This window comes from Ixodes scapularis, unplaced genomic scaffold (assembly GCF_016920785.2).
Source record: "Ixodes scapularis isolate PalLabHiFi unplaced genomic scaffold, ASM1692078v2 PGA_scaffold8__174_contigs__length_109621045, whole genome shotgun sequence".
Classification (NCBI taxonomy): Eukaryota; Metazoa; Arthropoda; class Arachnida; order Ixodida; family Ixodidae; genus Ixodes; species Ixodes scapularis.
In genome coordinates this window covers 104,171,717-104,243,314 of record NW_024609883.1, presented here as the reverse complement: position 1 = coordinate 104,243,314, position 71,598 = coordinate 104,171,717, and the positions used below count along the sequence as shown (strand labels likewise).

Below are 71,598 nucleotides of genomic sequence, written 5' to 3'. Positions count from 1 at the left end.
GCTTACAAATTTTATTTCGTAAGGGCAATTTTTTTTTTACGCAAGGATTGCTTTGATTCTTCTGGGCATGGTGCCTGAAAAATATTCTTTTTTTTCATCAAAATTAAGAAATGGTCCCCGGACATGGTTGTTCGATGGTATCTATGAATTTTCAGGACTTCTTTTAAAACCCTTTGTGAGTTTTAGATTCCACGTTCCGCGCTTAAAGGGGCGATGCAACGAGTTTTGTATTTTGCGCAAATACCGCTTAGAACGGATCCCTGACGTTAATTACCTGTGAAATACCCGTTTGTGTTTCACCACATGCAATCGAAGTCACAGAAAAAAATAAAGAAAAACGAGCAGAGGTCATCCCCTCAACTCACAGCCAGAACAAGCGGCCACGTGATCTGGAGCCGATTATATGCCGCCAATGTTGAACATGTCCACGCACTGGTGTTGGCAAGGCACAGGACACGCGATGAGTTCTAGACATTGTTATGGTTCAGCTGTTGTCGTCATTGCAGCGATTGGACACAGGACACTATCCGAATGCTTCTCGAGCTGTCGATTATCACGAGCCCAAATCGAGTGCCCACGCAATGCTCGGGTCCAATCTACGAGCCGGATTCAAATATCGTCACTGGGCGGTACTGCTACCGCCGAGCTACGTCATCAGGTTTTGCGAAGGAGAGATTGAATGAAAACGCTCGGTTTTGTCCTCGAAATTACAGCGCAACAAAGGAGTTTCTTGGTCAGTGCCGTTCCGTGCGAGTATCCTTGAGTCCCATTAGTGCCAGTAAGCTCGTGTAAAGTGAAAAACATTCCAATTGGATATGGTTGCACCGCCCCTTTAAAAACACCTTTGTCTACGTAGCGGCCACTCTCCACTGTTCTAATATAAAAAACTCGTACACGGCAAAAAAAAACTTTAAGCAAGCATTTGCGCACCTGGCATTTCCGTTTCGGGTCGAAAAATGCTTCCAGGTCGAGTTCCGTCAGATGATAGATTCTCTATCAAACTGCGCAAAATAAGTGACGCAGAATTTCCACCCTGCTATTGACACGTAAGTTCTACTTTTGAGCACCCTGTCGCTGCGTTTTATTTTTTTTTTTTTGGGGGGGGGGGGGGGGGGATACATTCTCTGCTTCTTGAAACGCAGCTTTTGACTTTATTTGAAGCAGAGGTGTACATTTTAATATAGTTAATGACAACTTAAAAAATGCAGAGCCTGGCTTATCATGTACACGCTCATTGCTTCGGGATTCGCTCTTCATTCAACCTTCTTATCGTATAATGTCGTAATCTCAATTGCTGAAGAGCGATAACACGATGCCAAGCAATCGCTACGCCCTGCGTTTCTTAATATGTCAGTGCATACCGAAATATAGTGGAGCTAAGTTACTGAGTACCGTAGTCAAACGTATTGCGAGTTTAATGAAAATTAAACACTTGCAGAGCAGTTAAGCAGACTAACTACTGTAAAAAAGAAAAATAACAGTGTTGATAGCTGCCTTTGAAGTTCCTTTTTGTCTCTTACTTATGGTAGAAAGAAAACGACAGATTACGAAATCCCGTGTGCCTAATGGAAAAACACTCCCTTTCGTGTTTGTACTTTCACCAAACTGTTTTATTTGCTTAGCGGATCCATGGGTGGGGTGCTGCTGGCTCGTGAAAATGGGCACAAAACTAAAAGCACGAGACATAAGACATGCAAAAAGTAGAGGAAAAGAAACAAGCGATGTTTCGGGCGCTCGCCTTTCGCCGGGAACGTCGCTTGTTTCCTTTCCCCTACTTTTTGGCCGGTTTGACTCTCGTGCTTTGTGTTTTATTAGCTCGACTAGTCCTACTCTGAAGGTTGCGTTCTGCGAGTCTCTGTGCTTTCTTCTCTCTACCCCCCCCCCCCCCCCCCCCCCTCTTTTTCTCGATAGATGACGCACAGTGAGGCTTCTCTGAACGTAGGGTGCCTTCATTGAAGGCTCCCTACCTGAACGTACCTTTCTACATTGGGAAATTTTTGTAGACCGTTTTTCTCCCCTCCTTTACTCTAGCCTTGCCTGCAGAGTTCCGGATTTTGTAGCGGGGTGCGGAGTGCAGTGCGGGACGCTGGACACGATCTATTTGTTTTGAGTTTATTTTGCGGCGGACACTGCAGCTCCTTGTTTCGTCGTTGTTGGTAAATTATACAAACAAAAACAAAAAAATAAAGGTATATGTTAAACGATTTTCGAATCCCGGAAGACAGTCTTAACCTTAGCTACGCAAGCAAGGGGCATCACAAAGAGATCCTCACCACGCGTGTACCGGCTTTTTTCCTTCAAGTTTCCTTCTTTTTTTTTTTTAAAAATTATCTGCGACCGCGTCTCAATCATGTTTATAAGCACGATTGCTTCATACATGCGCACACTTCAAACATGTCTGCAAGAAGTGTTTGTGCGGCCTATGTGACCATCGGACAAGGAGAAAACAAGCCTTAGACAGTAGGGAGTTTTAGGGAACTGTTTTTTTGCGTATCCGATATGATAGACGATGGGCCCTCCGGTACGAACTGCGCACGCGCCATATCGGACCGTATCGGACGTCCAAAGACGGTTCCCTAAAACTTCCTACCGTCAGCAGACTGTCTTTTGTACGATGAATGAGCAGTGTGGATCCCGGCCTGAAAGAAGTCCCGGTCTTCCCTTTCTTGCCTTTTTTTTCCCCAGAGGAAGACCTAAAACCTCAAACTCAATCGCGAAAACAAAACGAGAAAGAAAGGAAAGAGAAAACAGAACGCGAATCTTTAAGTAGAGCATAAAACAAAGATAAAGACGTCATTCGCTTTGTTCGCGACTTTAATTGGGGGCGTGCTGGTGGAGTCGTCACAATGACTGCCACCTGGATGAGCGCCGCGGAACAGCAGCAGTGTGCGAGGTTAGACCTGCAACGCGCAATTCTTGTTTTTCTTTTTTAGACAGGTGCCCGAAGTCAGAGTCATACGTTATCCTCACACGATAGGAAAGTCTAATCGAGCGTCTATAAAGTGTCACATCGATCATCCACAAACTAAGGTAGCGCGATTGTGCCATCGAAGTACCAACATCATCTGATTCGAGGACCACTCCTCGAGGATCGGAGTAGGCCGTCCTTTTTCTGTCTTTCTTCGCGTCTTCCTTTTTCTACCACATTCTCAGGTTCGCAATCATGTGGGTGCATTTTGTTGCTTCCTCTAGTCGCGTGAGACTGTAAAAATAATTTAAAAAAAAGATTTTGCTTCTTTTTTTTTAAGTGAATTTTTCACTGCCGAGCTCTCATTCTCTGTTTGAACCAGATGGCGAAAAATCAGAGCCAACCTTTGCTTGCCGACGAAGCACTTCGAACACGTGTACGGTGTTGAACGGTCGCCGAAAACGAGCCCCATTTTCCAACGAATTTCTTTAGAATTCTCTTGAACGAGATAATGGTTAGTTCTTAAAATTTGGCATCAGGTTCGAACCGGGTTCCTCAACAAAACGTAATTCTACAAAAAAAAAAAAACTCTTTTTTTGCAATTTGAGGCGTTGGTAAAGTGTAGGGGGAGGGGGTGAGAGCAGACTTTTTCTTTTTCATGGTACTGGCTGATCCCGCTTTTACTCCACCCCACTTAAAAAAAAGAAAAAAAAAACACCAAAAAAAAACGCGAAGGCACACCTTCGCGTTTGGTGTCCGGTTCAGACTGCAGTTGCTTGAAAGTTCCGGTCGCAACAAGACAGGAACGGAGAAGGTAACAAGGCCCTGAAAGATAGCTTTCTACTGTGATTGTCTTCGCTGGGGGTCTTTTCTGTCTTTGTGAGTATCGGCTTACCTCCCAACACCTTAGTTTTCTTTTGTTTTGTTTGCCAGTTAATGAGAACACTTAGCACTCCATGTCAGAAGAAATTACTAATTTGTGGAGAAGTTATTCGGAAAAAAACCAACCTTTTTAAAGTTATCTACCGTCATTATCAAACTCAACTGTAATTTAAAGTTATTAAATTACCCAAAGAAGCAGTTATACTAAAGTGAAATGAGTAGGGTTGTTGAGTTACCGACATATCTGGTCTGAGAAAAAGCAACGGGGAAGTAAACCATTATATTTTTTACAATATGTGGTTTCCTGGTTAGGTTATCGAATGAAGCACAAAATCTACATTTGAACAACATTAGTCAGAGTGGATGACAGGTGCGGGCCATTTAGATAGTTGCTGCGTCAATTATTCGAGTCCGCCATTGGTTGAGCTCGTACTCTGAGGATGTATTGAACGCGAGCGTTACGTCAGCATTCGGCGTGAACTCGGTCCATCTCGTATCAAAAACGAATTGCGTGGCAGCGTTCAGCGAGAACCCAATCACGCGCTTCGTTTCCAAGGAATAATGTCCGCCAATTTTGCTCGATAGACTTTTGAAAACGGTCTATTCTTGGAGCTCTTCAGAAAGTGGCCCTATGCGCTCTACAATTACGTGGGGGCTTCGAATTTCCTGTTCGGCGCGGTTTGGCGAACTAGTCACTACCGCCACCTCTGCGCATGCGCGCCACTAGCCTTGCCTGGAGGGTTCCGAGTCTCCTAGCGGGTTCTGGAGAGCGTTGTGGCACAGCCCGAACTGCGCGTACCCTTGCTTAGCCTCATGTCGCCTCATGAAACATTACATATAGAAGACAAGTCCTGCTCTTTTGACTCCCCCTCCCCCCCCCCCCCCCCCTTCCCCCTGCTCCAATACGTCATCAATAGTGGATCCACGCAGAGCCGCCTACCTCACTCCGGCGTCGCCGCCAGAGGGTCTCGTAGCGTCTCATAACAAGTGCGACGCGTCTGCCACTCTGCGACGACATTCGTCGCGCTTCTGGGTGTTTGCTGCTTGGGGGCGGGTCGGGTATCCATTCACGATGACGTCACAAGCAGGCCCTGTCTTCTAGGTGGCCTTTCCTCGTGTCTATGCGGAGCGCAAGTTCGTCTGCTCCTTGCGCAGAGGAGGCAATGACGTCAGAACGTCGAGTTCTGATTGGCTCTAATTGGAAGGATAGTAGGTAGGCCTCAATGTTAGCTGCCTTGAAGTGTACTCACTGCCCTTTCAATCGAGCCAATCAGAACTCTGCGTTTTGAGGTCAACGCAACCCCGGAGCAAGAAGCAGACGAAGTTGCGCTCCGCTTAGCGTCTCTTTTAAGTTCCATGAGGCTTGGGTATCCCTGCCAAGCTCTCACTTGACAGTCGGCGCCACCGCTTCGCTAAATTTACCGAATAAACTCAACCGGTGGAGGTCACGTGACGTCAAATGCCCCACTAAAGTTAGCGGGGAAAGTTAACCCCCCAAATTTAGTGGCAAAATTTCCCCGCTGAATTTAGCGGCAGTAGGAGAGGAGGAGCAAAAGAGGATGGAAGGAGGAGGATGAGGAGGAAAGGAGGAGAGCAGGAAGTGGAGAAGAAGTGGAGGGTACGGAGGAGGAGGAGGAGGGGCATACCCTCCCCTCCGTACCCTCCCGTCCTCCTCCTGAAGAGCTGCTCTCTAGTTTCGCGTTGCAGAGATTTGTTAACGTTTTTCATTTTTATACCTTTCTTCGTACAGACGAGATTCTTGCTTTTTTTCTATCTAAGCTAATTTCCATGTGTTCCTGACGTTTAATCTAAGACAGATCAAGAAAAACGTACCGCAAAAATTGGATCTTGCATGACGGCATTCCGACAGCGTTTTATTATACATCCTTCATCTTGTAGAACGACTACGTTGCGAAAGAACATTCGTGCTCTTATTTTTGCTTCCTGCGCAGATCGGACGCAATACCGGTCGCTGCACCGCCGTCGGTGGCACACAGACTCTCACTGCCGAATGACTTGGCTTGCATTTCGACCCTTGGCTTGCATTTGGACCTGCCGGACCCCGATTGAGATCTACAACTAGATTGGTGTTGCTCCATCCCGGACTGTACGTTCTATCACGGTCTTGTTGTATCCTGGACTGCTCTATACCGGTGTTGTTCTATCAGACACTGTTCTGTCCTGGTGCTGTTCCTCCCCGCGAACCCCAAAACCTAGCATTCGTCCTCTCGACATCAATAACCATGTCTGCCAGCAAGTTCCGCCTGGCCCTGCTTCAGCTCGCCGTGACAACGAACAAGACGAAGAACCTCGAAAGAGCGAGTAAGCTAATAAGAGAGGCGGCTACCGCTGGAGCCCAGATATTGTGCCTTCCTGAATTTTTCAATTTTCCATTCAGCGTGAAGCACTTCCCAAAGTACGCCGAGCCTATCCCCGGGAGGTCCAGCGAGATGTTATCGAGGTGCGCCGAAGAACACCGGGTCTACCTTGTCGGCGGCACAGTGTCGGAGAGCGACAACGGCACGCTCTACAACACCTGCCTGGTGTACGGACCGGACGGCGCGCTGCTGGCCAAGTACCGCAAGGTGCATCAATTCGACGTCGACATCCCAGGCAAGATGACCGTCCGCGAGTCGGACTACTACGCGGCGGGCGACAGACTGACCACCTTCGACACACCCTTCTGCAAGGTTGGCATCGGAATCTGCTACGACCTCAGGTTTGCGCCCCAGGCCGAGATATATGCCAAGTTCGGTTGCAAGCTGCTGGTGTACCCGGGCTCGTTTAACTTGGCCACGGGTCCGCTGCACTGGAAACTGCTTCAAAGGGCTAGGGCGGTTGATAATCAGGTGTACGTGGCGTCCACGTCGCTGGCCAGGGATGAAGCGGCTTGCTACGTCACTTGGGGTTACAGCATGTTTGTGGATCCGTCTGGCAAGGTTGTTCAGTCGGCCGGGGCCGGAGAAGAGCTCGTGGTTGCTGAGGTGGATCTGGGTTATCTGGATTCGGTCAGGGACGAGATTCCTGTGACCAAACAGAAAAGGAATGATCTGTACAAGGTAGTGAGCTGTAAGGGGGAAGAAAGTGGCTGTATGACAAATTGACTTCTGCCACCTGCAAGGCAATAAGTTGTGGTATTAGTTCTGCGTAGAGAACTCAGAATAACCCTGCTTCTTTATATCGGATGTATTCTTTAATTTAAGTCAGTTTTTCATGTGATTTTATTGTTCTGCGCTGGATGTGGCCAATATTTGAATCCGAAGCAGTGAACAGTAATAAATCATATAGCTAGCATCGACAGAGCACAAGAAACATTCTTGTATTTTTTTCGTTATAATGTTTTCAGTTCATGTGAACTAATGCCCCATATAATTATGTGTTAATTTTGTACCATACGTCACCAATTACGAGAACTCAATTAAACAAACTAGGTTATTCTGTAATGTCTTTTGTGACGTGAAAACATTTCAACGTGCAATTTAACCACGTGTGTGCATGATTGTAACTTTGCTCGTATATTGTTTTGTTGTTGTTGTTGCTTTGTACGTCTGTTTCTATTCCCATGAACATGTACACATCGCGACACTGTAAGCGCGAACACGACATCGGCACATTTTCGCATTGTACTTCTGAATAGTATTAGCGAGCACGAAATTTAATCGCTTACATCATAGAACTAAATAAGCTTTTTACGTAGCAATAATAACTTGGATGACACCTTTCGGTTTCAAAGAGAAAAACTGGAAAAACAGGCGATCGCTTGTTTGCGCTAACAGTGTCGCGCTCTTTATCACTTTTTAGGCTTAGCTCAGAATAAAGATTAACATTATAGATACTTTTACCTGCTGTGTAATGTACCCTATCACCGGTGCTAATTCCGAACTTTTGACCCTCCACCAAAAGTAACAAAATGGGACCACAGCCTAGTTTCAGCGCCAACGACTCACATGAGCCACGTCTTATCAGAAACGTTAGCTCAAAGAAGCGGAAATATGTGCAAAGAACCTCACTTTTTCTAGAAACTTTAGGGCCTCTAAACTTGTCATGCGCAAATTTGGGGCCGAAGTTAACGGGGCGCGCTGATTGGCCTGTTACGACGATTACTGCGAGCTTCTTTTGCCGACGTCCAATCCTTAAAGACCCATGGGCATTACATAAGGGGGGCCAAGGAATATAAAATCTAAAATACAGAACACTGCACGAAACGAAAAAAAAAAATCAATTATACATTTGTACACTCTATGAAAAATAGAAGATAAAATCCAGACAGAAGAAAAATGAGGTAAAAAATCACCAACATGTCGTCTAGGTAAGCACCCGGTAAAAAAATAAAAGTAGCCAACTACAAGAAAACAATGTGCAAACTGCCTCATGGAAAAGGCCAGTGTCACTAATGTCGAATATAGTGTTGGGAAGGTCGTTCCAATCGCGGATGCCTCGCGCGACAGCGGAGTTAATAAACGCATTAGTTTTACCGGTTAGGTGCTTCAAACGTTCGCTGTTAGTGGTTCAGTGGGAAGATCTGTTAGGAGGTTCAAGAAAAGTTATATTAGTATCGTGATAGTAGAGCTTATGGATGAGGCACAAAAGAGCAATTTTGCGGCGGTTTTTGAGTAGGGGGAGAGAACACTGACTTTTTTTTTAGAGTAGAAACAAGTATATTATTAGAATAACTGGATGTTATAAAACGTGACGCTCAATTTCGAACTAGCTAAGCGAATTTTCGGCTACAACTTCGTGTTTGACGAGTTTAGGGCCCTATAGCTAGGTGTCCACTGAATTGCAATTGTCACGGTTATAAACATAGCGTTCCCATACTGAAAGGGCACAAGGGGGTGCCCAGAGATAGGGTCCCCAGATATAGGGACTCGGTGACACGAGAAAAACGTTGCCTCACTCAATGAGGAATAATGGCTCTTACAGCTGGTTCAATGACTCCGATGGGCGCTAGGGAACCATGTTAAAATACAAGACTTTAATGGACCCGATGACAGGTGTACTCCGTTTCAGTTTGAAAGACACCGCAGCCGACGCTACGGATACGAAAGAGCCAATCGAGCACGGCCAAAAGTGCACCTTCGCGCCGCTCGTCGTCTTTGTGAGTTTAGTATCACCTGCTAAACCAACCATGAACAGATAGCGTGCAGGATCGTGTCCCCCTCACTGTGCGCGATCAGCTTAGTCGATGGGACAAAACGCACAAAGGCGACAAGCGCCGAGACGATGTACCTAGATAGATAGAATTAGGAGAGCGTGTTGGCTAAACATCTTGGTATGCGAACGCAAAAGGAGACATGACGCTGTCCGTGTCCGACATGTTTTTATGTGTCCCTTGTCTCTTTTTGCGTTCGCATCCAAGAAGGAGACGATGTACTTTTTTTGCCTGATTCGCTGCAACGGGTTTTAGTGTCGTCTACGGTCGAACTTCGAGTGAAACGGAGTGTAGGCTTCCCAGCACCGAAAGTCTCACGTTGCCAACGTCAAGGACACCGGAGATACGACCTGCCGTAAGGTTTTATCGACTTCGCGAGGTCCGTCCGTCTATGGGGAATTGTAGTAGACCGTTTTTCTCCTCCGCTACGGTATCTGTGAAGAAAACGCCGCAGCTGCGCATGCGCGCCGCCAGCTTTGTCTGCATAGTTCAAGGAATTGTGGCGGATTACGGAGCGCTATCCGGGTGCTTAGCGGGCTGAGGAAACGGTCTACTACAATTCCCCATATGACAATCCGTTCTCCGAAGTGGACGTCTGCTGCCATCACGCCCATTTTACCCTCCTGATGCAGGTATAGTGTCTTGATATGTATACCTTCGTGTTTCCATAAGCTGACAAAAAGTTTCATAAATACAGGACGTGACTAATTATCTTCGCGTTTCAGTCTTACCGATTCCAGGTATAAGTGACCATGACGGTATCCTAACTAACGTTTCTTTTGGACGACCAATGGTTGCGTTTTCTCCTACTCGAAAGGTGTACATTTTCGATAAAGGTAATTAAGGCTTGATTACGCATAATCTGGAAGATACATTTTGAGGAGTTTGTGGCGATCAGTGCCACGTCCAGTGTTGAAGGTCTTTTTTAACCTATTTAAAACAACTTACTGTCGCTTATGGATTGCCACATACCGTCAGAAATCGTTTCGGCTAAAAAAGACAGGAAGGCGTGGTTTACCAACGAGATCAAGCGCTTACTGAATCGAAGATGTCGCCTCTTTCGGAGGTACCTAAGCAAGAAGACGGATGAAATATTTAACAGGCTAGATATTCTGGGGAAGGAAATTAAGCTGAAAATAAAAAGTGCCAAGGATCACTTTTATTCCTCCCTGGGTGAAAAGCTTAGACGTAGTCCAAACGAGATGTGGAAGTTTGTAAAATTTAATTGCAAAGAGGAAAGTACTATACCAAGGAGACTATTCCCGAGGAACGCCGCACATCTGAAGCCTTTTCCCTGCTGCACCAAGCTCATCAACCGCTTCCAGTCGTCAAGGCGCAGTCTGGTGAACCCGCCACTGGTGGACTTTCAGCTTTACACCTTCGACTGCCTCAGTTCTGGCCAGCGGACCCTCAGATCTGGTTCGCCCAGGTGGAGCCAGTTCGCCTCGGCCCGGATAACATCACAAACCCAGAAGTTCCACCATGTTATTGCAACGCTTCCGCCGAACATCACAGCGGAAATTCGGGATCTGGCCCTGACACCGCCGGCAGGCTCCCCTTACGACACCCTCAAGGCGGAGCTGATACAGAGGACCACGTCGTCGGAACAGCGCCGACTCCAACAGCTCCTCACTTCAGAGAAATTGGGCGACCGCAAGCCTTCACAGCTGCTGCGGCGCCTACAACAACTTCTGGGTGAGAAGGCGCCTACCTTCGACGTCGCGTTGCTTCGGGAGCTTTTCCTTCAGAGGCTGCCAACTAACGTCCGCATGGTCCTGACGTGTGCGTCTGGACTTGACCTCGAAGAACTGGCAAAACTCGCAGACTCCGTCATAGAAGTCGCTGTGCCCACCATTGCACAGGTCCAAAAACAGACCGGACCACTACCGTCCACGACATCACCTGCTGGCGTGACGACTGCCACAGCCGACGTCAGCGGCCTCAGGGAGGAGTTTCATCTTGAGATTGGACACCTGTCTGCTCAGATCGCTGCCCTCACCAACCGCATTCCAACACACCGACGTCACAGATCGACTTCTCAACAACGTCGGCATCGTTCTCCATCACCCTCCCAAGGTACGTGCTGGTAACATCGCACTTTCGGCGCGCAAGCCAAGAAGTGCGTTTCACCATGCACGGCCTCAGAAAACGCCCAGACCCACCACTAGAGGCGGCGAGTGGTGCCGGTTCCGAAACCAGCCGTCTCTTTTTTATACTAGACATGAATACTGGTCTTCGGTTCTTAGTCGACACCGGCACCGCAGTAAGCGTCCTACCCGTGACGGCCATGTCAACCAAGCCGCAACGCGCTAACGTCACCTTGAAGGCCGGAAACAAGTCCGCCATTGCGACGTATGGTGAACTAGCTCTCACCCTCAACATCGGATTGAGAAGACCATTAAGATGGATTTTCCTGGTTGCCGACGTGACAGACCCGATCCTTGGAGCGGATTTTCTCCACAACTATAACCTGCTAGTGGACATGCAACGGTTACGCCTTGTAGATGCCACGACTCACCTAGCTGTCCAAGGCATAGCATCCAGCCCACAGCCTCTACATCGACCGCCTTCATGCCATTCATCAGCTCATCCTTACGAGCCACCGAGCATCAGCATCATCGCTCCGTCTCTTGGGCACAACATCGCCCCAGCGACTCCTCTAGGGGGGGGGGGGGGGGGGGGGAAGGGGGGAGCCCTTGTAGCACCAAAGCACGAGACTTACGGCGGCGGCGCCAAAGCGCGAGACTTAGAGCGGTGGCTCACGCAACGTCAGCAGCTAATGACGTTTCAAGCGCGCGGCACGAGCAGCACCGACGGGACCGAGCTCCGAGCTCGAACAGAACAGCACGAGCCTGGCAGCGTTCGACGATGTAGAAGGGAGGTCTCAGCGGAGCCCCCTCTTTATGTTCTTTTCAGTTTTTGTGTGTTTATAAAGATCAGTTTGTTGATTTGCATCGACGGACGCCTTTCCGCACCCCCACAACTACAAGAGTCATACTTTCAGAAGCAGCTTCTTGCAATTTTGAGGCTATGTCGGATATCACTGTACCGTATGATGGAGGTGTCAAACTTATTTCTGAACTAAAAACTAACTCTTCCACTGGGCTAGATCATATACCTTGTTCTGTTTTGAAATCTTGTGCACCCAGTATTGCCAAGTTTCTGGTTGTCTCGTTTAATTTATCCCTGCCGTCAAAGAAACCGCCAATGGAAATTCGCGAATGTTGTTCCGGTGCATAAGCGTCGTCCCCGTTTTTTGGTTCCCAACAATAGACCCATTTCATTAACTAGTGTGTGGTGCAAGACTCTTGAACATATAATTTACTCTAACATATTTAATCACTTGCAAGCAAATAATTTTTTGTCCAGTTTCAACATTGCTTCATGGTAGGCTTCTCTTGCGTCACTCAATTAGTCAAATTTTCGTATGATACGTTTTCTTCTTTAGATTCTCGGAAGCAGATTGATTGTATAATGTTAGACTTTAGTAAGGCTTTTGATTCTGTACCACACTCGTTATTGCCTTTAAAGCTCTCATCTTTAGGTTTACCTGTTTCTGTCCTTGGTTGGATAGCAGACTATTTTACCGGTCGCTCCCAAAAAGTAGTCATTAATGGCTGAGAATCCTACTTTGTTTCAGTAGCATCGGGTGTTCCCCAAGGACCCGTGCTTGGTCCGCTTCTGTTTTTAACTTATATAGATGATATGGGCTACGGAACTACCTCCAAAATAAGATTATATGCAGATAATTGTGTGTTATAAAGGGACATAAATAATCAGGACGATGCTGACGCTTTACAATCTCATCTTGAACAAATACCCACATGGTGCAACAAATAGAAAATGAAACTGAGTTTTGCGAAGTGTGATTGTATGCGCTTATATTTGTGTCATATAGATTTATTTATATGTCACATAAATTACCTATTTTGTTTGAATCAAGTTCTAAATGAACAAATATGTATTTAAGGTTCTGGGAATCACTGGTACACATGTGCCTATCCTGGATAAAAAAACAAAAAGATTTGCTGAATTTTGTTTGAGTAAAGGGGTACGCATTCACTTACTATGTATATCTTTACCAACGAGATAGACTTTTTTTTACCTTATTAAATCTTCGGCCAGTAATTAAATACAATTTCACCGTATACTTGAAAATATCGCAGCCGTTGAGCTGGTTTCCGGAAACACGTTTCTTTGTTTTCTATTTGACACTGCGAAACACCGGGTCACAGGCAACGGAAAGATGAATCATGGGCTCACAAATAAATTCGAAGGCAAATACACGAAAGGTATAATTCTTCGGGGAAACGAAATCTAACACACGACGTCTTACTGCCAAAAGAAGGACATGGAGATGCAGTGATATTCCTAATATAGATCACAATAAGGCGTCAGAATAGGCTAGAAACTTTGCGAAATACTGCCACCTGGAGGTTCGCTGCAAATTCGGTTTTACGTGCAGGGTATATGGGCCTTCACTTTAGAGCACTTTGCTGCTTTAACCATGCGCTATGACATTACCTTAGTCAGCATACCCGCGAGACTACTCCATGCTGAAAATATTCCATAACTAGGACCAGGCACGTAGCCAGGATTTCGTTTCGGGGGGGGGGGGGGGGGGGGGGGCGCCCACGACAAAAGGCTGTATGAGGGGGAGGAGGGAGAGGAGGTCCCAGCAAAATGGAAAAATTCAGGGGGGGCCCAGGCCCCATGGGACCCCCCCCCCCCCCCGGGCTACGTGCCTGACTAGGACGGTTAATATTGTCTGCTTGCTGATATGCTGCGAATACTGCATTTCACCAGGAAACTAAACTGTCTCTACTATAAAAGGCTTGTGCGTGACGTCGTCGTATCATACTGGTGGTCATTGCCACTTCTTCTTGCCGAGAACGACAAATGTGGTGCTGGGAAATGTATGCTGCAAAAGGTACGCGATCAGCGGCAAGACCACTAAAATGGCAGCTGATGTGAAGTCAGCGCAAGCCTTGCATTCGAGAGAAACAAAATATTTTTGTTTCTCTCACCCCGAACCGCGCGCCAAGGTGAGGCGAACCTACCCTCCAGCCGGGACGTTCGCTGCTTGTCGTGCAATGTTGCCAAGCGTCTTTTGATGAAACATATGTACCACTGAGTGCAAAAAGGAATTAGAAAGATTATTTTTAACACATCCAGGTGTTGTCTTCGGCCACGAAAGAGCACAAACAATTAAATAAAATACCTAAGCCAGTAACAAATATAAAAAAATATAAAAAAAAGTATCCAAAGTCTCAAAGCGCTTGTAAGAACGCGGCAGAAGCCGCATGACAGTTGCATCAACGATGGCTGCTGCGCTCGTGGCAGCTCTTGCGTCCACGACGTGCTGGAACAGAGGCTTCGATCGTTATAATTTTTGATGCTACAATTCTGCGTGGATACCGCCCCCTCCATTCCGAAACGGTAAGTGCGTCGCTAACGCTGGCCGTCTGCGATGCAACAAACGCCGCCATCTTGTCCTCTCGCACCCCAATGGCGTGCCCCTCGCGCACCCCAAATAGCGGAAACGCTATTCGGCGCCAGCATTACTCAAAATGGCAGCGCACAGGATCCTTTCTTTCGAACGTGTATATTGTCCCACCCTGCTTGGACCTGCAACTGGCCAGCGGTATATTGTAAATAATAATAATAATCGATCACAATTAGTATCTTCAATACCTCTATACTTGGTGTCAACATTCTGGCGAATCAGAAGTAAGACAGGCGCTAATATACTCCGATGCTACGTTAAAGTTAAATCGGCTGTGCACTGGCTTCTGTAGTTTCAGTAGATATTCCGCTTGGAACTAATAATTGACCTCATAAATTGCGCACTACGCATTAGCTTGGTAGTCACAAAAGAAAAAAAAACAGTGTTCCCTATACACTCGTCAATGGAACAAGCGGTCACATTATCTGGATCTCATTACATACGACCAATGTCAATCATAGCCACGCTCTGGGCATCGTAAAGCGCACGGAACGGGTCGAGCTTCAGAAGTTGTTATTAGTGATCGTCTGTTCCCATTTTCTGATTGAACACGACCCGCTGCTCGAACGTTTGCCGATGCTATGGTTGTCACGAGCCACAGTCGAGTACTCGGCCGCACAAAAATCGAGTACGTCAAAATATCTCTTGATACACGGTGCGAAGCTATTGGGTCTTGTAACGTATAGTTACAGTCGTAATCTTAGATGATGTCATGGAGGAGTAACGCTGTGCGACGACTTGACGCCGCGACGTCATGTGACCAGAACCCGTACTATCACGTGACCCGTAGCGTCACATAACTAATCGGAGTGCTAATACAAACCCGTCTGCAAATCCCACCCTTTCTCAATCATTGCAATTATGTATATGACGATTTTCTAATAGACATTAAAATACCGCTGTCAATTTTTTTCTTTGTAATTACAAGTGTTTAGTCTGTGCAATTCACGAAAACAAAATTAAGCTGAACCGTTCTGAACTGGTTATTGCTAAATATTTTCCTGTTCATTTCCGGTTCAGTTCCAAGATGGCGGCGACGATTTCGGTTCGGTTCCCGTTGGTACAAAAAATAAAGGTTCCGTTCCAGTTTTCAGTTCGGTTGGGTTCCGGTTCGACACTCTGATTATAGGGACCAATTCATTACACTCAGTTTTATAATTAGGAACGTTCCTGAGGGAATCGTTTTGTATGATGAGGTGTGGGCCTTGAATACACGTACAGAATAATTATGGTTGACGGTCGGTAACGATATTATTAGCGATTGAGAACTGTTGCGCTACGCAAAGCTTATGTACCTCGAAATGAATAACGATAACAGTCATCTTCAAAACATTTTCTCTAGCTTTCCAAATCAATGTGTTTGAACCTGTTTGTGACGAGCAGTAGGAACGTATAATCTGATCAAAATATATAGCTGAGTTTAGACTCCAATGTTCTAAAGTTCAGCATCTCAATGTTGCTTGTACTCGATCCAATGATGCAGATTCGTATCAGTTTTCAGTTTTGGTTTGGGATTCGTTTCCTTATTTAATTTTTGTTTGGACGACAATGCCGCAAGTAAAAACGATATCCTAAAATCCGGTGTAATGAAATCAAGTTTCGAAAGAAAAGACAGCTTTTACGAAGGCTCGGACATTATCAAGGACACTGCACTATTTCGAGATATTTGGTTTTCAGGTTTTGTGTACACGCTCCGAGTATTGGCTCTTGTTTAATCTTTTCTCAGAAGCTTGGCGCGTTTTTCTTCTGCTTGGATGGTGACAAACCGCGGTACTCATACAAATATTCCTTTCCGCCGTAATTCCTAAATAAAGAAAAATTTTTAAAAAGCAGCACGAAAAGCAAAATGTACAATTGTAACAGCTTCTGCTGATAAGAAACAAACACCAATAGTTACCGTTCAGTAGCGGCAGGAGCTCGACATCATGAAATATAATCTAAAACTTTGATCGGACGAGGGCATCACATTGCCCAACAGTCACACTGTGGTTCTTTTTAAGCCTAGGAAAGATTGAGCACTCAGAGAGGCAGCACAGACGCACGCCACAGTCACCTCCATGCTTTCTTTCCTCACCACCGACGACGTTGCGTTGAGGTATGCGACCGTCATGATGTCCTTCACTTCTTGACACCGAAAGTCTCCGGTCGTGGTGCACAAGCTCTCCCTACAGTTACACTTGAGGGTGATTATCGTCGGAGGAATTCTATCCACGTCGAAATCGACGGATCTGGTGAAGGTGCACGTCGCGCGGTCCCCGATGTAGCACGACTTCGCACTGGGTTCACAGTTCGACGCCAAAACTGTCGACTGGTCCGGTAGGAGCGCCACCCTTGCACTGTACCCTAGCAGACAACAGAAGAAGACGCCTCGCGGCGTCATTGCTGCTGGACAATTGGGTTATAACGGATACGAGCGGAGAAACTGTTGGGTGCCTCGTCTGCAGAATCAAGCTGTGTGATACTTCACCGCTTTGGCAGCCAATCTACACCGTCTTACAGAAAGAAAAAAAAAATACTAAAGAAGGCTTCAAGTCGCCGAGAGGCCAAAGCACTAAAAGTCCTACCTCTCCCCCTATGACGGGAGTATTGCGAGACCGTGGATCATCTTCAAAGAATATTGGAAACGGGCTGACGCAAGCTCACGCGCGTCCAAGGTCACGGAAATCGAGTCGAGTAACATTCATTTTTCTACAATTATTATTATCATTTTTTTTTTTTTGCGGGCGAACTCAGCAACCTTAATGCCAGTCTGTCGCCGGCTACGTTGAAGGTCAAGTTGCGTTAAGTGTCTGCACATCGAACCAAAAGACTCTGCGCACCTCGGAAGACGGAGCCCATTATTAGAGCACAAACTGCAGCTCGAGAATAATAATGTACGCTTGTATTCAATCAGCAAAGGCTTTTTACGCTCATTCGATGATTCCGCTGACTGCACCTGCCATTTCTTGGGCCACATGAAAAAGTTATCCAATAAATGCATTCTAAATTCTTGTTGTTGATATTGTGGTCGTTGTTTTATTATAGGGTAGTACAGACTTGGCCGTGCAACTGGAATAACAACAGCACTAGGTCTGTCCAGTTTCTCTGACTCTTTCTGTTTTTTCGCTGTTTTTATTAGAGATACGTTTTTACATAGCTAAAAGTTTTAAATGCTCTTTGAGAAAAAAAACAAGAATTTGTCTACATTCATCCTTCGTATATTTTATTTTCTCGAATTGACGTAATCCTATTTACACCCCGTTGCTTTAATCAGTACAACTATATATCGATAGCTCAAAAAACGCAGTGTCTGGCCAGTCACGCGTATCGGCATCTGATTATCAGTCCGCAGCCAATGAGATTCCGGCATAGGCCGATAAGAACACCGTAGGATCAATCACGGAGCGAGGAGCGTGAACGCAGTGAGTCACACCCTGCTATTATTTAAGCTGTCAGCGACTCTACGTGGTGGATTTACGTGTTTACGAAACTATAGGTTTCCTAAGCTGGAAGTGCTTATTTCAAATCTGTGGGTACGTACATGTTGAATGAAACCACACTAACCGCTCATTCACACTGGAACCGGATCCGCGTTCGCAAAGCGGTTGCGAATAGGGTGCCTTAATGTCCCTCTGTTTAGGGTGATGCCACCCTTTGTAGTACCCGATGCCGACGGCACGCGCTCACGGGGAAAATACAAAGAAATCGACGAAAACAAAATGTCGCCATAGCACAGTCAGCGCCGCAAACGCGTGCAGGGACACGCTCTTTCACGCGCTTCTGAACAAAAAAGAAAAATAAACGAGTGAGACAAAATGGCCGAATGGCTCCACCCTAAGCAAAGCGCACATGAAGGCACCCCAGTTGCGAACGTAGTTGTATAAAGATCCAGTACAATTGCACGCGCACTCGATGTCATCGAGTGCGCGTGCAATTGTGCTGGATCTTTATACAACCGCGTTCGCCATCGAGTGCGCGTGCAATTGTACTAGATCTTTATACAACCGCGTTCGCAACCGCTTTGCGAACGCGGATCCGGTTCCAGTGTGAATGAGCGGTAATGCGATCTCAAAGGCGTTTCACCATAAGTAAAAAAATAAAAAATAAAAACAGCTATCGAGTGAGGTAGTGGAAGCTTACCATATAGCAAAACGAAAACCCGGGTGCGTGAGCCAATCATCCATTAGCCTAGTGGACAGTGAGGTAATTTTTTTTTTTGGACATGGGTTGACCTAGGTTGACCAGAGAATTGAAGATCGAGATTGAAGATCGAAGAAAAAATAAAGAAGACGCGATGACTTATACCTGTGCTGGTGTGCTTGAATGTACTGCTGTGCTTTTATTTTATAAAAAAAACAAAAACAAATTAGTCGTTAGTTGTTTATACAGCAGGAGTTTAGTCTACCAGTAGGGGCGACACTGGTTTACAGTGTAGATGAGCAATTTAGCCAGTGCTGTACAACCGCTAGCCTGGGGTCTTTAACGTGCACCACGCAGTAGTGATACACGACCGCACGCCGGTACGATGCTCATCCAGATCAAAACGGGCAGGGGTGGGGCTCGAGCCCAGGATCCCTGGGTTCTGCAGCGCGAGCTTTCGCTCCACGCGCGTCGAGCTGGGTGTGCGCTTCAGCCCACTCGGCCACCGATCCCCCCCTTTTATATGATTTACAATGTTGCGTGCTTAATGACGAGTGTCTGGTGGAAGAGGAAAAAGAAGAAGCCGTCCCCACGTGAATTTCTCTGTATGTCTTCTGAATACATAGTTGATAGTCAGCGCCTCGTCCTGTGTGTTCTCTCCTTCTTGTCCGTGTGTTATTCGCGCTGTTTTTTTCAGAATTGATTCATAACAAATAGCCCGACTTTCTATTCAAGTAAAAAACAAACTCGGTCGACATCACGAGCAGAGAGGGCCTATCAAGCAGTGTCAAAAATGCAACGTCACGGCACTTCGTTTTTTTTTTTTTGTGTGTGCAAGGGCTATCACCGTCTAAACCAATAAAAGTATCGTAAATAGACAATGACTTTGCGCTCTTAGTCTACGCTTCTATGTCTAGGGCCTGGTGAATCCGCGGAATCCTCTATTTGCAGCCCGGCCATTGAGATCAGGACGAAGAACCAATCAGGGACTGATAATTAGATGCCGATACGCGTGAGTGGCCAGACCTTGCTTTTTTTGAGCTATCGATAACACTCTAAAAACTATACCGTGCGCCTACTTTCCCGCACAACACTCGGAGAGCCAATCACCGAAACTTGCGGAGGCAGCTCAGCGAATGATGATGCCGAAACATACGTTTAGACCAAAAAACGCAGTCTGAGTTGTGACATTAAGCAATGCAAGCGTGACGTTTTGCATTGCTTACTGTCACAACTGAAACTGCGTTTTTTGGTCTAAACATATGTTTCGGCATCGTCATTCGCTGAGCTGCCTCCGCAAGTTGCGGTGATTGGCTCTCCGAGTGTTGTGCGGGAAAGTGCATGCACGGGATTTTTTTAGAGTGATATAGTTGTACTGATTAAACAACGGGGTGTCAATTGGATTACTTCAATTCGAGAAAATAAAATAACCGAAGGACGAACGTAGACAAATCCTCGCTCTTTTCTCAAAGAGCATTTAAAACTTTTAGCTATGTAAAAACTTATCTCTAATAAAAACAGAGTGAAAAAGCAGAAAGAGTCAGAGAAACAGGACAGACTTAGTGCTGGTTTTATTCCAGTTGCATCCCTAATGAGCCGAAGTCTGTACTACCCTATAATAAAACAACGACGAAACATCAACAACAAGAATCTAGAATGCATTTATTGGATAACTTTTTTATGTGGCCCAAGAAATTCCAGCTGCAGTCAGCGGAATCATCGTATAAGCGTAAAAAGCCTTTGCTGATTAAATACGAGCGTCCACCTGCCGGCAATATGAAGGTGAACACCTTACCTGGTTTCTTGCCTGTTTTACGGCTGCCTAAAGCTATTAAATCTCAGCGTCTCAAATAATACGTGACTTGGGGGTCTAAATTTCGCGTTCTAGGCCTCTTCTGGAACAGAGCTCGTTCCGAAACTTGCAGGAGCGTCAAAAAAAGAAAAAAGAAGAAGGCTGTTCACCTTCATATCGTTCACGGGTGTACAATATTATTATCGAGCTGCTGTTTGTGCTCTATCAATAGGCTCCGTCTTCCGGGGTGCGCAGAGTATTTTGATTCGATGTGCAGACACTAAACGGAACTTGACCTTCAACGTAGCCGACGATAGACTAGCATTAAGATTGCTAAGTTTTCCCGCAAGAAAAAAAGAATTGCAGAATACTGAATGTTACGCAACTCGTTTTCTGTGACCTTGGACGCGCGTGAGCTTGCGTCAGCCCGTTTTTAATATTCTTTGAAGATGATTCCCGGTCTCGCACTTCTCCCGTCCACAGGGGGAGAGGTAGGACTTTTAGTTCTTTGGACTCTCAACAACTTGAAGGCTTCTTTAGTATTTTTTTTTTCTGTAAGAAGGTGCGGATTGGCTGCCAAAGCTGTGACGCAACACTATCACACAACTCGATTCTGCAGACGAGGCACCCAACAGTTTCTCCGCTCGTATCCGTATTAAACTGAATTGTCCAGCAGCAATGACGCCGCGAGGCGTCTTCTTCTGTTGTCTGCTAGGGTACAGTGCAAGGGTGTCACTCCTACCGGAGCAGTCGACGGTTTTGGCGTCGAACTGTCAGCCCAGTGCGAAGTCGTACTACATCGGGGACCGCGCGACGTGCACCTTCACCAGATCCGTCGATTTCGACGTGGACAGAATTCCTCCGACGATAATCACCCTCAAGTGTAACTGTAGGGAGAGCTTGTGCACCACGACCGGAGACTTTCGGTGTCAAGAAGTGAAGGAGACCATGACGGTCGCATATGTCAACGCAACGTCGTCGGTGGTGAGGAAAGAAAGCATGGAGGTGACTGTGGCGTGCGTCTGTGCTACTTCTCTGAGTGCTCAATCTTTCTTAGGCGTAAAAAGAACCATAGGATGACCGTTGGGCAATGTGATGCTTACGTCCGATGAAAGTTTTAAATTATATTTCATGGTGTCGAGCTCCTGCCGCTACTCAACGGTAACTATTGGTGTTTGTTTCTTATAAGCAGAAGCTGTTATTATCTAACATTTCGCCTATCGTCCTATTTTTGTTTTAATTTTCTTTATTTAGGAAATACGACGGAAAGAATACTGCGGTCTGCCAGCATTCAAGCAGAAGGAAATGCACCAGGATTCCGAGAAAAGATTAAAAAAGAGCCAATGTTCGGAGCGTGTACACAAAAACTGAAAGCCAAAAATCTCGAAATAGTGTAGTGTCCTTGATAATGTCCGAGCCTGCGTGAAAGCTGTCTTTCCTTTGGAAACTTGATTTGATTACACCGGATTTTAGGATATCGTTTTTACATGCGGCATTGTCGTCAAAACAAAATTAAATAAGGAAACGAATCCCAAACGAAAACTCAAAACTTATACGAATCTATACTTCACTGGATCGAATACATGCAAAATTTCAGTAGCTGTGAGATGTTGAACTTTAGAATATAGGAGTCTAGACTCAGCTATATATTTTGATCACTGAACACATTCTTACTGTTCGTCACAAGCAGGTTCAAACACACTGCCATTGGTTTGTAAAGCTAGACAAAATGTTGTGAAGCTGACAGTTATCGTTATTCATTTCGAGGAGCATAAGTACTGCGTAGTGCAACAGCTCTCAAGCGCTAATAGTGTCGTTACCGACCATCATCAACCATGACTATTCTAAAAGTGTGTTCAAGGCCCATACCTCATCATACAAAACGATGTACTCAGAAACGTTCCTAATCATAAGACTGTGTAATATATTGGTCCCTATAATCAGAGTGTCGAATCGGAATCGAACCAAACCGAAAACCGGAACCGAATCGTTCTTTTTTGTACTAACCGGAACCGAACCGAAATCGTCGCCGCCATCTTGGAACTGAACCGGAAATGAACAGGAAAAATATTTAACGATAACCAGTTCAAAACGGTTCAGCTTAATTTTTTTTTCGTTAACGCACTAAATATTTGTGATTACAAAAAAAAATGAAAGCCGTTTACAGCTCCCTGTAACGCCGAATTAGAGCGCAGCTCTTGAGGAGGAGGAGGGAAGGGTATTGAGGGTCACGTGTTCTCGGGGGTATGTCACGTGACCTCGGGGGGGGGGGGGGTCACGTGACCTCGGGGAGGGGACGCGACCCCCCAGGTCACGGGAGTTGGGGGGTCACGTGACCTCACGGTTACGCCGACGGCGACGCCGACGCCGCTCAAGCCGGAAACGGGCGCCTAAGAGCTGCGCTATAAAAGAAAAAAAATTGACAGCGGTATTTTAAAGTCATGCTGAACCGAAATCTGGATTCCCCAAAATACGCGGCAAAAGCGTGCAACGGGATGCTACAAACACTAAAATATCACTCATAGAGCTATATCTCGAACGGATGACCCTATTTTCAAGAAAAGCAGACGCATTTGACGGAAATGTTCACGTCATGTTTCTCCGAGAAGGAGAGGGAACGGCCTCGCGTCTTCTCCGCCTCGCGGCCTTAAGGGAGCGAAGCGAAAAGAGGAGGAAACTACAGGGTGATTCAAGGAGACGCTCTTTAAATCGACCGCAAAATTCGGTTTCTTAACCTATCACGCTACGACTTAGTGCAGCGTTGCCCACAGGTGGTGCATTTTTTTTTGTAAAATTTGCGAAGAGCGAATTTATCTGAAGAAAAAGTAAAGAAAGAAAAAGGCTTAGCTCCTATAGAAACACAGCGAAGCCACCGGTCTTCAAACAACACGGCGCCGTTTTGCACGAGAGACAAGAGATGGCGCAGCGAACGCCACCAACGAACGGGCATATGGCGCCGAGAGCGGGCGTTTTTAACAGACAATCGTTTCGACTCAAAAGCGGCGCGTGTTCCGCAGGTGGCGACAGTCGCAGAAACAAAAACAGGCGCGGTAACAACAAGGAAGTGCAGTTCTTTCTCTGCTAAAGACGCCGGCTCTCAGCGTCGTATGCTCGTTAACTGGTTGGCGGCAGTTGGCGTCGCGACCGCTTGCGCCATCTCTTGTCTCCCGTGCGAAACGGCGCCGTGTTGTTTGAAGACCGTTGGCTTCGCTGCGTTTCTATAGGAGCCAAGCCTTTTTCTTTCTTTACTTTTTCCTCAGGTAAGTTCGCTCCTTGCAAATTTTACAAAAAAAAAAAATGCACCAGTTGTGGGCAACGCTGCACAAAGTCGTAGTGTGATAGGCGAAGAAACCGAATTTTGTGGTCGATTTACAGAGCCTGGCGTCTCCTTGAATCACCTTGTAGGTATCTTCCCGTCACGGGCCTCGTCGGCCTGGTTCAATCTCAACCTCTATTTCCAAAAATACGGCCGTCCATTCGAGATATCGCCTTACGAGTAGCGTTGTAGGCATCGTAGCGTCCCGCCTACATCTCCTGCATTGATTTTTTCTGAAATCCAAATTTTGGTACACCCTCCCTTTAATATCTATTAGAAAATCGTCATATGCATAATTGCAATGAATAATAAATGATGGGATCTGGTTGATGGGTTTGTATTAGCACTCCGATTACTTAAGTGACGTTACGGGTCACGTGATAGTATGCGTTCTGGTCACGCGACGTCACGGCGTCAAGTCGTCGCACAGCGTTACTCCATGACATCCTCTAACATTACGACTTTACCCTACGTTACAAGATCCAATAGCTTCGCACCGTGTGTCAAGAGATACCATGACGTACCCGATTTTTGTGCGGCCGAGTACTCGACTGTGGCTCATGACAATCATAGCAACGGCAAACGTTCCAGTAGCGGGTCGTTTTCAATCAGAAAATGAAAACAGACGATCTCTAATAACAAATTCTGAGGCTCTACCCGTGCCATCTTCTTTGCCATTCCCAGAGCGTGGCTAGGATTGACATTGACGATATATAATCAGAACCAGATCATGTGGCCGCTTGTTCAATCTGCGAGTGTAAGGGGAACACTTTTTTTTTCCTGCGACTATTAAGCTAATGCGTATTGCGCAATTGATCAAGGTCAAGGATTTGTTCCAAGCGGAATATCTACTGAAACTACAAAAACCGTTGCACGGTTAATTTAACCTAAACGTAGCACCGACGGATCTAAGGCCTGTTTTACTTCTCAATTGCAAGAATGTTGTCAACAACTATAGAGGTGTTTAAAATACTAACTGTGACCTATTCTTATTATTTGCAATGTACTGCAGGCCAGCTGCAGGCCCGAGCAGGGTGAAACAATGTACACGTTTGCAAGAAAGGCTCTTGTGCGCTGCCGCCTTGAGCGATGCTGGCGCCGCATAACGTTTCCGCCATGTTGGGGTGCGCTACGGGCACGTCATTGGGGTGGCGACAACAAAATGGCGGCGTCTTCTGCATCGCTGACGGCCAGCGTTAGCGACGCACTTACTGTTTCGGAATGCAGGGGGAGGTATCCACACAGAATCGTAGCATCGAATGTTCTGGAAGGGGGCATGTTTAAGGATTGGAGCTGACTTTATAACGCTATGAGACTTTGGACACACTTCTCATTTTTCGATTTGTTAGTGGCTTAGGTATTTTATTTAATTGTTTGTGTTCTTTCGTGGTCAAAGACAACACCTGGATGTGTTAAAAATAATCTTTCTAATTCTTTTTTGCGCTCAGTAGTGTATGCTTCATCAAGAGACGCTTGGCAACATTGCACGACAAGCAGCGAACGTCCTGGCTGGAGGGTAGGTCCGCCTCACGTCGGCGCGCGGTTCGAGGTGAGAGAAACAAAAATAATTTGTTTCTCTCGAATACATGGCTCGCACTGACTTCACATCAGCTACCATATTAGTGGCCTTGCCGCTGATCGCTTACCTTTTGCAGCATACATTTCCCAGCACCAAATTTGTCTTTCTCGGCAAGAAAAAGTGGCAATGACCACCAGTATGATACGACGACGTCACGCGCAAGCCTTTTATAGTAGAGCCAGTTTAGTTTCTTGGTGAAATGCAGTATTTGCAACATATCAGCCAAGCAGACGATATTAACTTTCTTAGTTATGAAATATTTTCACTATGGAGTAGTCTCGCAGGTATGGTGACTAAGGAAATGTCATGGCGCATGGTTGACGAAGCAAAGTGCACTAAAGTGAAAGCCCATATACACGTGCACGTAAAACAGAATATACCGCGAGCCTCCAGATGGCAGTATTTCGCAATGTTTCTAGCCTATTCTGATGCCTTAGTGGGATCTATATTAGGCATATCACTGCATCTCCATGTCCTTCTTTTGGCAGTAAGACGTCGTGTATTAGATTTTTTTTTCCCAAAGAACTATACCTTTCGTGTATTTGCCTTGAAATTTATTTGTGAGCCCATGATTCACCTTTACGTGGCTTGTGACCCGGTGTTTTGCAGTGTCAAATAGAAAACAAAGAAACGCGTTTCCGGAGACCGGCTCAACGGCTGCCATATTTCCTAGCAGCGTCCTTCCGTGTCGGTCTCAAGCGGTGATGTGAATTTCGTACAGTCCAATTTTGGTAACGGTGAAATTGTATTTAGTTACTGGCCGAAAATTTAATAACGTAAAAAAAAATCCTATCTCGTTTGTAAAGATGCACATCGTAAGTGAATGCGTACCTCCTTGCTCAAACAAAATTCAGCAAATCTTTCTTATGTTTTTTTTTTTTTTTATACCGGAGAGGCACATGTATATCAGTGGTTCCCAGAGCCTTAAATACATATTTCTTTATTTGGAACTTGATTCAAACAAAATAGTAATCCATAGGACATATGAAGTACATTTTAAACATAAAGGCCTGAAGCTTTTTATGTGATGACCAGGAACCTTACGTGTAAGTGTGCTAGTCCAAAACGAAATACACAGATGAGTGTGGTGGAACGATGACGATCTCTTGGTCATACACTCAGACCAAAAAAAAAAGGCACTAAGCAGCCGCTATGTCGGGTAGAGTACTGAATTTTTCTTTTGTCTTATATATAAAATAGAGTCAATAATCAAGAGTGTTGCCTACTTGCAAATGAAGTGACCGGCATCTTGTCAAAGACAGAGCCCTACCCCAGCCAGGCTGGGTCAATTTAGCCATGTAAGAAAAACATCTCACTTGGAATTACGAGCATTTTCAGGCCGGCTTTGACCTGACTACGAAGGCACGTGTACATTACAGCGATGCATTTCGATCACTCCTTTTTTCACGATTGTCGTCTACATCACGGCTGAATGTGGACAGCATTCTAAAAGGTTAAAAGCGGAAAACAACAAGGACGTGAAAGAAGACACGGACGACACAGACAGACGCTAACTACCAACTGATATGTGATCCCAGTCAGTCAAACCAGCGCACATGCGCGAGCAATGTTGCCACTCAGGCCTCCACTTTACATCACTCATTCCCGAACAAAGTTGCCACTCGTACCTCCACTTCAGGTTTTTAATGTGGAGCGGCTACTTTATTTTTTATTTATTTATTCGTTACCTACATTTCGCCCTGGGGGGCATTATTGTAGGGGGATAACTTACATGGAACACAACAAATACACAAATGGAAATACAAAAAATATCAATACATGGTGACATCTGCTACAAAAAATACAATGCGCAATCACAAAAAAAAAAGAAAAAAATTGAACACAACATACATGTATTCGCATTGTGCTAACACCAGCACAATGCAAAACAATGCATTAGTCATGGATCATTCTCGTGGTAGTAACGACCTAAAAGACAATCAAATGTTTCATCCGAAGTCGAAATTACAGCTCCGGGGAGTCTACTCCACTGATTTATTGTTCGTGGGAAATATGACGATCGAAAAACAGATGTGCGGCATGCTATTTCACGTATTTTCTTCGAGTGGTCTAATCTCTGGGAAGTAAAAATAGGGGTTTTAGGTAGATGATCTTATCAATGTCGGTACGTTCATGAATCACATTATTCAGAAAAGAGTACCTTGATAACCTCCGGCGAAGTTCGAGCGACTCACATGACAATGATTGTTTTAATGCCGTGACACTGATATCAAAATGATAAGAGTTAGTAACAAAACGAACAGAGCGATTTTGGATGGCCTCAAGTTTATTAATTAAGGTTTGAGTGTCGGAATCCCATACTACAGCAGCATATTCTAAGAGGGAACGTACTTTAGAAATTTACAGTAATTCTTTGATGTCACGAGGTGCTTGTTTAAAGTTTCTCTTTATAAAGTTAAGTACACGTCCTGCTTTCATTGTTATAAATTCAACATGACTAGTCCACGTTAGGTTAGATGAAAAAATAACACACAAATACTTCACATCCTTCGCCAAGGTAATCTGACTTGCATCTAGATAGTAATTAGTCTGTATGTTTAGACGCTTTCTGCGAAAGCGCATACAATTACACTTCGCAAAATTCAGTTTCCTTTTATATTTGTTGCTCCATGTGAGTATTTGTTCAAGATGAGTTTATAAAGCGGCAGCATCGTCCGGATTATTTATATCCCTGTATAACACACAATCATCTGCATATAATCGTATTTCGGAGGTAGTTCCATAGCCGATTTAATTTATATAGGTTGAAAACAGAAGCGGACCAAGCACGGATCCTTGGGGAACACCCGACGTTACTGAAACAAAGTAAGATTCTCAATCATTAATGACTACTTTTTGGGAGTGCCCGGTAAGATAGTCTGCTATCCAACCAAGGACAGAAATAGGCACACCTAAAGATGAGAGTTTTAAAAGCAATAACGAGTGTGGCACAGTATCAAAAGCCTTACTAAAGTCTAACATTGTACAATCAACCTGCTTCCCAGAATCAAAGGAAGAAAACACATCATACGAAAATTCGACTAACTGAGTGACGCAAGAGAAGCCTGCCCTGAAGCCATGTTGAAACTGGACAAACAAATTATTTTCTTGCATGTGATGAAATATCTTAGAGTAAATTATATGTTCACGAGTCTTGCAACACACGCTGGTTAATGAAATGGGTCTATAGTTGGAAACCAAAGAACGGGGACCACTCTTATGCACAGGAACAACATTCGCGAAATTCCATTCCTGAGGCAGTTTCTTTGACGACAGAGATAAATTAAACAAGACAACCAGAAACTTGGCAATAATGGGTGCACGAGATTTCGAAACAGAACGAAGTATGTGATCTGGCACAGTGGAAGAGTTAGTTTTTAGTACAGAAAGAAGCTTGACAACTCCATCATACGATACAGTGATATCTGACATAGCCTCAAAATTACAAGAAGCTGGTTCGGAAAGTATGTTTCCTGTAGTGACTGCAAAAACTGAGTGAAAAAGTAATCATTAAAACAGTTCGCTTTGTCGACGTCGTTAATGACTTAACCTTGTTCAGCTAAGATAGGAAGGATAGTACCATCCTCTTTGCCATTAGATTTTACAAACTTCCACATCTCCTTTAGACTGTGTCTAAACTTTTCCCCTAGGGAGAAATAAAAGTGATCCTTGGCACTTCTTATTTTCAGCTTAATTCCCTTCCCCAGAATATCTAGCCTGTTAAATATTTCATCCGTACTCTGGCCTAAGTACCTCCGAAAGAAGCGACTTCGATTCAGTAAGCGCTTGATCTCGTTGGTAAACCACGGCTTGCTGTGTCCTTTTTTACCCGAAACGATTTTTGACGGTATGTGGCAATCGATAAGCGGTAGTAAGTTGTTTGAAATGGGTTCCAAAGACCTTCAATACTGGACGTGGCACTGATCGCCACAAACTCCTCAAATGTATCTTCCAGATTATGCGTTAGCAAGCCGTAATTATGTTTATCAAAAATGTACACCTTTCGAGGAAAAGAAAACACAACCACTGGTCGTCCAAAAGAAAGTTTAGCTAGTATACCGTCATGGTCCCTTATACCTGGAATCGGTAAGACTGATTGAACTAAACTGATGGAAATGGCGAAAAAAAAGCAAGTCCAGTGTTGATGCACAGTCACCTGCACGACGTTGGGGAAATCTACAAACTGATAAAGACCTTTAGTGGCGATCATAGTACTAAATTCAAGGGAAAGTGCAGAGCGACAAGTAAGCACCGGTGAATTGTTAGTCCACTGTATATCAGGCATATTGAAATCACCGCCCAATAAAAAATTCAAATCTAAACTCAACATTGTATGAGAAAGCGATTTGAAGAGAGAAAGGCTGCCCCCACTGGGGCTACGATAAAAAGCACCAAACGAGATATCATGGTAATAAAACTCGAGACTCAGGGACACAGAAGGGAACGAACACAACACAACGTCTCAAACACAGCTGAACGTTTATTTTTCAGACACTCGTTTAAAAAGGCGATATGTTCACCATTGTGAAACATGACCTTGCACCACACAGTCTCACAATCATCATTAGTTTTTACAGCTTAGGAAGGATTTATCAACGAGTAGGAAAACGCAACCACCATGGGTGTCCCGCGGTCGCGTCTGTAAATTTGAAATGTGGAAGGGTAAAATTCAGCCTCACTGACACTATCATCCAGCCAGGATTCAGTGCCAATAATAATGTGAGCTTGTACCGAGACGGTAAGGCCAGCGAGTGAATCGGCCTTATTTTTAATGCTTCGACAGTTGACAAGCAAAACGGTTATCTCGCTAGGCCGAGGGGCGCAGGTATAAATCCGCGGGATGCACAAGTATGTGCTCCGCCGCCGCTCCTTGTTTTGAATTGCGATATAGTTATCTTCTTGACTGGATGACGGTGTCAGAAGAAGTGTCATAGATGTAATAGCAGCCGCCGAGCAACTGCTTGTCATACCGCAGTTTGTATGGCGACTCTTGTTGTTTTGCAAAGGCAAGCAGTTTCCCGCGGGCATGACGAATCGGAGCGGAAAATTCCTCCCGCACAGCATACAGAGTAGATTTGAGCTTATGACCCTGGGCAAGAATAGCCTCTTTGTCCTTAAAGCGACCAAATTTCACAACAATGGGGCGGTTTTTGTTGGATTGAAAGCGACCGATTCTGTGAGCTCTTTCAATATATTTCGTTTCTCAATCACGATGCCCATAGTTTCAGTAACAATAGATAGCACGGCGTCTTCCGATTGATCCCATGTTTTCGATTAGTTGTCTGGCAAGCCGAACAAAAGAAAGTTATTTCTACGCAGTCTGTTTTCAGCATCGTCCGCAGCAGCTTTCAATGCATGCGATATCTTGAGACACACAAATTACATTGCCCGTAGACAGCGGACGACGCTGTTCGAGGCAAGTTACCCTTTCCTCCAGACCCGTCATTTCACATTCAACAGTCCGTTCATTGCTGCATGACTTGCAATGTTGTCAATAGCGGCAATTGCCCCTGTTCGATACGCAGTACCGACTGAAGCACTGACGAGCACTCGTAAGAATCAGTCTGATTGCCGAATTCACAACGCTCTTTCGGGCCAGGGTTCCGTTCAACGTCCCCTGCCAAAAGCAAAAGCATACGCCGAAACATGATACGGAATATGAGAAAAAAACATCTACAAAGGATACTGCCCAGGGTTTTGCCAACGTCAACATTAAAGGGGCACGACACCACAAGAAGGCAACGGTTAGAAGTTCTAAAGTAAGTAGTATTGCTTAAATAACTAACCTGGGTCACAAACACTCGCGAGTACATGCACGGCGCGGTGTGTGTTCCCCAAATTCGGCAGCCGTTGAAGGTTGTTTAAATACGCCCTCCGTCAAGGTCCCTGGTTGCCAGATGAAGGTAGTGGTTTGCTCCAAACGATGCGGAGGAATCCTGGCTGTTCTGTCTTCACACGATGACCGGTGAAGATCGATCCCGCGTCAGCAAAGTGATCAGCGCCTTGAGCGAGGAATCCATCGACGATAGCAGCTGGTCCGAGAGTCCAGGCAGCCAATAGCACATGAGTCACAAAATATCGTGAGTACACGCTCGGCGCAGTGTATGCCCCAAGTTCGGCAGCCATTGCAGGTCGTTTAAATACGCCCTCCGTCAAGACCCCTGGTTGCCAGATGAAGGTAGTGGTTTGCTCCAAACGATGCGGAGGAATCCTGGCTGTTCTGTCTTCACACGATGACCGGTGAAGATCGATCCCGCGTCAGCAAAGTGATCAGCGCCTTGAGCGAGGAATCCATCGACGATAGCAGCTGGTCCGAGAGTCCAGGCAGCCAATAGCACATGAGTCACAAAATATCGTGAGTACACGCTCGGCGCAGTGTATGCCCCAAGTTCGGCAGCCATTGCAGGTCGTTTAAATACGCCCTCCGTCAAGACCCCTGGTTGCCAGATGAAGGTAGTGGTTTGCTCCAAACGATGCGGAGGAATCCTGGCGTGTGGCTGTTCTGTCTTCACACGATGACCGGTGTAGATCGATCCCGCGTCAGCAAAGTGATCAGCGCCTTGAGCGGGGAATCCATCGACGATAGCAGCTGGTCCGAGAGTCCAGGCAGCCAATAGCACATGAGTCACAAAATATCGTGAGTACACGCTCGGCGCAGTGTATGCCCCAAGTTCGGCAGCCATTGAAGGTCGTTTAAATACGCCCTCTGTCAAGAACCCTTGTTGCCAGATGAAGGTAGTGGTTTGCTCCAAACGATGCGGAGGAATCCTGGCGTGTGGCTGTTCTGTCTTCACACGATGACCGGTGTAGATCGATCCCGCGTCAGCAAAGTGATCAGCGCCTTGAGCGGGGAATCCATCGACGATAGCAGCTGGTCCGAGAGTCCAGGCAGCCAATAGCACATGAGTCACAAAATATCGTGAGTACACGCTCGGCGCAGTGTATGCCCCAAGTTCGGCAGCCATTGCAGGTCGTTTAAATACGCCCTCTGTCAAGAACCCTTGTTGCCAGATGAAGGCAGTGGTTTGCTCCAAACGATGCGGAGGAATCCTGGCGTGTGGCTGTTCTGTCTTCACACGATGACCGGTGTAGATCGATCCCGCGTCAGCAAAGTGATCAGCGCCTTGAGCGGGGAATCCATCGACGATAGCAGCTGGTCCGAGAGTCCAGGCAGCCAATAGCACATGAGTCACAAAATATCGTGAGTACACGCTCGGCGCAGTGTATGCCCCAAGTTCGGCAGCCATTGAAGGTCGTTTAAATACGCCCTCTGTCAAGAACCCTTGTTGCCAGATGAAGGTAGTGGTTTGCTCCAAACGATGCGGAGGAATCCTGGCGTGTGGCTGTTCTGTCTTCACACGATGACCGGTGTAGATCGATCCCGCGTCAGCAAAGTGATCAGCGCCTTGAGCGGGGAATCCATCGACGATAGCAGCTGGTCCGAGAGTCCAGGCAGCCAATAGCACATGAGTCACAAAATATCGTGAGTACACGCTCGGCGCAGTGTATGCCCCAAGTTCGGCAGCCATTGAAGGTCGTTTAAATACGCCCTCTGTCAAGAACCCTTGTTGCCAGATGAAGGTAGTGGTTTGCTCCAAACGATGCGGAGGAATCCTGGCGTGTGGCTGTTCTGTCTTCACACGATGACCGGTGTAGATCGATCCCGCGTCAGCAAAGTGATCAGCGCCTTGAGCGGGGAATCCATCGACGATAGCAGCTGGTCCGAGAGTCCAGGCAGCCAATAGCACATGAGTCACAAAATATCGTGAGTACACGCTCGGCGCAGTGTATGCCCCAAGTTCGGCAGCCATTGAAGGTCGTTTAAATACGCCCTCTGTCAAGAACCCTTGTTGCCAGATGAAGGTAGTGGTTTGCTCCAAACGATGCGGAGGAATCCTGGCGTGTGGCTGTTCTGTCTTCACACGATGACCGGTGTAGATCGATCCCGCGTCAGCAAAGTGATCAGCGCCTTGAGCGGGGAATCCATCGACGATAGCAGCTGGTCCGAGAGTCCAGGCAGCCAATAGCACATGAGTCACAAAATATCGTGAGTACACGCTCGGCGCAGTGTATGCCCCAAGTTCAGCAGCCATTGCAGGTCGTTTAAATACGCCCTCTGTCAAGAACCCTTGTTGCCAGATGAAGGTAGTGGTTTGCTCCAAACGATGCGGAGGAATCCTGGCGTGTGGCTGTTCTGTCTTCACACGATGACCGGTGTAGATCGATCCCGCGTCAGCAAAGTGATCAGCGCCTTGAGCGAGGAATCCATCGGCGATAGTAGCTGGTCCGAGTGTTCAGGCAGCCAATAGCACCTGGGTCTCAAACAAACCTGAGTACATGCTCGGCGCGGTGTGTGCCTTGTTCGCGCAGGTGCGCTGGTTTGACTGACTGGCCTAAATATAAGTTGCAAGTTTGCGCCTGTCTGTGTCGTGCATGTTTTCTTCTTCATCCTTGTGGTTTTGTGCTTTTAACTTTTTAAATCATCATTAATCAGCCACCTCAAACCAAAGTCTTAACTAAACAATGTTCGTTATAGGAAAACAGGGGTTGCGGTTGCTGGTGTGTGTTTCTATTAAAAATTGACTCAGCACACTTATTTGTTCCAAAACATGGATGGCATTTAGAAAGTATAATTTTAGATTGTATATAAATCAGGAAGCATATTTCGTGAAATATTGCAAGAAATATGTCGAAGTGGTCATTCAATAATTTCGTATTTGGAGAACCACCACGTTTTAACTTTTAAGACTTTCACACTAAGCTGCAGCAATCATTGGTATTTTAGGTGACTGTCACTGACACTTCATCGATTTATATAAAACATTCGACTTAGGTAAGGAATTAAGAAAAAAATTAATGTTATAAACACCAAGTTTTTATGCTAACCTTGTTTTTATATGCTGCTGCGTTTAAGTAGTAAAGACAAAAATTATTGTTTTTCTTACTTGAAAACAAAAATGCAGTGTACAAACGTTAAACACGACTTGTCTCATTACAATAATAATGCCTTTTGCAAAAAAAAAAAAAAAGAAAAGAAAATGCGAAAAATGCATTTAATTTTAGCGCTTCACACTGCTTCGAACCGGTTTGAACCGTTATTCTGGCATTCTGGAGCTGAACCGGAACTGAACCGAAAGCTGTGAGCCCAAACACGAACCGAACCAACAAAAAACTTCGGTTCGACACTCTTCCTATATAATACTGCAATGCAAGTTTGCTCAAAGATAGGCTACAGTCTACCAGTCTTGTACACGTTACACAAAAAAGATAATCGATTACTATTAAAATTATTCTTGTTTATAAAGTATTCAGTTAGATTACTTCATTACTGAAAAAAAAAGGCCGTTACTTGAAAAAGCAACCGTTCCTTTTCCGACTAGTTCAAATTTTCAAAACGACAAACTTTTCTACCGGATTGTAAACGGGTCTCGCGTACTGTCTAATATTAGATTAGAATTACATTAAATTAGAATAGACTATGATTTTGGTAATCGATCATCCCGTCGGAGACTTGGTTTTAAGATTCCCTGCTAGGAAACTCGTAATAACCAAGGGCGCCATTAGTTAGGGAATGCAAAAAATAGTTATAGACACGAGTAAGTTTAATATTTCCAAAGGAATGCCATTACTCTCGTGATGATTTCCTAATAAAAGTCATGAAATGATTACAAAACTACTCCAAAAGGAAAGTAATTGCAAGAAATTTGTTTACTTCGAATGAGCAGCGCAAAAGTTTGCTCCCTTCTGAGGACGCTTTCAGTGTTTCAGGGAAAAGTTCCATGTCAATTGGCCTTCTGGCAAATAACGTCTGAATTGGACTTAAATTCCGGAGCGGCGATGTTTCGCAAAGTGTGTAGCCCGAGTTGGAAGATTCTCTACTTTCCCAACAAGAACGCAATGACTGGGCGAAGGAACTGGAAAAGCCCGCATTAAAACGGGGGAAAAAAATCAACGTCTCAAACTCAGCTGACTTGTTTACACAATATTCTCCCCCATAGGTACATCATTCTCGAGGTCACCTATAACTACACGACACATATAAAAAAAAAAAAAAAAAACACGCATTGGTCAGAATTTATCACTGTTAAAAAATGCCAAATTACACCGCGCGTCAGCATGATCACGGTATTAAGACAGTCAACTCAATGTTGTTTGCAGAAAAAAAAAAAGCTTGGATTTATTTACAGTAGTAGTTAGTGGTGAGGGTAGCGGAAAGCCGGAACATAAGGATTTATTTACACAAAGTTGGTGGTCAGTTGACGCGGCCGGCTGCAGGTCTGCCCGGCAAGCACTGAATCCTTGACATGGTGAGGTCCATTAGCGTCCTTCTGTCGGCGCACCTAAACCCATGCAGCACGTGTTGAAACACGGGGTCGTACTTTCGTGACAGCAACCACCCGAACGAGCAGCCGCGACAGGTAAACGGGTTTCCTGTAGAGAAAGAACACGGCCATAATGAGTCCACCGTGGCCACATTTTAGATAACGCTGACAGCTTAAAAATCAAACAAAAACAAACGTACGGCGTGCTTTTTTTTAAGCTCAGACTTTTTGTTTCTTGATTTGTTTATTGGTTTTCTGCCGCTTTGCGGTGGCTCTCGGCGAGCTTTACGTGTTTGCCCCTTGAGAAGGGTCGGGAATCCACTAACAATGACGTCTGGGGCAGGCCTCATCGTCTAGGTGGTATCGACCCCACACGCTCAGAGTTTCTTGAGCTGCCAGTGAATATTGCCACGCGCGTCTGCAAGCAAGCGCGCTCGTGGCCGAATAATTATCGTGCTTGGCTCCCACGGTAAAGGACCGAGGTTCGATGCCTGGAAAGCGGACGTACCTGTTCGCTATTTTTGTAAATGATGCGTTCTGGTGAATTCAAGAACCCTGTGGTTTATTCAAAGTCCGATTGTTCTACGCATTCTACGCCGATTGTGTACATAAGGGCTCCGCGTGGCGAGCCTGAACCAGTCGTGCCCCTTCGTTCGATCCATGCTTTTTTGCCGACATCGACACTTGCGACGACGGTGTTTTTTTGTTTTATTTCGTTTTGGGCACAAGTTCGCCCCATTAAACGTTTATTTTCCTTCACTCATTCGTCGCCTCATCAATTGCCAGTGAGAGGGCAGGGGATCTTCTCAATATTCGACCCCTAGGCCCCAACGGAAGCGTCACCAGCTTTGTGGAAGATGTCCTGCGCTTGAGCGTCCGTGCCGACCCGCAAGCCACAGACGAGACGTTGCGGGTTCTCATGAGCGGGGCGACAGACGACATCTCTGGAGGCCTCGTCCTCAACCCGCCGGAAACCCTCGAAGCCTTCGTCACTGAGGCAACAAACATCGAACGCGCCCTCAAAGCGCGCGTTTCCAACCACCAGCAACATTCAGGCGTCGCTGCATCCACGCTGCTTAGCGGCGAAAACGCTCCTGTTAAGCCGAACATCCTCGAAATTATCCGGGAGGTCGTTTGTGATGAGCTCCGAAGGTTGCTGCCGACCGCTAATCGTCCAGCGACCCTCTCCATCGCCAAGGCAGTCCGCGAAGAAGTGCAGCCTGAGCTTCCCGTCACCATGGTGGCGCCAGATGAGCCGACACTGAGCTACGCCGCCATGACCCGATGGGGTCACTACCAGTTCGGCCGGCCCTCGCGGAAGGGCCAAGTGTGGATTAGGGCCGAGCGAGCCGGAACTGCCGAGTGCGGGGGCTAGGTCGACGACTGCGAAAGGGCCGGGAGGGGTGTCGAGGCCGAAAGAGGGGGGAAGGCCGGGCACGGCGGCAAGGCTAAGGGAGGCGAAAGGGCCGAGAACGGGTGTGGGGATTAGAGCGATCAGCACACGCGTGGCTACTCCGGCGTCGCGGGAATTCGTTGAAAAGAAGACCGATAGATGGCGCGCCCTGTTTTCGCTTCTTTCTGTTTGGAGACCTGTTTGGTCTGACAAGTTTAGTCTGGAAACCTGGTATTTTTTTTTCTTTTCTTTTTTTAACGCACCGTTTATTAGCAAACCTTTCACAAGAAAAAATATGAGGTAAACCAACCCGTCCTGAGTTTCGAAACCCAGGACGGGTTGGTTTCCTTAATATTTTTAATTGAAAATCCACTCGGCTACGTAGGCCAAAGTAGCAGACCTCTTATCCGCTAGGCCATGGACGCATGACGGATTTTGCGACAACTTTTAGGAATATAAATAGAAAAAACGAGAACGCACATCTCTTATTTTTATTTTTTTTCCTCTCTTTCTATCACGAATTTTAGCAATCTCAAATATACTTGCCGCAGCTAAAGTACAGCAAGATGTTTACTTTCAGTCGTGATTAAAACCTGTTGAGTCCCGCTACGACACCGGAATCAAAATTTTGTAATCGGTGCGAGAACAGTAGCCGTGGTTCCAGCCGGCCCGATACGCGCCCAGGCATAACTACTCCATGGCCGATCGCACCGCTGAAGTATCGTATCGAAGGTGCAAAAACGGTCTGCTAAACTTGAGGGATCAGGGATCGCAAAGCATGCTTGGAGGTAACTACACACTAGAGTCACAGCTCTATTTAATAGCTGTAGAAGTCATCTGCGTCGCAGACGAAATCTGCGTGAGGAACACCGATGATTCAGTCCAGCGAGAACGCGCTTGAGAGCAGACGACAAAACACGTCACTTCCGCAAATAAAAAAAAACAAGAAAAAAAAACAACATATTGCGTTATCTTTTAGACGATGACTGCGCCCCAACTTCCAAGCAGCACACCATTGCTTGACCAAATAAGCCCGCAACTGGCAAACATTGGTTCCAATGTTGGCCTAATGTTGATTTTCTCGAAACCGCTAAACGATCTAACGTTGGACCATTAACTAATGCCAATGTAGGACCACGATTCAACCAATGTTTAGGCTGATATCGGACCATCATTTATGCCATCGTTGAACCGCCTTTTAACCAGAATTTAAGCCCAACATTGGGCCACAATTTCACCAACACCTAAGCCATCATTGGACCACTATTGATTGTGAATCCTATACAACCAAAATTGGCATCAAAGTTTAATCACTGGCTTATCCAATATTAGCTCCCAACCTTATGCCCTGGCTATTTAAATTTTGACATCCGATTTCAAGCGCGGGTTGTACTATTTTCGGCAGCCATTTTAGCGGACATGCAGCTTTCTTTTCAGATGTATTTATAGTGATCAGTTGAACACTATACATATATCTGAAAAGAAAGCTGCAGTAAACAAGCCACATTCACTGTGGAATTTTTTTTTATCGCATCCAGGTGAATATAGAAGCATGCAATTCAAAGTGTACCGTCAATACATTTTAGTAAGTATTACAATTAAAGACAAATTAAAGCAAAAATGAGTGCCAGGATTCACCCCTGCAAGCTGTGAACCGGGCAAGAACGTGATGGGATCCTACGCAGAGTTCTGGGCACACAGTTCTAAAAGAAACAGAAGCGAGGGCCTCAATTCAAATGCCAGTTCCCACTAGGCCCATACCACTGTAATTCTAAATATTCGTTTACCTTTCCTTTTCAGTCACTGTCGGTTCTCTCTTACCCTTGTCAATTATGAATATCGAAATAAAATATAGGTTTATTATTCGTCACCCTTTAATCAACTGTTCGATTAATCGATTCAGTTGCTCTCTGACATAACATCTCAAAAAGGCCTGCCGACTCTTTTAATGTTTACATTTCTATAATGAAAACTTTCGTTTCCAGCGAATATTTTTCGTTATTTTGTATACAATAAACTTGAGTATTCTGGGAGATAGCAGTACTGCCTTATATAACAAATAGATGAGCATGTAAGACACCTGGGCCGGCCTGCTGCAATCAGCGCCCCAGCCGACAATGGGTGAAAAAAAGCACTGCAAAGGGTGGGGCGCGGGCGTCTTGAGACGAGATATGAGTCGCGCTCAGCTTTTGCGCTGGCTTTGACAGTGCTTTCCCTAGTCTCAGCTGAGACGCTGTTTCTAGCAACCCGGCATAGGCGTTAACTGTTGTTTTGTTCGCCCGACTTGTCCTAACTCAGAACTCAACCGATCTAGTATTAAATATTGATAGTGATTAAAGAAATTAATCAAATAGTAGAAAGGTTAATCCATAAATTGTTTAGCCCTATTCTTGCAACATCATAGGGTTCCTCAACCCTTCATCTAGCCTTAAGACCTGCTAATCACAATCTCACCATTTAAGTTAACACCTATATCTCTACGTTGATTTGGAAAAAAAAAACTTCTTTACATTTACGGCATTTGCGGTACAGAAATATGCAGTTACAAATGTACTAGTGTTTCCTTCATATTATTTACAAGTTATAAACCAAATCGCTGGCCTTTTTCAGCTCACCAGTGTCAAATGTGCTACGAAATTAACAGTTCAATAAATAGCCTGTTATACGAGAGGAACGTTACAGCTGAACAGAACATAACGCTTGAATCAATCAAGCATTTCAAATAAATCACGCACGGAAAAAAGCTTGACGAGTAAAGAAAATTACAGGCAAATACACTCAAATAGCGCGTTGATATAAATTAAACTCCACTTCCAGCCAACAAACCGAATCTGGGCAAATAAGGGTTAACCAACGCTACTGTGGTATTCAGCTTTAGACATACATCTTGCGACACGAAGACACCCATATCTCAACAGGAAAAATAAAATAAAAATGACTTCGAACATATAAAATAACCAATCAGTTTGTCCCTAACAGTCTATTTTAATAATAAAAAAAAAAAGACACTTACAATTAGCGCTGTACAAGGCCTGTCGGGCCGATCTCTGTGGGTTACAGGCTGGACTCGTCGGAGATTCCTGTCACAGAGTTCGACGCAGTCCAAACTCATCGGATCATGACAAAGCGTACATTGTGTAGCAAGAACACATGTCCCCGATGGTCAAGAGGTCCTCTCTTTGTCACTCACATGGAAGGAAGGGCGGTCCATCGCGTCTTCGGTCCGTCGAGGCTAGTAGTGACATGTATGCACACAACAAAGGAAGGACACAGGTGTGTAGGGGCTGCCGAGAGTATATCCATGGTTTTGACTAGAGCCACTAAATGAGCTGCGTCTAGAGTATCGTCACTCCGTTCGCTGACATTGTTGTGGGCGCCGCCTTTTTGGTGCTTGTGCAGAGCAGACATAGCTGCCGATCGTCATTCTTCAAAAGTGCGACTTCCTCAACATTAAATTCGGTGTAAGGAAGCTCATATAATATAGCTTTGCTTTGTCGCGAACTGTTTAAACATTTGTGGAGGACGAAAAAGCGTTTTCTGTGATTTCAGATAAAGCTTCACATAACTGCCAACCATGATTTTAAGCCACAATACCGCCAAATGCCGTTACTCTGAAGCGTAGCTTATTTAGTGGTACAAGTTTTGACAATCCGCGTGTTCAAGATCGCACTTGGCATTAAGACGGAATGCGCTGCTGGTGATTAAAGCTCTAGAACCCCCGTTTTTGCCGTTTCCAGTAGAGGTAGCGTGGATGGTGAATATGCCGAGCCGCTTCGCACGATAAAAACAGTCCGCTAAGCAATAAAATGCACTAAAACAACTTTAAAAACTGGCACCACGATGTCCTGATATCCGCATGTTCATCTTGCAATTCTTTTTTCTTGGAGAAAAGAGCTGTTTCTGCCCGTTTGTAGTTCCCGGTTGCGCAACACCGTTCACGATGGCGAAAGTTCCCCGAAACAGTCGAACAGTCCCCACCGTCCTCCAGTCGACCCCTACCTTATCGTGTGGCCTTGGTCAACGCGACCTCATTTTCTGTGTGTTTCGCTGGCTGGACTCCGTCACCCCTGAGCTGAGAGTGTAGAGGAAGCTAAGGTGCTCGGTGAACCAGTCGCACGTCTAACTTTAATCACGTGATCACGCTCCTTCCCGTAACCACGCGCAGAGAGCGGGGCAGGTGATGACTGATCCGGCGGGCGCGTAGCTTCCCCTGTACTATCAGCTTAGGAATGAACGGATTCCTTGTCGCTCAAGGACGCCGAGTCCTCTTCGCCCACAAAGGAGATTTGTGTGGGGAAAACGGGAGGGTAACTGTTCTCTCATCACGTCTCTCGCCCTTTCTGAGGGAAAGAGAGAGTGTGCCATGAGTTTAGCCGGACGACCTTGGTAAGCAATCCGTTCCGAGGCCGTCAGGCTCGCCCCTCCCCTGTGCTCTCCCCTTTCTCAAATACTTTCGTCTGTTTCTGCTCAAATTTGCTATCCGGTTTAGAGCCTCTGATCCGGTTGTCCCGAAACGAATGTGGTAAAGTTTGCTTATATAAAAAAAAGAAGACTCTAGAGCAAAAGGACAAAAAGCGACTGAGAGACACGAAGCTCGAAACTCAACTTGAAGCCTACAGTCAAAATTAAAAAGAGACAATAAAAATAAAATGGTTACCAACGAAAAAAAAAAGGTCGATATAAATTTCAAGAAAATTGTCGGCCTTGTTGGCGTTCCCTCAGAGCACCATTGAAGCTAACTAGATTACGCTTAAAAATAAACAAAGACAAAAAAGCATGCGCACAAAAAGAAACAAAAATACATTCCCACAAACATGTGGGATGCGCTACATCGCTAGTCTAAAATATCAACGACATGTGGGCGATCGTACGTATGTAGCATGATAGCCCCACGTGCAGAATCCCTGTGCAAGCTTCAACCAGCATTGTTCCAATGACGGCATGATTACGTTACACACGCTCGCGTGCCCACTTATTGTCGCTTAATTAGAAGCAAAGTGCTCCGCCGTCATGGTGAGGACCCGGCCACCTTATCTGAGAATTCGCGTCATTCGCTCCTGATGAAACTGGCCATTTTAAGGCGGGGCAAAAGGACGGTGTGTCAGTCGTGGTCATTTCACACGGAGCTTTTGTCATCGGGTGCTTCCGTGCACCACCCGATCGTACATAGGTCATCAACAGTCTGTAAAGCGGTCTCTTTCATGGAACTTCGAAGTCCACTGTAATAAGTGTTCGTGTGATCCTTTGCGGGATAAAACACAGATTCCGGGGAAGTAGGAATCCAAAAAAGCGGCAGAAAGTGTAAATGAGTATGACGGTTGCATGAGTGCGTCGTCACTCGTTTCATCAAATAAGGAATTCAGGTTCATTTGGGGTGAGGTATAATAAAGTGTGTATATATGTTCGTTTTCTTTTTTTTTTTAATAAAATTCAGTTGTTTGTAGCGCTCCGAGTGTGCACGCCTACTTCTTTGTGCTCATTTCTTTTGCTCCTTTAAGTATAAGATTTTGCACCTAACTCACTTCTGGTTAGACTCGAAATCGAAACCAACATTGTTGTCTGCTATCAGTGCCTTGACGCTATGTTGGAGGCATTCTGCGTCTTATTGGGGCAGCGGTAGTGCCGTAGTCAGAGAGCCGTCTTTTTATAATCACATTTCAAAATATATTTTTCCCTAGTCAATCGCAAAGAGGTTCCTCATCTGACACGAAATGTTGTCCATAAGCCCGTAGTTGGGGTACAAAGCTTGTCTAACATAATAATCTAGAGCGAAAGTTCCACGCATTTGGCCACGACGGAATGGCGAGGCATAGACGCGTGGACATAACGGCGGCCCTAGTTGGCGGTCCCGATGAACCCATTTTGGTTCAGACGCCTTAATATGCACAAAGAAGCAGCAAAACATATATAATTTCTGTACCACGCTATTTTCTTTTTTACTTTGCAGAAATACACCTGAATTGCGCCTTGACAAAATTAAACAAAGTTTACAAGCGCTCGAGCAACTTCAACTTGTGGAGGCAAGGGGGATCGCTGGCCGAGTGGTCTAGCGCACACCAGCTCGGAGCACGTGGAGCGAAAGCTCGCGCTGCAGAACCCAGTGATCCTGGGTTCGAGCCCCACCCCTGCCCGTTTCGATCTGGATGAGCATCGTACCGGCGTGCGGTCGTGTGTCACTACTGCGTGATGCACGTTAAAGACCCCAGGCTAGCGGCTGTACCGCATTGGCTAAATTTCTCATCTACAGCTGGGAGACTCGTCGCCCCTGTGAGGCAGACCAAGTTCTAGGCTGTATAAACACACACACAACCCAATTTTTTCTGGAGGCAAAGCTAACACGCCTAAACCAGCCTATTTAAGCATGCTTCCAGTAATAAGCTAAAAGTATTTCCAGACTAAAGCGTGTTTCACATGCAGCGGTTTTGGCCCTAGAGCGGCGCGATTTCTGCCGTCCCGGCGCTTTGGCCAGCACCAGCGGTTGAGCGGCACGAGCGCCGCGACGGCAGAAATCGCGCCGCTCTAGGGCCGAAATCGCTGCATGTGAAACACGCTTACCACTGACCATTATATGCCACTGCGTTCTTGCAATGTCGATGAGTAGATTCTGCATAACCTTTATGTGCACGTTTAGCGTAACATAAGAACATTGAAAAAGCGGGTTCAAAACTTCGATCCACGAAGTTCCTTCGGCGTGGCGCAAGGGTACTCCGGCAAGTTTTATGTTATCAGCTCCACTCAGTATCGGTGACCTAAATTTTGGTCCCAAATCGTCGCTTCGCCTGTTATGGCTTATCTGTCGACACCTTTGTATGGTAAGGGGTACCAGTCCTCCTAAAAATGGTGCAATGTCCATCGTGCCCGCACTTTATCCCAGCCTGTCTTTAGCCAAAAAAATAGGTAAGCTTTTGTCGGTGAGCTTTTGTCGGTGAGCTTTTGTCCGGCTACCTAGTGAGCTCGTGCACAAATACACTCTCAGAAAAAAAGGTGTATTATTACACCCCTTGTCTCATATAATACACCTCAAAATTTCAATTCGACGTACAGCGCCCCATAATCGAACAGGCGGCCTTAAACTGTACGAGCGGCTTGATAGCCATGAGGTACAACTTATTAAGATAGCTGATGTACGTAATATCGCATACAAAAAATATTATCGAAGTTTTCTTGGCCGTACTGCGAAAGCTCCATATTTTCTTTCTGTGGTTTTTAATACGTACTTTAGCAATTTAATAAGTTGCATCGCACCGTTATCAAGCTCCTGGTAAAATTTGGTGCCGTCAGTTCGACTATAGGGCGCTGTACGTCAAAATGAAGTTTTGGGGTGTATTATATGGGACGAAAGGGTGTAAGGTGATACCCTTTTTTTTAGAGTGTAGAGACTCAGTGCAACGTCAATTGCTTTCTCATAGAAACGCGGTTAATTAATCTTAATTCTTTTTTTTTTACTCGCCTTGCAATTTTTTTACATCTCTTTTAAGCATCTCTGATTGTTCTTCCCCACCATGGCAATCCCGTCGCTTTTTCTTTATGACATACCGCCCCCGACTACGTAATCTTTCAGGATTATCATGATAAAATATATACCTGAACGTTAAGCTGGGGTCACACTGCTCATAAATCCTACGAAGGACGGTCTGCAGACAGGTTCGAACGCGAGTCACCGCGGGGCCCGTTCTTCGAATGCTGCAGGGCAATGAGTTCAAGAAGAAACATGGCACGCGGCATTGGAAACACGGTTCTCGCGGTGACTCGATCGTGTCTGTCAGACTGTCTTTTGTATGAGGTGTAAGCGGTGTGATCCGGGTTTCAATTCAGAATTCTGTCGGGCGTTTGGATCAAAAAGGAGCAAATCCTATTCCGTAGTTCTCCTCATTTGTATTGTATCGAAACGTTTGCTTAGTAGACTTTTTCTTTGCAAATTACCTAGATCGGTCGCACATATGATTCGGAGTGCACAGAATGTGTAATATGTGCGATAGGCTTAGTTTCCCTCGTAGGAATATTTTTCTTTTTTTTTTTTTGGCCACCTCAGACACCACACATCAAGTATGCTCCGAATTTATCCTTGGGATCATGGTAAGTTTACTTTTCGTCTGATGGCTGGGGTGCAGAAAAAAACTGAGGTTCTGCCTCTTGCCTTTCACTGTGAGGGCTCATAAAGTCGGAAGTAGTAGTACGCGGCGAAATGAAGCTCCTGACCTTGCCGCGTGAAGACACTGTGCCAGTCAGCCTAGAGGGGAGCCGAGAGGCTTCTATGCAAGCAGGGCTTCTGCCCGTGCCCTTTTGGGCAAGCACATAGAAGACAAAGCTGTTGAGACAATTTAGGAGCCCCGTGTATTATAGCGAAAACTAGAGCACGAGTTTATAGCACTGCAAGAAGATCTGGCTGCACGAGAGCTCATGCAGCGGGATTACGTTGTTTCGCTTTTCCAGACTTCACTCTGCTGCTACAATCGCTCGCTCGCTCGCTCAAAATGTGTGTTAAAAAAAGAAAGGTTTTTAGGCCGCGGTGGAAGAAACACGTTTTTCCTCCACCGTGCTCCACGCCAGACTCGTCAAACCAAGCAGATCTCCAAACAGAAAGGAGCGAAACCAGGGCGCGCCATCTATCGGTTTTCTTTCCAACGAATTCCCGCGTCGGCGAAGGAGCCGCGCGTGTGCTGATCGCTCTAATCCCCACCCCCGTTATCGGCCCTTACGCTTCCCTTAGCCTTGCCGCCGTGCACGGCCTTCCCCCCTCTTTCGGCCTCGACACCCCTCCCGGCCCTTTCGCAGTGGTCGGCCTAGCCCCCGCACTGGGCAGTTCCGGCTCTCTCGGCCCTAATCCACGCTCGGCCCTTCCGCGAGGGTCGGCCCAGGGGGGATGCTGCCGACCCGATGACCACGGCAAGCCCACCGCCAAGCCCCGGGGCCACCCCGACGTTACACCCCAATGCCGCAGTATCCTTGACGCCAGGAAGATCAAGGCCAGTGCGTCCGTCCGGAACGACCCTTGCCGAGAAAGACCGACGTATGGCGAACGCACTACCGACGCCCGGTCTGCTACCATTGCGGGGAAGCCGACCATATATATAAAAAAAAAAATGTGTCGCTTGTATGTTTATACCGCCTTGATGGTGGTACGCCTCAACGGGTGACCTGTCTCTTAGCTGTAGATGAGAAATTTAGCCAATGCAGTACAACCACTAACCTGGCGATTTTATCATGCATCACGCAGTAGTGATTACACAAACGCTGCCGGTACGAAATTCATCCAGATCGAAACGGGCGAGGGGTGGGGACGCTGCAGCGCAAGCTTTCGCTCCACGCTCCGAGCTGAGACGCGCTAGACCCACTCGGCCACCGATCCCCCTGCCGACCACAACGACCAATGCCCGAGGTACGGCGAATGGCCTCGAGACATCGAGGAGTACCTCCAACGCTCGTCCTTAGCGCCGTCTCTCCGCCGTGAATTTCGCTCACCATCGTCACAATATTCAGCGTCTCCAGCGCCACAACCCCGCCAGGAGCGCCTGTCTCCCCTGCGTCGCCGGGAAAACTGAACGCGGCAACGCCTGGAGGTGGCGTTACCGAAGACGACCGAAGTAAGCAGCCTCCAAGAATGCAGGAGCGCTCCCACTCTCTTGACGCCACGCATCGCAACGACGCTCCTGCATCGGTGCCCAACAACCTAAACGCTGTTATCGACGGTCAGGACGCATCGGCCCTCGTAAACACCTTACAACGCCCTGGGGGGAGGGTAAGCTGCACCGTCCGAGTCAAGATTCACGGCGAGACGTGTCCTGTGAAATTCGTCGTTCTATAAGACTGTTTCAGAGACGACATTCTCGGCATGCAATTTCTGTGTGAATAAAAAGACAGCCCATGTCTCCGAAGTTTGGTCAACTGTCAGAGCAGCCGAGGAAGACGAAGACGCCGATGATGGGGCGTGAGAGAGCCAAAATGTCACGATTGACAATTGATAAGGCGACTAATGAGTGGAGGAAACTAAACGTTTAATGGGGCGAACTTCTGTTCAAAACAAAATAGAAGAAAGTTAGCGTAACAGGCGTTGATGCCGGCGAAACAGCAGGAACGAGCGCTGGCGCGAGACTGACTTTGGCTCGCCTCGCGGAGCCCTTAATGAACACGCGTGGGCTTCTGGAACAATCGGCGTAGAACGTTCGGCGCGTAGAACATTCGTACCTCGAATAAACAACAGGCTTCTCGAATTCACCAAAACGCGGCATTTAGAGAAATAACAAAAAAAGTGCGTCGGCTCCTAGACATCGAACGTTCACTGCCTGGGAGCCAACGCGTCCGTGGCCAATCATCGAAAATCACAAGCGTGGAGAATGCACCTTGACGTGCAATTTTGTGTTCTAGACATCTACTATGTTTGCCTTGTCAAAAGTTTTGACTGGCGCTTCGGCGTACATTAAAATATACTAGGTTTCATTGGTTAACGATTGCATTGAACTTACCGGTGACATCCAGTACTATGCTGTTGTTCGTGCGAAGGGCGTGGTTACGCATACTCGTTAAAAGAGGCCCGAACACATCTTGCGGAAAGGTCGTCAAGTTGTTCCTCGTTAAAGTAAGGGAGAACGGACTTGAGTTCGCGAATGCCAATTTGCTGATATTGAATACGTTACTCTCCTTGAGATTTACCTGAAAAAAAAAAAAAGAATTGACAGGTTAATTTTTATTTAACTGATTGGGCCACATAATTCGTTGGTTATACTTTCCTTCCGAGTATAACAGTGAGGCAGCCAATCATGACGAACAATGGAAGGGTCTCAGCGAATAATTAATTAATGCTTATAAAATTATTATACCTGAAAAATGAATGTGCGCAGGGTCATTGAGCGGGTGAAGCATTGTACTCACTATCCCTTCGCGCATATCGCTTTTTTTTTGTATTTTGAGCTTTAGCTCGCTGTGGTATGTTTCTACAGTTCGCCATAATTTGCTGTCTTGTGCTCAGCAGGAAGGTGAGCTCACAAATAGTTTTGTAAAGTGTAGAAAGCGGTTTACCTAAAATTGAAAGACAAAAAAAAAAAAAAAATAACACGCCCACACACACACACAATGCATAGCATGTTTGTAACATTTCAAAATTTTAAACCGAGAGAAATAGTATCCTCAATGTGTTGAAAGTCGAAAGATGTTTGTCCTGTCCGCCCTCTTCGTCTGACTCTTTCGTATATTTTTGAAATTCTATTTTTGTATTTTTGAATAGAATAGAGCTCTTGCAGGCGTCGAAGAGATCCTAGCGGTGTAGTGCCGAGCAAAGCATCTTGGGTGCCCATTGCCCACAGCTTTGGTTTCGATTCGTCAGCATCACTTCATCACATCCCGTCATGCCCAGATACACTGCTTCCATTTTTGAATAACTGACTTTTCTTATATTTACATTATTGTAGGGCTTGCCTACCAATATGGATAAAGTGCTAAGTCACGTTTTTTTCTTGCCGGAGGTCCGATACGAAGGTGAATGAGTACATTGCAAGCGAGCGCTGACTATTTTTGTGCATTGCTGTGATGCACTACTTCGTTAAAATCGAAATCGAAACCATGCCACTTTTCTCCGTGGCCGCAGACGTCCCATAATGCAACGCATGCAGTGTTGCATGCAGGGATTTTTAAAAGGGGGCAATCAACCCTGGAGTGTTTAAGGCTAATAGGCTACGATTCCTTTTCAAAATTGAACATTCTACGTAAAAGTTACGAATACACAAAATATATAGCCGCCCCCTCCCTTTCCTTAAAAAAATATGCACCTATAGATTTAATCTCGCTTGAGTGAAAAGTGATACAGTCAAACCCAATATTTTGTATAAGACCCTAAACTCTAAAAAAGTTTTAACATGGTGTGTTCTTTGTGTAAGGGTGCCGGTATGGGGTGCACACCCTCACAATCCGGACCATGCTTTAAAACGCTCTGCTGGAGTAGTATCTGACCTTCAAACACAATGTGCTGTAGTCGGGGGCAGCTTAAAAACCTATGGAGCGTTGCAAGTTCCGAACATCTCATATATTATCGCTTTGCAGCCAATGAGATGCCGCCATTACCCGTTAAGAACACCGAGGAGCCAATCATGACGCAGAAAGCGTGAACATAAAAAGCCGCATCCTGGGTTTTTTCAGCTGCATTGGCTACAGAAATCGCCATTATTATGCCCTTCTTCAAAAGTCGAAGTAACAAAACACCTATTCGTGCATCGCGAACCAAAAGTGTATTCATGATGTGTACTGTACACTCTAAGAAATTCAGCACGTCTACTTCTCTGCAATGCACTTCAGAAAGCCAACCGCTGAAACTAATGCTTTCTGAGATCGGCGAACGGCGAGATTTAAAATACGTTTAGGTCTACAACGAGTCCGCACTTGTACACCATCGATCGGCATGACCACGCTGCCTGGAACGCGTCTCCGTCTGGCGTGCCTGGCGTCCTGTTCCACCCGTGCGTCGGAAGTGTTCACGTAGTGGCAACAAAATGGCGACGTCACAAAAGTCGGAGTGTCTCGCTGTCGGATGTCGCGATCCTGGCATTTGGTCGTAGAAATGCTGGCAAAACAGCACGAGGGGACCTGAGTGTCGCTGTCGTCGCGGCGTCTCCCTCAACTCCTGGCTATCGAAGCTTCCGTGGACTGTCAAAGTAGAGAGCGACCTGCAACGGAACAGGCGTCTGCCACATCCACCACCGCTGCCGGGACACCGCCAGGGTCGGGACGGGCGGCAGCGTGACACTTCTATGACGTCATCAGACGGAAAGTGAGGGACCAGTTTCTTGGACGCGGTGAACACACCAGATGGAAACGCGTTCCATGGCACCGCATGCAGGCACGACGTGCTTACGCCGTGCTCAGTGTCCCAACTCAGACAATATTTAAGGCCTAAACGTGTTTTAAGCCTCGTCATTCGCCGAGCATCCTTTCGTAGCTCGCAGCAATTGGCTCTCTCTCAAGTGCTTAGCAGGAAAGTAGACGCACTGGATTCCTTAGAGTATAGAGCTGAACCATATACTATCACAAGAATTCTCGCCGAGATAACAGACCCTTTTCATAAACCCATCAAGCAACACTGGCGGTTGCCCTTTTGTTGGGCACCGAGAGTATAATTGGATTCGAGTCCTCTACGAACGCCGACGCAGCTCTTCGTTGCCAATACTTGCTCAGAGTGAGTGCCCAAATGATGGCGGGCTAGAGGATAATAGACCCTTTTGAATATTTAGGGCCATCTGATGGCCCAAAGAAGCAGTTTCATGTTCAACAAACTAATGGCAGTCATCCAACTGTGTTTCATCGTCCACTTCTGCACGGCAATGACTGATGAGAACTGGTTCTTCGATCAGCTCATATTTGTTTTTGTTGGTTTGTTTCAGTTGGATGGTTTAAGAATACGAACGGACCAGTACAAAGGGGCGACTCATAGGACCCCCGAATAAATTTTTGCGATTAAAAGACTTTGGATTCAAACTTGTGCGAAAATTATTGATAGAACCACACTCCGAAATTCACGCTCACGCGACCGTTGTATATCTAATGCGCGTTTCGCGTTTCACTGACATCTCGAACGTACAGGCCTCATATACTGTATATTCCACTTGCAGTATCCTTACTATCGTCCTTCATCAGCCAAAAGAAGATCGACATTTATTTGACACAGGTGACATACACCGCGATGAAGATAATGATCAAAGATGCGAGACTGAATTTCGTAAAGCCTCTATCGGCGTAACAGCTGGTACGTGGATGGGGTTGCACTTTTCAAAAGGGTGCATTGCGAGCAGGACTGACCGTCAGTTTCGGGTACGAGGAGTACAGCGTCAGGGCGAAGTCTCCGAGGTTGGTGATTCTCGTGCCTTCCAGGTTCAACATTTCCAGCTTGGGCAGGGCAGCGAACGCTCGTACGCCCAGCGATCGAATAGGATTCCCAGCCAAGATGAGCTTTTTCAGCTGGGGGTTGCTGAACGCCCAGTTTGGAATGGTGTCCAGTCGGTTCTTGCCGAGGTTGAGAACGGTCAGTTTGGGGAACTGGTTAATCCTGCGATAATTTGTCGACGCAAGCCGGTTGTCGGTATTAGCGCGCATAGATGTTTCGGTGTTTTCCCTCTGAAGCCAATGTGGAGCGCAAGTACGTCTGCTACCTTTGAAGGGGTATTAGTGACGTCAGAACGCCGAGCTCTGATTGGCTTTGATTGAAAAACAGCGGGTAGATTACAAAGCAATCTGCCTTGATGTCTACCCACTGTCCTTGAATCAGGGCCAACCAGAGCTCGTCATTCTGACGTCACCACAGCCCCTGCAAAAATAGCAGACGAACTTGCGTGCCGCATAGGTGACACTGCTAATGCATCATACAAACGACAGACCGCAAAAACTGCCTCAAAAGTTTTTTTGTTTTTTTTTTTAATTTTTTCATTATTCCTAAAGGTCATCCTGGTGATATCCCACACTGCCTGTTACTAGTTAGGGGGAGAAAATTGGCTTAGAATGGCAGGGGAAATCATATGTCGGTCTTTTTAGACCTAGGCTAGGTGGCGCAAGCTACCGCTGGTTACAAAGGGTATAGTCATTATATCCATCCATCCATCCATCCATTCATCCATCCATCTTCCGTGCATGACCGTCCTGTCACGTCGGTCATGCAAAAAACTGTCTACAGACATGTTTAAGCAAGTATGAACTAAACATGCTTCGGTCATGATGGTGGCGTGCCCGCAGAAAATTTTGTCTTCATGTCTGGAACAAACACCGTGTCTTTTGTACCGTATACGAGCGGTGTGACTGCGCTTTCATGGTGTTCCATGCGTGACGTCCTGACCAGGATTTGCACCTTCGTGACGTCACGAGTCGTGACCCTGACTGTTTAGCGTTAGTTGGAACGGCAACTACGAGGGTCTGTTGATCAAGCACGGTGGAAGCTGTGCGGAGTGCTAGTCGTCTGCTTTTTGCGCAGGGGTGGAGGTGACGTCAGAACGACGCCGGGTTCTGATTGGCTTTGATTGAAAAGGTATAGTGGGTAGACCTCAATGCTAGATGCCTTGTGGTCAGCCCCCTATATATTTCTTTTAATCAGCCAAAAAGAGCTCGGCGTTCTGACATCATGGCAACCCCTGTGCAAGAAGCAGACGAATTTACGCTCCACATATGTACCGTTGAAGTATAAAAGCAACACCGTTGAAGTCGACAGTGTGATAATACCCTCGTTCTTGCGGTTTAGCAAATCGTTGAAAGCCTACCACAGCGACGCTTTTGGTTCGCGCATGTCGATTACGATCACTGAAAAAATGAGAACGGTCCGCAGGTACTTCGGCTACCCGCCTCCGGCGCTAGCTTCCTACCTCCGATAATGCTTTGACGTTCAGAGTGCCTCGAGCGTACATACGCCTCCCAATCACAGTGGAAGTCAACGAGCGCGTTCGAGGCCGGGCTTGCTCGCAGAAATGTGTCCTTCCGTCCGTGTGCGTTCCCCCGCTAAGTTTAGCGAGAAATTGACGTCGCGGTCTCGAGTCCCGGTGTCACGTGATATCATGACGTCACGTGACATCAACTTACCCCGCTAAATTTACAGAGAAACGTAATAAACAATACCTCTTTCTTTACTTCCCGAGGCGACACCATAGTGTGTTTTAAATGAATTACAACGACCGAATTCTATGCATTGAAGAACTTTGGAGGACAAAGGTTGCCGGTAATAGTTTTTAGTTCAAAAAGCTACATCATTTTTGAACATCATTCGACAAAGGGCGACGCCTCCATTAACAAATATGAGGAATAAGAAGTAGGTGGCAGCTCTCGACATTTGTAGTGAACTCGGTTGTTAAGCGAGTGTCACGTGTCATGTTCAGGCACTTTGATTGGTCCTGCGTGGTTGCAGATTTGGCTATTTTAAGAGATGCGATGAAACCGAATATAGGGTGTGCTCCCAACCGAAAAGTACGCCTTGACCCAGTCAGCGGAATGCACTATAATGCTTGCTACCTTTCATGTACTGAAATCGGGTGCTGTCATAAAAATAAGTGTCATCGTTTCAGTCAGAACTGGATGTGCACATTCGCCTATTCTAACACACAAGTACAATATCGTGCATGCTAACTGCCCTACCATTCAGTGTGGGTCCCACTCAGTGATGCTAATGCAGGAGCTTAATATAGATATTGTAATTCTAAAGAATTGGGACCAAAGGGACAACTGCAATAACGAAGGTCGTGTTTATGGTTGCCTTCTATGGCAATCTCTTCAACAATTTGAATGGGTGATTGTCAGCATGTTCTAATGATTACGCCAGCTCGTTGACTAAAGGAGTGAACCGGCTCCTTTCCACTGAGACCGCGTTGATGCTGCATCGCAACGGACCTTTTCCGAGAAGCTTTCTGCGCACGCGCGAGCGCCCGATGCCAAGCGGTGGAAGTCGGCAGGAAAAATCGAGGAAATTCGGAATGACGCTGTAGATCGACGAGTAGAACACGTAAATGCAGCATATATATAATTGTGTTACAGAAAAAAAGAAAGTGGACGGAAAGAAAAACACGACGTTGGGTGGACGCTACGGATTTCCCTCTTTAAAGTCGCGTTGGGCAGGCGCCGCTGCTCAGAGAGCGAAGGAACTGGTAGCGTAGCTCCCATTATCGATTGGTAGCGCAGGTAGGTCACTTCCTCTATATATAGTTCGTGCAGCCACCGCCTGGTGCCGTCGGTATGTGGAAAAGGTCCATTCTGATCGGCTTTCATAGTGGCTGATCTGATCAAAAAAAAAATCACTAGCTCTTGTTCAGAACGCAACCCTGAATGACATACTAGCAGAAGTTAGTGAGAGAGCCGTTTGAATTACTTCAGATGTGATGGACAAATAAGTATTACTACCGAGCGCCTGTTCGTGCTAACTGTGTCGCACCCTGTACAGAACTTAGCCTCAAAAACGATGGGAAATAAGAGAAAAATCGTTTTTGTAAGCAAACACGATCTGAATTGAGTAACTCGAGATGACGTGTCCCCCTCACATCGTCCCCTGCTTCCCAGGGCTCCTTATTTGCAAGCGTTTATTCGCAGATCTTTTTGTCGAGATTCTTGTGTCCTTAACAAGAAATTAGGAACGCGGAACACAATTTTGAGGGAGCAAAGCTCGTGAAAGGAAAACCGATAAAAATAGGTACCCGGACCTCTCATAAGCAAATTGATTTAATGTGCAGTATACTAAACAACATAGTGAAGTATATTTGATTTAAAATGCTGAATAGAAAATATTTGTTACAGAACTGAATCGCACTGTATCAAGCGGTTTCGGGGAATGATAAAAAGGCGGTGTTTCGTATTTGTTGTATATACGGGTTGTCACAAAACGGGCTTTCTTTTTTGTCAGAACAGCAACAGAACCCTATTTCCCCGCATCTTGAAGGGCTGACCACAAAAAAAAGGCTCACCTGTGGAATTCGAAGGTCGACAAGGCGTTACCATACAGGTTGATATTCCTGAGAAAAGGCCTTGAATTATTCAGCGAATCAATGCTAAAAGACGTCAAGTTGGAGTTGAAATTCAGATGAATCTCCGCGAAGACAAAGTCGCCAAGGACGTCTTCAGGGAAGGACCCAACGGAAGTTCTGACAATCCACAGTCCTCTGTGCTCCTTGAGGCCGGTGCTATTGAAGGCTCTTCGCAGGTCCTGCGTCGAATTCGCTTTTTCGCAACTAATGCCATCCATGTCGCATGCGCATGGTCGAAGCGTGTCGGCATCAGGACATCCGAAGCTTTGACCGTGGGCCACGACTGCCAAGCTACAGACCAGGAGAGCGACCAACTGTGGGAAACCTGCGCACAATTCGTCGAACAACTATAACGGTGTAATTCCACAAAGCCTGACACAACAACAAAAAAATTGCCTAATTTTCAGCAAAGCGTTTGAGAGAGTCCATTGCTGTAATCTACACGATGAAGCTGGGCGGATGGCGATGCTCAAATATGTTTATGAAAAACACTCTGCACTGTATAGCACTGAGCGCGATGTTAAACTTGGACCGCATCCACACTGTTCACACATCAAACAAAAGACCCAATGCTGGCTGCAGACTTAATGGCAACATAATGTAACATAATCAGCAAACATAAAGATATATGTTTGCTGCCTACACTGGTGCCAACATATCTGCGGACAAGTTTTTGTATGATCATTGTGACATGAGGCTTTCACACAAGAAAGAAACACGCTTTATACTTTAGAAATTGTCTTCAGACTGTTTTTTGTATAGTGTACAATAGCAGTGTAAATGTGGAAACTGCTTTTTGTTTTTTTAATATATTTTTTGAGCCTCGTCAGTCATCTTGCTGGAATGACTGTCCGAATGCTATGCGGAAAGCTAGTCGCACCGACATTGTTAATTAACGATGCACACTGTTATAGACCGTTTTATCGTGGGTAGCGCCATTTTTGAGAGCGAGATAGAAGAGGGGAAAGGACTACCGGTGCTTTCCTTTTTCTGGTGTGTTAGTAGGAGTGAAAGTCTCAAATGAGAGGCTTCGCCGGTGTTGAGTGTATGCATTGAACGAATTTCGTTCGCTCTTTCTTCTCTGTTTCAAGCTCCCAAACATTCGACAGCGACAGACCCTCGGTCATTGGGACACCATTGCTCAGTTATAGGGTACACGAATAACGACAAAAAACGTCGAATACTGTCCGGGAACCTATGTAGCTTGCACGGATACCCGCAAGTGGGGCTGCAATGTCTTTAAGCTCCATCGCTTTCCACATGACCCCGATCTCCGGGGGTAGTGGGTTGCGTCCGTAAACCGAAAAGACGTTTCCCCAACGCCATCCTCTCGACTGTGTTCGAACAGTTTGTGAATGGAGCGCGCACCGATCGTTATACCGCCGATGAACACGGGGTACGCTCGCTAGGTGCGTGCAAGTTTTCTCGTGATAATTGCTGTTTCGGGTTCTAACGTTTTGTAACTGAATTTATCTTAATATTGATATTTCGAAGTGGTGACAGCCGACTCGATTTCATCATCTACAGTGCTTAGTTAAGGGCGCATTTCTGCCGCCGGATGTGGCTGGCAAGTGTCGAAAAGTTAGTTCAATTGGTTTCCCTGAATCGCGATCTCCTGCGCGATACCAGAGAGCCGTGAACTTATGTTGACCGTCACACCGCGACTAGGTTCCTCTTATTCTCAAGATAAGTGCATAACGTAGCTGGAAAGAAACCTTCAATTTCTGTTGCTGAAAGCTGAAACATGCTCTTTCATCGACTTCGAAATGTTGAATCATTGATCGATTCGCTCCGGCAATAGGCTCATCTCGATTTTGCTGTTCTCAGTTCTCGTCAAAAGGTGCACTCGTCGACACGGGATCCTCAAATAAAATGTTTGTAAACAACTTCAAGCCCGAGTGAGCTGCCTTCGATCATTCCCTGCACGAAACGGCATAAACGACATGAAACGTCAAAAAACATTCTCGGTGTACTGCATCTAAAACGACAATAAACCTTAAAGGGCCTCTGAAAATAAAAAAAAAGTTCTTTTTTTATACAGTCTGGTTGGGACACGCATTTCAATAAATAAAGTTTACGTTTTATTTGAGGATCCGTTGTCGGCGAATGTGTCTTTTGTCGAGAACTGAAAACAGGAAAGTCAATATGGGCCTATTGACGGAGCGAGTCGGTCAATGATTCAACATATCGAAGTCGATGCATGAGCGTGTTTCAGCTTTTAGCGACAGAAATTGAAGGTTTCTTTTCAGCTACATTATGAACTAATTAAAAAACAAAAAATAATCTAGCCGCGCTTTGACGGTCAACATAGGTTCACGGCTCTCTGGTATTGCGCAGGAGATCGCGATTCAGGAAAACCCATATATCTTTTCGACAATTTCCAGCCACACCCGGCAGTAAAAATGCGCCTTCAACAAAGTGTTGTAGATGATGAAATCGAGTCAGTGTCATCACTTCAAAATATCAATATTAAGATAAATTCAACTACGAAAGGTTGCAAGCTGAAACACCAATTATCAAGAGAAAGCTTGCACGCACCTAGCGAGCGTTTCCTAGGTTCATCGACGGTTCAGCCTTAAGTTCGGTGCGCGCTCCATTCACAAAATGTCCCGAGCACCGTCAAAGGATGGTGTTGGGGAAAAGTCTTTCTGGATTACGGACGCAACCCACTGCCGCCGGAGATCGGGGTCATGTGGAAAGCGATGGAGCTTAAAGACATTGCAGCCGCACTCGCCTTGCCGGATTCCGTGCAAGCTACATAAGTCTTCAGACAGTATTTTTTTTTCTTTTTTTTTTTGTTCTTTACTTGTGTTTGCTGATACATGTTCCGCAGAGGGGGTGTAAGGCTAAAGGCACGAGTGCCTGAAAAGGCCTTAACCCCATCTCGGTATGCAGCGAGCATCAACATACATATACAGTACATCATATACATATAATACATCATACATATTAAGCACATATACATTAAATTCATATAATTTCAATAGCCATACCTTAATACTGCAAAATATATAGTTTTTTTTTTTAGCTTCGATATACTAAAACAGATAAGTATTAGATACATATACGCGGTATGATCGGAAAGTCTAGGTTACAACAGTTTTACACAAGTTTTTACGAGATATAATTTGACAAAATTATGTCGAAAAACATGAAGCTATAAAAGAAAGAATTTCGAAACATAAATAACATTTTTATACAATAACTTTGTATAGACTGAAAAGACATATCAAAAGACGAAGTAACGAGAAAGGTAAGATCACTGCTAACAAAATATGATTGCAGTTTCAAGAAAGACGAGCAGTATCTAGCAAAATGTGAGAGCACTGCACAGTAAATTTGTTTTACTATCTCTTTTAAATTGGGATATTTATACATCAAATTTTAATTCGAGTACGTCACGATTCAAAATTGTAGCAGTCTGGAAGGCTAAAGTTTGTCGTACGCAATTTGTTCGTATTATACGTACTTTACGTTTCGGCCGTCGAATATCATACACTGGTGTTAGTTCATTTTCTGGCGTTAAGTAGCTTCTAATTCTGTGGATTATTTGAAGCAGTTTAAAGTAATATATTTGATTTGCCCTAAGCATATGGTGTTTTAAAAACAGAGGTTCCGTACATAGATTCCTGCAATCCCCCTTGTAGTCCTGGAGCATACGTAAAATAGGGACTATTAATTTATTATAGTTTGAGGCCGTTGTTGTCCCCCAGACCAAAATTTTGTAACTTAGTTTCGACGCTTTCTGTCGTTATTCGTGCACCCTACACTGAGCAATGGTGTCCCGATGATCGAGGGATTGTCACTATCGAAGCCCGTGGCTCTAAATAAGTTTCGGAGTTCAAAAAGGCCGGTTTTCACATGCAGCGAAGCGCTGATGTAGCTTTACGTTTAATTTAGAGACGTTTCTCCGCTAAATTTAGTGGGAATATTTTTTTGATACTCTGCTCACGTGTAGTCAGCTACTTATCGTGTGCCGTAAGCAACAGTCTCGACAGTGCGATACAAAGCTGGTGAACGCTCCGGTCGGCACGCGCTTAGCGCGAGGTCAGCGCTATGCTTGTAGCGCTCCGCTGCATGTGTGAACAGGCCTTAAAACAGAGGAGAAAGCGCGAGCGAAATGCGGGCAAGGCATACACCCAACACCGGCGAAGCCTCTCATCCGGGATTTTCACTCTTTCTAACGCACCAGCAAGGGGGAAAACGCCGGTATCCCCTTCCCCTCTTCTCTCTCATCCTCCTTCAGTAAAACGTTTATACGTAAACCCATGTTAGGGCCAAACGGCTACATCAGGCCTTATGGGACAAGCAAACAAATTAACGTGATACTTATATCGACAGTAATTTAGACCTGCATAGTCCAGAGGTATATACAGGCTCAAAAATTTGAAACATGACGGGTACAGGGTTATTACATGTTAAGCATTACTTACCCATACTGCCGTGTCCCTAAAGTCGTGCGGAACTGACGAGGAGTATCAGTTGATACAAGCCCCAGGGTATATTTGTACTGAAGGTAACCGCTGTATTGGGAATGCGTTTTTATCGGCTGAGCTTGGGCTATCAGTCGGACAGATTGTGACCTATATATAAGACAAGGAACCGATGCACCTTATTACGAGACAATAAATGACCTCTGACGCATATAAAAGGGTAAGACCTTTTAAACCGATAGTGTGTCTTATCGTTTTCAATGCATCTTGGCAGTTTATAGTGTAACGTTCCTCTTGCAATCATTTTATATCTAGCAGCGCAACAGCTACGCTAGTAATCGTGTCTGCGTACGCATCCCAGGGATTCCAACCTATGGACAGGCGAGACAGTTCCCAGAATTCAAGACCACAGAGCGGAGCGTAATCTTTATGAAGGAAGGAGTGCCGCCTATAGCACTCGTGTACGGCTTGTAAAGAAGATGCCGACAAAGCTTGGCGGATTGGGCATTTTATAACACTCTGCAAAGGGTAATGTTTAGCTGGAAATGAGAATATGACCCTATCTAGTTTTGTATATTTTTGCTTACTTTGGTTTTACTTATTGGAAAGGATGGATGGATGGATGGATAACGCCGAACCCTTTGAATCGGGCGGCGACTTGCGCCACCTAGCAAGTGTTTTTTGGGGGAAGGAGATCGAGCCTTCGCGCTCCTAGTGGCTAAATTGAGAACTAGACCGATGGGGACAACAACATAGATGATTTGTTTGTGTCTTGACGGAACGCTTGGCCCACGTAGCCGAACGTTGCGCCGGCATACGGCTGGGGATCGTGTTCGATCAGTGAAACCAAGCGCGAACGCAGCAGTCGTGGATTTTTCACGCGAAACCTGGTTTGTATCATCAGGGGGGAACGGAGGGAGGGAAGGGGATGGGGGGGGGGGGGGGGGGAGGATGGGGGTTTAGAAATTTTTGAAGCCGAAAAGTGAAGCCGCCGATTAACTCGATGCTGATTGGCTGAGCCAGGTGATGACGTCACACCCCTAGCTCGACACTGATTGGCTGGTTCAGGTATGACGTAACGCGTGAGGCCACGCTCACTCGACGCTGATTGGTTGGTAATTGCGCAATCACTCACGCTTCCCCGCTCGCCCGCCAGACCGTAGTTGGATGTCGTCGAAGAGACATCTTCGTACATGGAGGGTTCTGGAAGAACGCAAGGGGTTAAAAACTCGGGTTACCGCCGATATTGCCATTCCTGGAAGCGCTATCAAATGTTTAAGTCAGACGCTAAACTAACCGATAAATAGCGCGCCGAGAGCGTTGACATCAATCTCAGAGGAATCGGACTGAAAAAGCATACCAGATTGTTAAGCGATTCTGCAACACTAAAGTATCGCTAAAGTAAAGATACCTCGCGTTTCACGGGCAACACAATTGTCCAGCAATTTGCTCTGCATTTTTACTTCATCTTTCTCGACTGAGCTCGGAGAAAAATTTAGGCATGAGCCGTGCCCGATCTTTTCCCCGCGCTCAATCCTGAAAGATGAAGTAAAGAATCCAGTGCACACGCCTTATGTTGGCAAACACATAATTCTGGTAAAAACAAGCTTAACATGGCGCCCCCTATAGTTCAATCTCCTCCCCGATAAGCTCTGTTGCAGGTTAAAGGAGGACCAGCAGAGATATTCTTCAGCCTGGCGGAAAGTCCTCCTCGCCCTCTTTTTTTCCCTTTCTCTCCTGTCTTGCAGCACGGCGAGGCGGGGGGAAGGGTCCCTTTTTGCGCCGGCTTCTTCTGAGAGGATAAGCCGAGAAAATCCCCATTGTGAGAGACGGGCGATGGGTTTGGCTAGAGTTCCTGTATAGACCTTTTCCACAAGGGCGCCGCCATCTTGAATTGACGTCACTTCCAGTATGGGCGAAAACGTAACTTTGCCGTTGCCACGCCAATAGAAGACATTTAGGATATAAGCCTAACCGTCACACATTCTCGTTTTGGCTCGCCTCTATTTTTTTACTAGTTACAGGTTGAAACGTTTTACTTTTTTTTCGTCGCCCATACTGGAAGTGACGACAATTCAAGATGGCGGCGCCCTTGTGGAAAAGGTCTATAGGCTCCCTACGGGAGCCAGAGTTGCGCATTTGTTTTCCCCGCGCCGCCACGCCGCTATTCGCCGAGATCCATCACGTGAGGAGCAAAGCATCCGGTAGCGTGCAAGAAAGCCACCTTTACGGTCGCTCCGCCGACGTTTCTCTTGCCCCGGCCGTATGTTTCCCTGCTTTCCGCCTCCTTTTCCTCCTCTCCTGTTTTCCCATGCGCGGCGGCGCGCGCGGCGCCGCTATTCGCCAAATTTAGTCACGTGAGGAGCAAAGCATCCTACTCGTGCGGGAAAGCCGGCGCTACGGCCACGCGCCGAGGCTGAATGCGCAACTCTGCTACCGTAGGTAGCTATACAGGAACTCTAGGTTTGGCAGCAGCGACCTCGTGACTTACGGGTAGCTTCAGCTCTTATCGCGTAATCTGCCCTATTTTTTGGCGCTCGCCACTCGGGCGTACGGTTCACGGAGCTGCAAGGCTGCGCCCTTCCAGACACCGAATTTGAGCTGTCGAGGTTGTTTGGCTGTAGCCCGTGGCAAAGGAAACATACTTCGGAGCTGCGGTGCATCCCCACACCCATTGAAGGTACGTTTCGTAGATATTCTCGGTTGATCAAGGAGCTTAGAACACATGCGCGGGATGTGGTGACTTCAATATGTGAGGTTGACTGACATATTCACAAAACATTCCATCTTCAAGAGACAGGCTTATTACGCTCAAACCTGCCTCAATTGGGATCGCTGGAAGACAGAACTATGTACCAGGCGCGGGCATCTTGTAGCGGATCTCTGTTTTCTAGCAGCGAGCACAACTTATTGTGTGCGTAACTCACACTATATGATGGCCAACAAATGTAGATGACATTTATATTTACACATCCCAACAACCGCATGAGGTGAGAAGGCAGCAGTTGTGTGTGTCGATATTAAAAAAAGTTTTAGTGGATCGTTTTAGCTCTTGGATAACCGTATCCTACATCAATATATAAGCTATACCCTTTCTGTGAGCATTATTTATCGAGTGCGGCTATCGAAGCGTGTCGTGTTATAGTTCAACGTTGCTAAATCGGTGCTATAGCACGTGCTGCCGCTTTAAAGTATTTTTGAGCCATTAAAATAAAAGAATAAACTAAACGTAGGCGATTTTTTTTTAACATGAAACGCGTTTGTAATTTTTCATTGCAAACAGATGTTAGGTATACTGCCACACAGTTAGCAAGGACAAACTATCGCTGGTTTTTCTCGTTTTGTTTTCTTAGAAGTGAATGATGTTTAGAAAACTGTTAATGTGAGTATTCAACCTAAGTGGCAGAGCTTAGTGCTAGACAATATATGTTGCTGGGCAGAAATAGTAAAAAGCGCCAATGTCGCGTTCGGGCTAACACTGCCACGTAATGTACGAATACCGCTACAAGATCAGCGCAAGCATATTATGGGAATGGATTCATTACAGAATTTGTTTTAATAGGTGAAAGGTTGCATTCTTATACAAGAAATTCGAAAAAGAATGCTTCTATTGGGCGCCGCCAACGGTTCGGCAAGCTGGGCTAATGAATCGGGAACAATGAGAGCAGCATGCCGGCAGTCGCCATTTTCTCTAAGCGGAGTTTTGAGGCGATTCGACAATCTGTTGTCGCTGAGACGGCGTTCGTTAAAACGAGCCTCTCTAAACCGCATGCCACAACTTTGCGTACACTCTTTATTGAGTCGCACCTCCTTTTTTATCAAGCTCAACACAGCGCTGTAGGGAGGCAGACAGATGACTTCGTTCAATGCAAACTTTTTTCTCAATTAGTTTTGTTTCAATCGAATTATATGCCTGTATAACTAACGTGGTTTCTCTATACTCCCTGTAGGTGTATAACGTTCAGCGGATGGCCAGATGGAGTGCACCGAATGTTTTTGCGCTCCGTGTATACTGACCCAAGGCCACGTGAGGGTGGGGATGGGCCAGGCACCGTGGTCCAAGAATCCTGGGGTTCGCAAAAAGTATTACAGAATGTACTGGGCCTGCCTGGCAAATCTGGCCGCTTGGCGTGACCCCAGGTACTTGGAGAAGAAGAGACAAGCCGGCCAAGGAGTATATACTAAGCGTGAATTGATGCCAGTGTGCGTAGTTGCACACGTCCGGTGCCTGTATCCAAACCCACCTGGTGTTCCCTACATGGGGCACATGTGGGAGTAAACTATTTGTGTATAAAGTCTCTGGATTCAGCGCCTTTCTTTCTGTGCCTAGTTATTAGTGCAGTGTTAGCACGTTAAATGTCTCAAATCTGTAGTCCACCTTTTTTTCTTGAAACACCTAGTGCGCATGCCCTCTATCCATCGTCCCTGCGTGGGTTCGGGAAAGCGTTTTGCCCCACCAAATTCGCCATATTGTTTGTTCCACTCTGGTGAGGGGCGAGCCGCGTGAGTAACGCTGACTCGTGTAGCTCTTAGCAGGCTCTCGCCACCGAGTCACAAGTCGGTGCCTGCATCGCGACTGCTGGTTTAGGTGACCCGCGTTTCGTCAAGCTGTTTTTACAGCTTTCTTTCCGTGTCACCTTTTCAACGTTGTTTTTCTTGGAAAAAAATAGAGGTACTATTATTATTATAACCTCGCGTAAAGTTCAATAAGGGAGCACGACCTGGAGCGTTTTCAACAGCCGGTGGTATAGGTAGCAATGGGGCTGTACAACACTAGAGCGCACGTTAGAAGAACGCCGACATTAGACCGCCGACAGTAGAGCGCCACGACGTTAGCTCGCGCGACATGAGAGCGCCGCAACGTTAGAGCGCACGACTCGAAAGCGCTGCGACGTTAGCGCGCGCGACTCGAGAGCACATCGAGAGCGCACAACCAGTCAAGCGCGAGTGGCCCAACCACTTCTTCGGGCATCGCGTGCTTTATGTAAAATTGGCGGGGATTTACGCCGTGGCATTCGGCAAGGACATTGCGAAATGAGTCGACGAATTTTTTTCGTGTAACAAACCAAGAAATGTTTCAAAAAACTGACAGCAAAAAAAAAAAAAAAAAAAGGATTATCTGTAGCGTATATTTCCGCAGAAAAAAAAATGCAGCTGATATATATAGCTCCATTAGTTTTCTGATGTTATATCTCACAGATTTGAAGGGGAGGTTTTCCTGTATCCGTCAAAAGACTGGAAAGCTTTGCATCCGATAAAACTGCGCTGAGCTTTCCTTCGATGAGTGTTTTACTGAACTTTTTTAGCGGTGAGCTTTTTCCATTACGGTCATGGACGTCAAAATACTATTAAAGTTATGCGAGAAACGTCCCAATAACCGCCAAAATGATAGGGGTCCAAATGCCTGTCAAAAATAGACCAAATATAGCAAAAAGCAAACATTTATTGTATATCCGAGAGACGCACCGCACCACCGTGAAGAAATCTTAGACTCGCAGCTCCACCCAACTGCAGGCATTCCCGGTACCTATATGGCCACACCCTTGCCCCCTTCTCTCTTCTATGTCAGCAAACAATTGGTTAGAAGGAGCCGTACCCTTTTTATTTTTATTTTTTTATTAAAGGCATCTTTAATAAATCGAAAATCGCCAATGCTCCGATTCGATGAGTCGCACAATTTAGTTCTGTCTGTGGAGCCGCGGGTACATCCCACAATTTGCAGTGTTCGCTCAACTGGGGTGCGCTCTCGTGACATGAGCTCTGGTATCAAGCGCGCTACTGTCGCAGAGCCTTCGCGTCGCGCGCTCTAACGTCGGCGCTCTAGTGTCGCGCGTTCTAAAGGTACCCTCCCAGCAATCGGCTGCCTAAATTACTATTGGCCGGATTCGGAGAAAAGCTTTTCTTTCACTTTCCGTGCGCTGATAATTTTCCCGTCATACAGTTGGCGTGGATACGTGACGTCAGCAGCGAAATAACACCACACACGGTCCCGAGTACTCGCAATATACTGTGCGTAAAAGGCTGTGCTTTTCTTGTGAGTCTCGACTGGAATCAAATTAATTTTTCTCTTCAGCTAATCTATTTTTTTATCGAAATTATTAATATCTCGTTCAAGGCTCACGAGAGGCACAGCCAAGAGGTGATGTACATTCTGCTGAGCTCTGATCTATTTATGCGCTAAGTGTAAAAGGGTGAGCACTTTATATACTCCGAAACCCCTCGACGGGCGTTTATTCGGAATTTGTACTTCGGAAGATCACACCCTGGTTGAAGCTCTGTCGCAATCGTATGTACCGGTTAGCGTTCACTTTCTCTTGTGTGTCATCTGTATTTGGCAACGACAAAAGATTGTCATGAAAATTGTATATTTGCATAATAATTACAGGTACATCTTTGAGTCCGCGGAATGGCTTTTTCTGTCCCTTGTCCAGTGATGTCCCGAGCTGGGAAATAAAAACAAACAAACATGTAGAAGTACACACAACAATTGCCCAACTGTTCTAATGAAATAAGCTTGCTTGTTATTATACGTCAATGGTACTAGTTTAAATTTACATTAGGCATACCTATAAGTTATACACTCTCGTCATTCACAAGGGAGTCGTCATTCACCGTGCTGGCATCTCCCAGGGCAGCAGACCGAAGCACCAACTCCCGAATCTTTTGAACGAAGCTGGAGGAAAAGAATAGAGGATTAGTATTCCATGGCAGCACTGTACACTTCAAAATATTCTACCTGTATGTCTTCCTGAAGTACTTCCTTTTCCCGCCTTGCCGGTCTGGATGACGACAGTCCTCAATAGAGTAACGTGAAGTGTAGCCTCGCCCAACATGCTCATTCCAGTCTAGGAGTGCCAAGCTCTGCCTCCGTTTGTAGCTTCTGTCCTGGTAATGAATCCTCTTCTGGAGGTAAATTAGCATAGTATTATTGAATGACTCTACATAGAATGTATCCTTCGACTTTACGTAATCTTCCGCGTTCTTGTAGATGGTTGTTGATTTCAGAAATTTTGTTAGAAGTTCCGACGCTAGCGGGTCTTTCACGAGCAGCGTTGTCGGGACATGTCCATTTTCTTTGCAAATTGATTCCTCGCTGCATTTCTCGTGTTTACCTTCAAAATGGTTTACGCAGTTTATGAAAATATCTCTTAGCTTGGTTGGATTCCCCTCACAAGCGGCCATAGCATAGTACGCGTGGTTACGGACCGCTTGGCACTTGTCGGACAGCTCCACGTGCCATGTCTTGCCCTCGTTCCTCTTCGGTCCAGATGAAATTGCAAGAAATCCTTTCTTGAGGCTCTTCGCAGCGTGCCAGCGGTCGTTGGAGTTGGATGGCCCGTTTTTTTCTCTGATTATTTTATTGACTGTGGTGTTGCGGTCGTGTGCGTGATCTAGCACGGAGATCTTTTTAGAATCGAAGTACTCGTACAGCTTTTTGGTACCGAACGCTTCGTGCTTTTGGGAAGATAGTTCATCCTTTTTGTTTACGTGAACAATCCCTACAACTTTGTGGGTCATTTGGCCAAGCGCGACGACATCTGTGTGAGTGGAGTTCTTCCGGCAAGCGTGCCGAGCATCAGTCTCGACACTAATTGCTGTCGAAGTGGGGTCATGTTGCTCGGTGGCCCTTGATTCGCCCTCTTGCGCGGCTGCCAGGCTTTCAAGCTTGAGCAACTCTACAGCACCTTCGATATCTACAAGCAATTTCTCCACAGTGCGAGGGGAGTATGGCAATTTGCTAAAATTGCAAAACTTTTCAAACTGCGTCGCCAGAACTCCAGAGGAGGCATACGCCACCGTCAGCAAACAGTCTACAGCCCGGACGGAACCGACAACCGTGCTTGTGTTGAGCACCAGTGAATGGTTAATACACTTACAATGTATTCGTGATGCGAAACCCCAGGCGGTCACTTTCTCCAAAATAAGACTTTCCTTGCACTCTGAACTATGCTTCTCTACAGTCTGAATGACATTCCATAGCGCGGCTTTGTCGCAAACAACTAGGCATGGATCCCCTACAGGGTCAGGCGTGATCGCGCGCGATTCCGCTTCTTGATGCAGCGGCTTCGGTGTGTTGCACACAGCATTCGACGATCGTTCTTCTGAATTCCGTGTTTCAAGAAATCGTCGCAGCGCCTTGATTATCACAGCTGACAACGAGTCACCCCTATTAACGGCTTTGGCTTGCTTTATCAAGTCGTCAAAAGCAGTCATCTCCGAGGTTTCAGAAAAAGTGAGGTTCAGGCTTCGTCGGAGATTGCTACGGTTACACACGTATACTTTTTCAGTTCCATCTCGCATACGCTTCTTGATCAAGTAAACAGGGGAATCTGACTTTTCGCTCATCTTGGCCTTTGGCGCGACTGTATAAAGTTCTGAAACAAACAAAGCAAAAGTGATTTAATTAACTGAAGATTATAGGTTGAGCGAACTATTTACAAAATTTGAGGTTCCCTGAGCAGCCTTTTGTATTCAATTCCCCCTCCCCTCACCACCCCACTTCTTTTCCTCTAAATAAACAACGTAGATTATTTCATGAACCACCAGTAATAGAGCGTACTCGCAAAATGTCTATTTGATGTAAGAAAGGCCTTGTTTAAATGTTCAAGCAATGAACTGGTTTTATTACTGTGCGTGACACGCTAAGCACGAACACAATATTGCCATTTCTACTCAAGGGCCATGCAGAATTTAGTATACAAGAACAAACTGATGCCTCGTAGGTTGGTGCCCAATGGAAGCACTCCTTACCGAATTGATTATATAAAAATAACAACTTTTCAACTATAAAAAATTAACACCACTTTTTTTTCCCTAACTTTGCTGATTTACTCCGTTTCCGTTGATTGTGTAGCGGTACGCGTACATTACGCGACACTGTTCGCGCGAACAACATCGGCGCTTTTTGCTATTTTCCACAGCAATGTATTGGCTCGCACTAAAATCTACCGCTTAGGTTGGATACTCGTATTAACAGCTTTCTAAACATCATTCCTTTCTAAGAACAAAAAAAAAAAAAAATAGGAGGGAGGAGAAAGACCGGCGATAGTTTGTTCGTGCTAACTGTATGGTGTAAGGCGCCTAAAATGTTTTTATAATGTTAAATTACAATTCTGTGCCACATTAAAAAAAATTGTCTGCTTTTGCTTTAGTCTTTATTTGAGACACAACAAATACTTCAAAGCGGCGCGCGGCCCGTGCTATAGTACCAATACAAGCAAAGTTGAACCATAATACGACACGCTAGACTCGCCAATATTGCGTTTCCCACTCCATAGCCGCACTCGATAAAGGATGTTCACAGCGAGTCTAGCTTACATATCGTTGTGGGGTACGGGCCGTACGGTCATCGAAGTGCTAAAAGCGACCCACTAAAACTTTGATATTGACATCCACACCAGAAATGCCCTCTCACCTCAGATGGTTGTTAGAATGTGTAAATATGAATTTCATATATTTTGCAGGCCATCATGTTCTGCGAGTTAGACACACAACAGGAGATTCTAGTAAATCGTTTTCAAAGGCCCACTACCACTTTAGACGCGCGCTTTAGAGAATGCATCGAAGTGGCAGTGCGAGTTTCCGCTAAATATAGCGTGGCCTGAAAACATACTAAAGTTCTCCAATAATTTGTGCCCGCTGTACGAAAACAGAGATCCGCTACAAGATGCCCGCGCCTGGTACATAGCAATTTGCGGCAGGTTTGAGCGTAATAAGCCGGTTTTTTTGAAGATGGAATGTTTTGTGAATATGTAAGTTATCCTCACATATTGAAGTCACCACATCTCGCGCATGTGTTCTGAGCTCCTTGATCAACCAAGAATATCTATGAAACGTACCTTCAATGGGTGTGTTGATGCACCGCAGCTCCCAAGTATGCGTTTATTTTGACACAAGCTACAGCCAAACAAATTTGACAGCTGAAAATCGGTGACTGGGAGGGTGCAGCCTTGCAGCTCCGTGAAACCTGCCCCCGAGGGGCTAGGCTTGGCGAGCGCCAAAAAATAGGTCAGAGTACGCTATAGGAGCTGTAGGTACCCGTAAGTCACGAAGTCGCTGCTGCCACACCTATCGCCCGTCGGTCAGAATGAGGATTTTCTCGGCTTATCCTCTCAGAAGAAGCCGGCGCAAAAAGGGACCCTTCCCCCCGCCTCGCCGTGCTGCAAGACAGGAGAGAAAGGGAAAAAAAGAGGGCGAGGAGGACTTTCCGCCAGGCTGAAGAATATCTCTGCTGGTCCTCCTTTAAGAAGTGAGGGAGAAGCTCCTATAAGTCACAGCCCTCCTCTCCTTCAACTTTTGCTGCTTTGCTGGACAGGAGACGATGGAGGAGATGAGGCAACACCACCTTGTAGTTCACTTACTTCTCAAACGTTCGTTCTGCTGAAGTGGAAGGAGAGGAGGATTCTGCAGGAGGAGCTTGACCTGCTTTTCTTAACCTGCACATTTTATCCCGAGGATTCAAGCTAAAAACATCCAGTTTTCAGTCAGCGAAGAGTTTACCGACAAGGTTGGAAGGGGTTCCACTCTCGTTTTTCTTGTCCGCAGACATTGCAAGCTCGCAGCCCGTTCAAGTCCTGCTTCTCTGTTGGTGGCGCAGCTGTGCTGGTCATGCAGGGGCTTCCAACTTACTTCGCTTGTTTCGCCCTTCTGGGTCTGGCGTCGTTACTGTTAAAAACGGGGGCTCGAATCTGGACCCTTGGAGGAAACGTCCTCGAGGAATCCTGCGTCCGTGATTGGACGGCGCATCACGGATGCAGGATTCTTCGGCGTATTTTTCGCCAAGTGTCCAGAGTAGAGCCTCAGGGCAACGCCACTTAGATGCAAGGCTTTGGCACTGTTGCCTCCCCACAACACTAAACGTAACCCTATATGTCCTGACGCCGTTGACCTTTGGCCACAGCAATGGTCAACGGCGTCCAATGGGTAACCAAAGGGTAATTAAATATGGGTAGCACTTGAGACGAGGACGAGTAGGAGACTCGACACCTAAGAGAGCTGCCTTCAACTGCTTAGTGATCGTAAATTGGGAAATAGATACACTGCGATCATCACACTCCCGGCCAATTCCAGGCCTCGCCGCCGTTTGCAAGAACGCGACCTCCATATCTAGCATGATCAATAGGGGTAACGCTGACACAGCCTGCAACAGAACTTTTGATCACGCCTGCCTCGATCATCTCTGATAATCTAGGCAAACGTGATAGAATCGAGGAAGACGCGAACAAAAGTTCTGATGCAGGCTGTATCATGGTTGGCTGCATTGACCCGATAGATAATGAGGTAGCGTTTTTTGCGAGCAGTGACGAGGCCTGGGATTGGCTGAGAGTGCGATGATTGCAGTGTATATATATATACACTGCAATCATCGCAAATTGGGAAAATATATTTTCCCAATTTACGGTGATTAAACAGTTGAAGTCAGCGCTCTGCGCTGTCCAGTCTCTTACTTTGTCCTCGTCTATACCATGCTTTTGATTGATAACAAAGGTGAGAGAGTGAGCGAATCAACAGTATATAGCGCAGCCCGTTATCATACCTTTAGTGTGACGATATGGAGAAGAGTAAGCAGGCCTTATCAGTATCTAGGTGGTGTTGCCCAGGGCGTCTGTAACGCTCTCTTGGACCGAGATTGATCGTGGTTCGTCGGGCGTGGTAGTAGGAGCTCACGAAAGAGCACCAGCTGCTTTATTATTTTGTACCCTCTCTTCACGCCCGACTTCTGCCTCGTGGTGATGCAGTACACCGGGGGTTTCCGCGAAGACTTCCGAACGTCCCTAAAAACAGGGTGATTAAAAAAATATTTTCGGGAACACATTGACAGTCACGGCGGACATCAGGTATTGCAAACAACAATGAAAGTAAAAGCTTTTTTTTTATAAAATAAATAATTCAGATTTATTTTATATTAATAAAGGCTATGTGATTTACATCACTTCAACTAAAAAAGAGTCACTTTTTGTCAAAAGATGAGTTTTTTTTTTCTTCTTAAATAGCTGCCTGATTGAAATGTTCTTTCTTTGTTCCTTATTTTCTTTAAGTTCAAAATAAATACCCTTGATAAGCGTAAGGTAATAGACAAACATTAAATGGAATATATTTGGGAGATTGTTTTGGAGGAAAGTGTTTGATTTAAATTATAGTCGTATTGGTGCGAATTAAATCATGAGTTAAAAAAGGATTTCAATTATGATTTAAATCATCTTGATTTTTATACTCCACCCTGCCTAAAACATAATAAATTAGTTTTTAATTAGTGAAAATGAACATATGGTTTCATCTTGAGGTAAAACAGCGCAAATGGACAAGGATGAATAACAAGAACAGACGGGGCTGTTCGTCCTTGTGGTTCGTCCTTGCCCAGTATTGCTGTTCTTACCTAAAGATGTCAAATCACCAACTAGCCCAAACAAACCTTTTAGCAATATGGTTCTAAATGGAAACTTGCTGAGCGTCATCCAAAACCCTTGAAGGGGTGGTGCAACGATATTCAATTGGAAAGATCTTTCGCTTTACGCGAGCTTGCTGGCACTAGTGGGACTCAAGGATACTCGCACGCAACGCCACTGGACAATAAAGGCCTTTGTTGCGTTGTAATTTCAAGGACAAAAGCGAACGTTTTCATTCAATCTCTCCTACACGAAACTTGATGACGTAGCTGGGCGGTCGGAGTACCGCCCAGTAACGATATTTGAATACGGCTCATAGATTAGACCCGAGCATTGCGAGAG

General features: G+C 45.9%; 3 protein-coding genes across 4 annotated transcripts; 1 reads left to right on the top strand and 2 right to left on the bottom strand.

The window, feature by feature from the left end:
* The first annotated feature begins 5,987 nt into the window (after positions 1-5,987).
* On the top strand, positions 5,988-6,894 carry LOC115317193 (omega-amidase NIT2). Its single transcript, XM_040219278.3, has one exon. It carries the CDS (start codon positions 6,034-6,036, stop codon positions 6,892-6,894), a length of 861 nt encoding a protein of 286 aa, XP_040075212.2. The 5' UTR covers positions 5,988-6,033.
* Positions 6,895-35,405: 28,511 nt separating this feature from the next.
* On the bottom strand, positions 35,406-69,511 carry LOC8026818 (protein slit-like). 2 transcript variants are annotated; one of them, XM_042286622.1, is made up of 6 exons: positions 69,371-69,511; positions 60,006-60,073; positions 54,378-54,762; positions 50,752-50,998; positions 47,433-47,619; positions 35,406-35,685 (listed from the first exon to the last, which is right to left on the bottom strand). In XM_042286622.1, exons 1-6 carry the CDS (start codon positions 69,478-69,480, stop codon positions 35,507-35,509), a joined length of 1,176 nt encoding a protein of 391 aa, XP_042142556.1. In that variant the 5' UTR covers positions 69,481-69,511; the 3' UTR covers positions 35,406-35,506. The 2 variants fall into 2 exon arrangements, with proteins under 2 accessions (XP_042142556.1, XP_029832647.3); XM_029976787.4 differs by lacking the exons at positions 60,006-60,073; positions 69,371-69,511 and adding an exon at positions 58,871-59,249.
* LOC121833391 lies at positions 65,143-66,999 on the bottom strand. The gene is made up of 3 exons (XM_042286623.1): positions 65,607-66,999; positions 65,437-65,543; positions 65,143-65,313 (listed from the first exon to the last, which is right to left on the bottom strand). Exons 1-2 carry the CDS (start codon positions 66,386-66,388, stop codon positions 65,444-65,446), a joined length of 882 nt encoding a protein of 293 aa, XP_042142557.1. The 5' UTR covers positions 66,389-66,999; the 3' UTR covers positions 65,143-65,313; positions 65,437-65,443.
* Positions 69,512-71,598: the final 2,087 nt, after the last annotated feature.

Excerpts from the sequence above, each read along its gene's own strand:
- LOC115317193 (XM_040219278.3), top strand. The coding sequence starts at position 6,034 with ATGTCTGCCAGCAAGTTCCGCCTGGCCCTGCTTCAGCTCGCCGTGACA.
- LOC121833391 (XM_042286623.1), bottom strand. The coding sequence starts at position 66,388 with ATGACCCACAAAGTTGTAGGGATTGTTCACGTAAACAAAAAGGATGAA. Across the intron at positions 65,544-65,606 it reads TACTTCAGGAAGACATACAG|CTTCGTTCAAAAGATTCGGG; the intron begins GTAGAATATTTT and ends CTTTTCCTCCAG.
- LOC8026818 (XM_042286622.1), bottom strand. The coding sequence starts at position 69,480 with ATGACCAGCACAGCTGCGCCACCAACAGAGAAGCAGGACTTGAACGGG. Across the intron at positions 60,074-69,370 it reads AACCCCTTCCAACCTTGTCG|AACCCTCCATGTACGAAGAT; the intron begins GTAAACTCTTCG and ends GCGTTCTTCCAG. Across the intron at positions 47,620-50,751 it reads CCTCGTACCCGAAACTGACG|GTAAATCTCAAGGAGAGTAA; the intron begins GTCAGTCCTGCT and ends TTTTTTTTTCAG.